The 62,109-nt window shown below is 40.1% G+C and overlaps 4 protein-coding genes across 4 annotated transcripts; all 4 read right to left on the bottom strand.

Annotated features, from left to right (window-relative positions):
• Positions 1 to 1,563: 1,563 nt before the first annotated feature.
• LOC121390515 (gamma-aminobutyric acid receptor-associated protein) lies at positions 1,564 to 9,002 on the bottom strand. Its single transcript, XM_041522345.1, has 3 exons — positions 8,658 to 9,002; positions 7,504 to 7,701; positions 1,564 to 4,263 (listed from the first exon to the last, which is right to left on the bottom strand). The coding sequence occupies exons 1-3, from the start codon at positions 8,745 to 8,747 to the stop codon at positions 4,198 to 4,200; spliced, it is 354 nt and encodes a 117-aa protein (XP_041378279.1). The 5' UTR covers positions 8,748 to 9,002; the 3' UTR covers positions 1,564 to 4,197.
• A 9,251-nt stretch (positions 9,003 to 18,253) lies between these two features.
• Positions 18,254 to 26,809, bottom strand: LOC121389615 (mucin-12-like). The gene is made up of 7 exons (XM_041521254.1): positions 26,251 to 26,809; positions 24,978 to 25,070; positions 23,801 to 24,029; positions 22,916 to 23,292; positions 21,067 to 21,159; positions 19,689 to 19,917; positions 18,254 to 18,811 (listed from the first exon to the last, which is right to left on the bottom strand). Exons 1-7 carry the CDS (start codon positions 26,693 to 26,695, stop codon positions 18,538 to 18,540), a joined length of 1,740 nt encoding a protein of 579 aa, XP_041377188.1. The 5' UTR covers positions 26,696 to 26,809; the 3' UTR covers positions 18,254 to 18,537.
• Positions 26,810 to 41,594: 14,785 nt separating this feature from the next.
• On the bottom strand, positions 41,595 to 49,944 carry LOC121390493 (N-acetyltransferase aca1-like). Its single transcript, XM_041522322.1, has 2 exons — positions 49,751 to 49,944; positions 41,595 to 42,261 (listed from the first exon to the last, which is right to left on the bottom strand). The coding sequence occupies exon 2, from the start codon at positions 42,230 to 42,232 to the stop codon at positions 41,636 to 41,638; it is 597 nt and encodes a 198-aa protein (XP_041378256.1). The 5' UTR covers positions 42,233 to 42,261; positions 49,751 to 49,944; the 3' UTR covers positions 41,595 to 41,635.
• A 9,032-nt stretch (positions 49,945 to 58,976) lies between these two features.
• LOC121390498 lies at positions 58,977 to 61,344 on the bottom strand. The gene is made up of 2 exons (XM_041522327.1): positions 61,155 to 61,344; positions 58,977 to 59,685 (listed from the first exon to the last, which is right to left on the bottom strand). Exons 1-2 carry the CDS (start codon positions 61,306 to 61,308, stop codon positions 59,534 to 59,536), a joined length of 306 nt encoding a protein of 101 aa, XP_041378261.1. The 5' UTR covers positions 61,309 to 61,344; the 3' UTR covers positions 58,977 to 59,533.
• Between the last annotated feature and the right edge of the window lie 765 nt (positions 61,345 to 62,109).

Genomic DNA, 62,109 nt, shown 5'->3' with positions numbered 1-62,109 from the left:
TAAAAATATATTTGATATGTAAATACAATCGTTAAAAAGTCTGTTACTCGATGACATCTTAAAAATTGCTTAATGTGCCAACACAAAACCAGACTTGCCTGAACATCCTAGCCATTGTTCTCACAATAGCCCACATCTTTTTGGCAATCAACTGTCCATTACATATAACATGTATCAAAGGCCAAGGTATTTACTGTCTTGTTTGAGGAAAATGTGAATAATGGAACCATGTCTGCTTTTTTGGTAGCAATGGCCTACGTTGTACGTAGCAGTGGGATTCCGATCTCGGCCAAGTGTCAAAATAACCATGTCGGACATCAGATAGCCAATGTTAAAATGTGCCGATGTGTCATTAAATATTCTTTGTCTTCCCTTTCCACAGCTGTGTTGTACATGAGGAAATATGTGTATAAAAAGAGCTGACTTTCAACGTTTTCATGATCTACAGGGGGTGGGACATAGCCTTGTGGTAAAGTGTTCGTTTGATCCATGACTGGTATATCAAAGGCTGTGGTACGTGTTATCCTGTCTGTGGGATGGTGCATATAAAAGATCTCTTGCTGATATCAAAAAAAAAAGAGTAGCCCATGAAGTGGCAATAGCAGACTTCCTCAATATCTATGTGGTCCTCAACCATGTCTGTAAATAAAAAAAATTGAGTGCGTCATTAAATAAAACATTTCCTTCCTCCCTTCATTCGTGAGCTACAATTCGTAAAAATTACTCAAATAGTTCCACCTGTTTCTGCTTTGGCAAACTTTTCCAGATTCTGCACCAAATTATCTATGAAAACTGCAATTTAAAAAAAAAAAATTGGACTCAATCATGCACGACATTCAAAATTCAATAGCACCACAAGTGTCCTGGTCGGGCGGCTCATCCTCTCTTGCACTTTCCAGCACGGGTCGTCCCTCCTCCCACCCACCACAAACCCTTTCCTGTCCTGGATGGACGAGCAGGTATGGGTAAAAAAAAATGTGCTCATGACAGCAATGTGCCAAAAAGGGGGGGCACACTTTTATATTTACACACTTTTACACTTATTATAAAGCAAATATAAAGCAAAATATCTGAAAAGTGAGGGGGCATGTGCCCATGCCCACCCCTGCCAGTGTAACAGGCATGTGCTACTACAGCTTGCTGTGAATGCATGTTAATCCATATGATCTAACATTAAAAGATCCATATCCATTTAGCAGTTTCAGCCTCATGTTATTTTCTTCCATTTTATTTGGTTGTATACACCCAGAAAGGGCCTGTTCCAACCCTACTAATATCTTAAATATCTGCTTCCATGTACCAACCAAATTGAAACCCTCAGGGGTGGTAATTCTCCCCGGATAGAGACATTGCATTTTCTCGCATTTAATTGTCCTTTCCTCCAAAATGTGTCAGATGGCACAGATTTTAACCTAGGATTTCAAGAATTTCCGGGACCCCTCTAGATTTCCTCCTTTTTTTTTACAGTTCACCAATTCCCACCCCTGAACCATAAAACATTATAAAATGCACTCAACACCACCAAAAAACTTGATGAATGTTAGAAATAACAAACTCGCTAAGTATTAGTATTACACCGATTTACATTTTTATTTAAATTAAGTCCCCATCAACAACGAAAAAAAAAAGGAGCAAAACTAAACTAACTGAATGTAACAACACACGAAGACTAAAATAAATTTGAATTACAAGATCTGAATCGAGACAAATGGATAAAATTCTGTACAAACAATAAGCACAACTACATTAAAATATTAAAGTTAGCTAAACATAAAAGCATGTGGCATCATACACTCGACTGTTGTGTTACCTCAAAAAATTTTACTTTGTTTTCAGTACTCTTCAGTAAATGAGTGAAAATCATCACCAACTGCCCACCCGACCCCAATCTGCTTTCCGACGCATCCTAGCTTAAGCCGAAGGTTAACCAAGTAGACTTAATCTAACCCTTACCTTCTCGATCACAGGGTAAATGTGACCCAAAAGGTAATTAACCCATATCCAGATATTCTTATTAAGCTAACTTCAACCTTATCTTAACTGGATGTACAGATGGACTTGCGGAAAAGGTAACAGTTACAATGAATGTTTAATATGTCGGAGAGAAATTAAGGGTTAACATTCTTTATGAAATTTTATCAGCATTTATAATCTAACAATTTAAAATACAATATTAACTATTTAAAATGTAGTACCCTCTTTAAGAATGATGTTCAAGATTTAGCGACTACAGTGACTAGTGATTCACAAACCTAAAAGGTAATTCAAGATCATTTTAAGTTAAAGAGTCAATCTTTTCAATGCATTTGACATTTCTATGTTCAAAATGAATCTTTAAGTAGAATACATATATGTAAATGTACAGGTGGTTTGAATACTTGGGGAATTAACCAAATTTTACAGAAGAACCTTGCTAACCATACACACACACGCCTAGTTTTGTTACGGATAATATTTTCCAAATTCAAGATTATTAGTACATATTTTATACAAAGACACATGTATATGACAGACAGTAAAAAATAAATATGTTGAATACATGTTATTAGTAGAAGATCCAGAATGATGAAAAAAAAATCCTAAAACATTTTGAAAAAAAAAAGTGGACATTTGTTTTTGTATATATATATATTTTAAAATTACTTTGGGGAAGGAACACTTTTAATCAAAATCTAAAGACTGCCATAGATACAATATTTTTGAATTGTATTAAAAATATGGTACATTACATAAAAGAAAGTAACATTCTGACATTTTAAAAAACTTGATCTGGATTCACCACTGGTTATACAGTAATACAAATACACTTGATACATCTCTTAACATATATACATTATGTACACTCAATGTTGACACTACACTGATCAATAGTTGGCTGTAGATGTAGGGGGTGGGGCGATGTGGCTTATCTTGAAACTCCTGTAGTTTTTAACGAAACACAAGGTAAGAGAATACAGTACACAAACGAATGATAAAGACAATCAGGCATAGATGACCACCGTGGTGATTTCGCCCAATTCATTGAATGTCCATGGATGATGTTACCACATTAAAATCTAATTATAGTAGCTGATGAACCAACAATTAAGGGTCGTATGAACAGTTAGCAATTACCATTGTAATGTTGCGTTCAGCAGGTTTTATTATGGACTTTAAGAAACCAACCAACCAACCATGGGTGGTTGGAGGATTTTATTGTTGTGTACTGTATCACAACTGTTGACTTTATCAGTGTGTCTCATACTGTATTACCGCTGTCTAAATAGGATTTAAACGTTTTCACTGGCAATTTCAAAATCACAACGATCCTTTTATTGTACTAAAAGAAAATATTTAACAGCAACAAACATCTTACAACAACTGAACACTACAAAAATCTATTTCTAAAACATTCATGTCACCAACCGACTGACAAAAGTGTGTACAAGTATCCAACTTTATTATTATTGTTACAAATTAGAAAAGCAGGAATTCTTGCAAGCATTATCTACAGTTTGGAATACTATGAAATTAGATAAAAGAAATTGCCGATGTGGCTGCATTGGTTGATCCTGCATGAAAATTATTACATACAAATATCAAAACTAAAACTGAAAATAAAATAAAAATGGCCAACTGTATTGCCAACGTGTTAAATATTAATTCAAAATATTTAAATCCCCTCCCCCAATCCCAAGTTTTCTAATATTAAAAAGAAATGAAATTTTAGTAACTTCAATTGTAACAGGGTGAACTATAGAATTGAAAGAAAATAAATAATAACAATTTAAAAAATAAACCAAAAAACAATTGGTCCACTCTGCTTTTTTTTTCTTCTTCAAATTTCACTGCTAACAGGATTTGATGGGCAATAAACTCGGTACACATCAAATTTATATCACACACAAAAAAAATGACTTTTTTTTTTTTTACTACATACTATTCAATTCAGCTGTGAAACCAGAGAATACAATAAACAGACAAGGCAGACATTTGTGTGAATATTTATGACGCTAGCATGTGGCTGGAACAATTACAAAGATCACAGCACAACGACGTTTAATTAACATGTTGAAAGGAGCAACCCTACAGGGCGACACATCTGACCATTCCCCAAAGAAAAGAAAAATTCTGCCACGCAATCGTGAACAAGAGCCCGCCGTCTAGCAGTGATTATAATATCTCTGTACATGAAGGGAAAACCAGTCTGTGTAGACCTCACGCTCCGTACACACTCTCGTCACTGTATGCAATGTACAAAAAGAAATCCTCTTCATGATGTTCCTACAAATAAATGAATAAATGTTTATACGACACCCCAGCACGAAAAATACATTAGACTATTGTGTGTCCAGATGTTCCTACTAGTACAAGAGATAAAATGCGCAACATGTGAAAATTATTTCACTTGGGACATCCACTTGATAATTTAACATAACCTTGCATATTATCCTCTTAATTATTTCATACAGCAATAAAAACAGTATTAACCCAAATGATAATTACTTGATATTTCATACAGCAATAAAAACAGTATTAACCCAAACGATAATTACTTGAGATTTCATACAGCAATAAAAACAGTATTAACCCAAACGATAATTACTTGAGATTTCATACAGCAATAAAAACAGTATTAACCCAAACGATAATTACTTGAGATTGCTAAAGGCCCTAGGGCTAGCTCTGGGTGAGCAAAACATTTCGCCAAACTGTCTATTAAACTTCAAAAATTACAGAAATCGACAGATATTTTTTTTTTAATGTCAAATTATTACATGAAATTATTTCGCCAAATTAAAAAACAATTCGCCAACTGCTTTCAAAATTCGATATTGGCAAATTTGGCGAGTGCCAGAGCCTGGAGACAGGCTCATTTAATTAACAGTGACATCATACCTCGCTATCAGTATCATTCTCCCTCTTCTCTTTCTCGCTGTTTTCCTTTTTTCTTATTTTGTGTTCCAAAAAACAAACTATCTCTTATCAATAAGCCTACTAACATTCTCTTCTATTTGAGAAATGTAATATATTTTATGCAATTAAAAGCATTGTCATTGTTAAGGGAATAAAATTTAATAATAAAAAATAACCGTGCTATGAAAAACATTAAGGGGAGTGATTAATTGCTCCCCCTCAGTGGCGTCGTGGTTAGGCCATCGGTCTACAGGCTGGTAGGTACTGGGTTCGGATCCCAGTCGAGACATAGGATTTTTAATCCAGATACCGACTCCAAACCCTGAGTGAGTACTCCGCAAGGCTCAATGGGTAGGTGTAAACCACTTGCACCAACCAGTGATCCATAACTGGGTCAACAAAGGCCATGGTTTGTGCTATCCTGCTTGTGGGAAGTGCAAATAAAAGATCCCTTGCTGCTAATCGGAAAGAGTAGCCCATGTAGTGGTGACAGTGGGTTTCCTCTCCAAATCTGTGTGGTCCTTAACCATATGTCTGACGCCATATAACCGTAAATAAAATGTGTTGAGTGTGTCGTTAAATAAAACATTTTTCTTTTTTTTAATTGCTCCCTTTACTTAGATTAGGGGAAGCCATTAAAAAGGTTACCATATTAATACTATATAAATTAACATGATAATAGGAGCAAAAAATTGCACTCCTTGAAGTAGTCTCAGGGGAGAGTTGGTCATAGCTCCCCATAAACATTGAGGTCAGATATAATTTCAATAAGATCGATACAGACATACAATTTTAAAAGCCACAAGTTTTAATTTAATAAAAACTAATTCAACATTTCAACTGTACATGGCAGGCATTGAAATAAGCATAGTGCCTGGTAACCCACACACTGATTACCATAAATTACCGGACTGGTAACCTATAGAGGTTACGACACATTTATGAAGTTTACAATTCCTATTATCATTCTTTCATAAATACACTGATACTTTGTTATACATTCAGATTACTGATCTCGTTATACTGATATCCTTTGCGTAATATACGTTTAAACAGCAACAACAGTGTTCTCGCGCGGCACCACACCCTTAAAAAAAAAATTAAAAACCAAAAGCAAAAAAGAAAAAGGGTGGTGGTGGCTTGGTTACCATATTGTTGTGTGTTGGTAGACTTTGCCTACAAATAAGTGCAAACATGTTTATATGAAATGCAAGCAGACTCGTTTTTAATTGAACCGAAGATGTTATCGGTCCGACATTCACGGGAAGTTCCGGTTTCGCTGAACCGATCAGTTTTAATATTATTATTTTAATAAAGATTTCAAGATATACGAAAAACAATAAATATGTTTGTAAAGTGATCCCCTAATGTCGGATACATTTTTTGTTATTTCCATCTCCATCAAATGAATCTATCGCTGCGATAAAAAGTAATTTAGTTTTTGTAAAGGCAGTGTATATATTATTTGGCACCCAAGATAAATGATTTTAATGATAAACACTACCACTTCCGTTGTTTTTATAACCGGTGACATCCCCCCAAAATGAAAAGTTTACAAGATTTTATAAAGAACTACTCAATAAACAGAATGACAGAAAGAAAAAATCATCAGTTACAACCAATTATATCAGACGATAGTTAATGGAAACACAAGACAAAATGATCGTTCTGTTCACATGACAAATGTGGCACCAAATAAGTGGGGCTTTTTAAATCGGAGATTGCCGAATCCATAAAAATAAAAATGTTTTCATTGCTCAAATAAAGTATAACTTTTACTGTGTGTATTAAATGTACAACTGGATATAGGTATGGGACAAAACAGAGGCTGTTAAAAATACAGTTAAATCACGTTACGGTAACTGTCGTAAATGTTTCGTCAATTGCTTTTTCATACACAGCGCGACTTGTTTCCTTTGATAACCAGTGTGCAGACTGATTTTTTTTTATTTATTATGTCTGGAAAAAAGTATGCATTTGGAAATAGCAGAGATAGGTGCTGTAAAATAAAGAGGGGTGCAGAAAAATAAAGGCCAAAGAACACGAAAGGAGGGCGGCAAAATGTAATAGCGGGGTGGGCCGCCCCGCTTAAATGGAGCAGTGAGAACACTGCACAATTTATAAAATAATTTGGAGAACAAAGTACCATTCTTGACATGCGTTAACATCATGGCAACCTAAAAGACCATTGTCGACTTATTTCCATGCGGGTCGGGACGTTGCCCAGCTGTACAGCGCTTGCCTGATGTGCAGTTGGGTCTAGGATCGATCCCTGTTGGTGGGCCCATTGGGCTATTTCTCGTTCCAACCAGTGCACGACTTGTATATTGAAGACTGTGGTATGTGCTATCCTGCGTGGGATGGCACATATAAAAGATCCCTTACTACTAATGGAAAAATGTAGCCGGTTTCCTCTCTATGACAGTATGTGAGAATTACAAAATGTTTTGATATCCAATAGCTGATGATTAATAAATCAATATCCTCTAGTGGTGTCATTAAACAAAACAAAATATCACATTTTTTTATTTCGATGCCTGCATTGTTTAGTCTAAGGGTAGTAAGGCCAAATCAAACTGCTACAATTGCCTTGATATTAATACAAACCTGGTAGAGGGCGCCCATTGTTGCACTGGTGGGAGGGATAACGTTGTTTACGAAGAAGAAGAGTGCGTCTTCTGGTCGCAGGTGAATACGTTTACGAATCAGAAAATAGAACTGGCCAACAGTCAGATCAGAGGGGACCAGGTATTTCTTCTTGTCCAAATCTCCCACACGTGCCTTTGGTGCTTTTTCCACAATAACCTGGAAATTAAAGAAAAATATTCAAAAACAATCTTATTCATGCATTCATGGATTAGTTGTATATGAAATTTATTGAATGCAGTGAGTATATTTACAGCACTTTAGGTGTATAACTGTTGGATTATTGTTTTATTAAGAGTGTGAATCTTAACAGGCTAACATAAAGTAACATAAAGTATTTTGTATCTAGTCGTCGCTGATGTATCTGTCGACAAGTTTGAGTAGCTCTTATAGAGCAGAGTATTGAGGCTAGCTCCCCTTTAGTGGTGAGGTCTGCATTTGCCAACAGATCAGTTAAAATGTTTAATTACTGTTTTTTAAATTACTTCTTCCATATAAGTCACATGTGCATGAGGTGTCTTGGGGATTAACCCCAAACCCTTAGTCGCTGAAGCAAATATCACTCGATTCACTGGCGTAGGAAGTGGGAGGGCATATGCCCCCTCCCCTTTTTCTGATATTTTGTTTTATATTTGCTTTATAATTATTATAAAATAGTGTAACAGTGTGTAAATATAAGTGTGCTCCCCCCCCCCCCCCCCCCAACACACACTTTTTGGCACCTTACTACTGTACTGAATGGTTTTTTTTTTTCCAATATATTTTTCAGGGAAGCATGACTTGATCTCCCCCCTGAAACTCTGTCTTTAAAGCCTGTCCATAGATAATTCATTCAATTGCCAATATTAATGCGGAAGTTTTGATAAGCACTAAAAATCTTAATGTATGACCATTCAGTTTCGATGGATGACGAAATTCGATTGTTTGCAGAAGCGATTAGTAATTATGTTACTATATGCTTATTAAACTAGTTAAACAGATGGCTTTCAAAATTAAATAATGGAAAGCACCGTTACAATGCACAACGCAATGTCAAAATCAGCTGACTAACATAACATTGTTACCAATTTTCCAATGAATGATATTTTCAGTATAATGGTAAAATGTATACAAACCGGAACACGATCAGGATACTTCTTACGGATCTTTTCGCCCTCTGCTCTCCTCTTCTCGAATGGGTGCTCCTCTTTGTACTGCCACTTCATAGTTAGGTGTTTATATTAAAATTTGTGTTGACAAAACAAAGCTTTGCTACTAGTTTCACAATATGGCGTCTATCTCTTTGCTGATGTAAACAAATATATTAATGCGCAGAAGAACATAGGCCACTCTACGAAATAGAAATATTTAGCCAATCCTTTTTTTTAAAAAGTCTAATTATCTGTAGTTATTTACAGTGTAAACTTGTAGAAATATATCAGTAATTAGCTTAAATGCAAATACGACATTGAAGAAAATAGTCCTGGTCACGAGAACAGAACAAATCACGTGATTGGGAAATCCCTTTCTGTTGACGAAATTGCTAAAAATAACATTATTTACGTCTGTTCCTTCAATCTACGAATTTCCATTTTGCTGATAACGTTACACATTTTGAAATAAAACTACAAATAAGAGTGTATTAATACATTCAGGGGAAAAACACGGATAAAATATAAGGCCAGGAGCGAATTTATGGGGGGGGGGGGGGGGGGGCAAATCCTATTTTATTATTAGGCCTATTATTATTATTTTAAACTACTCTCCTACTGCTTCCAATCTTGACCCGTGTAATTGCATAATTGTATACCGTACTAAAAATAAACGTGTATTCATTTATTTGAAATAAATTATAATATATTAGGCCTATTTCTTTAATTTGCACAAATAATTAAACAATGTCAGTTACACCTGGAACTTCCCGATTTTGTACGGAATTTTAAATAGTTTGTAACCGTTATAACCATAATTGGACATAAGCACGAAAATAAGTTGAAATGAATTGTAACCGTTATATATCGATAAATTCACCAACTAACGAGTAAAGAAAGAAAGGAAGGAAGGGAGAATAAAATCAAGAAAAAAAAAAAAAAATCAAGAAAAAAAATATATAGGTCTAAATAAAATGAAATAACACAACTAAAAATAATAAAACAAATAATTAAATCAAATAAACAAAAATAAATAAACAGGCACAAATACAGGAATTTATATAATTGTTATATCGCAGACGTAACCCAGTGGTAAAGCGCTCGCTTGATGCGCAGTCGGTTTGGGATCGATCCCCGTCAGTGGGCCCATTGGGCTATTTCTCCAATCTGATTAAAATTAGCTCTACTGGTTTCACCAGTATATCTAAGAGCATTGCATGGACTCCAACGTCCAGGTGACATTTCATCTATAAATAACAATATAAATATCGACCAATTACACTTCGCCTTTTATAACGTTATTCGGGAGCATACAAATTCTAAAAATTTCAATTAGCAGCACGACCGCCTACACGTAACTGGCCACTGTCACCAGTCTTGCCAGTTCGGAAGGCGGCGGTGTCCGGGCAGGAGCCGTTGCGAAGAGGAAGGCCGTCGCTCAGCCGAGAGACCAGCCTGACAAGGCAAGGCCTCCACCTTCACAGGCACCGTCCCCTTCCGACTCGGAAGCCGTCTGGAAAGTTCAGATCGGGAAAATCAGGTCCGGCTTCTTGAAGTTCGTGCAGGGGGACACCTCGGATCCGGCATCACTGATGGGCGGACTAGTGGAACTAGAGCTGAAACAACTGCCTGATGGAAGCGCTTACGAGCTACACACCATCAAGTCTACAGCCGACAAGGGGTTGGTACTAACTCAGCGCCGAGAAGGAGTCTACCGACAAGCGGTCCTAATTAGAGAGATGGATAGCCACACCATCCACAGGATCGTCAAGGCCCTTTTCGTCAACGACTACCGAAGTGTCATAACCATCCTCGCCGACCAGAGATGGAAGCACTTCATCCCTGCCTTTGCCGGTTCTCCGCTCATCAGTTCGCCATAGGCCAACCTCCACACCCTAACGGCCTTAAACGTGGACGTATATAGATCGGACTTTAAACATTTAGACCTTCGTTCAAAATTTTATGTCGAAATTACTTCTTTTTTTAATATTATTAAATAGTCCGATCCTCTCTTCTTTCTCTTATTTATTTTTGGACTGTCTTTTTAAAATACTCCAAATTATATAAATATTCGGCCGAGCAGTCAATTCTTTTTATTTTTGGCTTGTAATTTTTTTCTTCTTTTTAAAAATTATTCTATTCTTTTACTAATTGCTATTTTCAAAATTCTGCCCATTTTCAACACATGCATATAAAAGATCCCTTGCTGCTAATCGAAAAAGAGTAGCCCATGAAGTGGCGACAACGGGTTTCCTCCCACTATATCTGTGTGGTCCTTAACTATATGTCCGTCGCCGTATTACCGTAAATAAAATGTGTTGAGTGCGTCGTTAGATAAACCATTTCCTTTCATTTAACAATGTAATGAAAACACGTAGACGAGAACATTCAAAATGTACCAAAGTCCCAACATTTTGCTTTTCGTTTCTGTGTGTTGTGTGTGTGTGTGTGTGTGTGTGTGTGTGTGTGTGTGTGTGTGTGTGTGTGTCTGTTATGTGTGTGTGTTGTGTGTGTTGTGTTGTGTGTGTATGTTCTGTATATGTGTATGCGTGTGTTATGTGTGTAGTGTGTGTGTTGTGTGTGTGTGTCTGTCTGTACATGCGTGTGTTGTGTTTCTGTGTGTGTGTGGAGTGTTGTGTGTGTGTTTGTGTTTGCTGTGTTGTGTGAGGTGTGTGCATGTTGTGTGTGTGTATGTGTAGTGTGTGTGATGTGTGTGCGTGTACATGTGTGTGTGGGGAGTGTTGTGTGTGTATGTGTATGTGTTTGTGTGGTGTGTTTGTGTGCGCGTACGTGTACGTGTCCGTGTCCGTGTGTGTCCGTGTGTGTGTGTGTGTGTGGACTGTTTTATGGATTGTGTGATTTTTTATTAGGTGATTCATAAAAAAGAGTCCCACTTTTTAAAGATCAATATGGGAAAAGATATGCATAATACCAGTTCATTATGTTTACTTTGATACATAGCTCACTTCTAAATTAGTGCATGATACAAACTAATTATAATCTAAATAAAATTATACCATTTTATTATTATTATTATTATTATTATTATTATTTTTTTTTTATCGCACGATCGCTGTCGACATATTGGAGAGTTTGTTTATTTTGTTTAACGACACTACTAGAACACATTGATTTATTAATCATCGGCTATTGAATGTCAAACATTTGGTAATTTTGACACAGTCGTAGACAGAAAGAAGAAAGGAAATGTTTTATTTAACAACGCACTCAACACATTTTATTTACGGTTATATGGTGTCGGACATATGGGTAAAGAGAGAGGAAACCCGCTGTCGACACTTCATTGGCTATTGTTTTCGATTAACAGCAAGGGATCTTTTATATGCACCATCCCACAGACAGGATAACACATACCACGGCCTTTGGTATACCAGTCGTGGTGCACTGACTGGAGCGAGAAATAGCCCAATGGGTCCAACGACGGGAATCAATCCTAGATTGACCGCGCATCAGACGTGCGCTTTACCACTGGGATACGTCCCACACCTACTGGAGAGAGTCCCATATTAATCAGTCCATAGGTCTGAAGTTGCTGCATTTAAAACAGAAATCTCAAAATGTTGGGGAAAAGATTTATACCCTCGAAGATGAAAACAAGTGCATTTTATCATAGAAAAAAAGAACAAAAACAAACAAAACAAACCATAAACCCACCCCAACCCCATGCACACACTGTGGGCTATGTTGAACCCCACCCCCTCTCCTAATTATTGTTGGTGTTTATAGAATGAAAAATATGAATTTAACGCATTTAATAGAATTATTTATTATATGCATAACAATGCAATATATAGATCTACAGAAACCATAAAAGTGATATCCGGAGAAAAGTCATATTTTCACTGTATTTTAAATGACATAAAAATCGTATTCGACAACCCCCATGAAATAGCCTCGATATAATTCATAACACAAGACTTTAAAAATCCAGTCATTAATATACTCCAGATATATATTGCCACACTTGCCAGACCCAGATCCAGATCCAGATCCAGACCCAGATCCAGATCCAGTTTCAGTTTAACGTCTACGTTACACTGCATTAATTAATTGCATTCGTGTTTATTTTATTAGATGATATGGCTGTGGCGGACGGGTCATCACCTAGAAGCAGCCAATTTTATGTCTTTAAATCGTTAACACACGTGTGTTATTGCTGACGATTTGCTATTATGGTATCACAAATAACGCATGATGTTATTACTAACGGGAAAAAATAGTATATTGTATATTGATCCCAGTTATTAATCAGGGTAACTATTGTCAACAAGCCTGATGAGCAATCGGTCTAGGATTGATCCCCGTCGGTGGGCCCATTGGACTATTTCTGGTTCCAGCCAGTGCTCCACAACTGGTGTAACAAAGGCCGTGGTATTTACTATATTGTCTGTGGGATGATGCATATAAAATATCCCTTGCTGCTAATCGAAAAGAGTAGCCCATGAAGTGGCGACAGCGGGTTTCCTCTCTCAATATATGTGTTGTTCTTAATCATATGTCCGACGCCATATAGGGTAACCGTAAATAAAATGTGTTTGGTACGTGTGGCCATAGGTGTTCGAGCCAGGAGGCAGGCAACTAGTGCTGGAGCAAAACCTCAAATTCGGGCAAAAATTATACAAATATTTGGGGAAAATCTGCTAACCTGAGACCTTTTTACCATGTATATCATTCTACCATCAAAATTAGTTGTAATCCATATAAGAATCCGTATTGATTCGTTTGCAAGCCTATATAGCTGTTTGGTAGTGATGATATTATGAATAAATGTTTTTTCCAGATTCAGGTATTTTCGTTTAATTCGGGCAAAAGCTAGCCTTACCCCCTTACAAAAATGGGAGCCCGTACGCCTATGCATGCATGTAGCTCCAAATACATTATGTGCAGATAAGAACATGTACATACCTCGTAATCTGACCGGCCTCGGTGGCGTCGTGGTTAGGCCATTGGTCTACAGGCTGATAGGTACAGGGTTCGGATCCCAGTCGAGGCATAGGATTTTAAATCCAGATACCGACTCCAAACCCTAATTGAGTGCTCCGCAAGGCTCAATGGGTAGGTGTAAACCACTTGCACCGACCAGTGATCCATAACTGGTTCAAGAAAGGCCATGGTTTGTGCTATCCTGCCTGTGGGAAGCGCAAATAAAAGATCCCTTGCTGCTAATCGGAAAGAATAGCCAATGTAGTGGCGACAGCAGGTTTCCTCTCAAAATCTGTGTGGTCCTTAACCATATGTGTGACGCCATATAACCGTAAATAAAATGTGTTGAGTGCGTCGTTAAATAAAACATTTCTTTCTTCATACCTCGTAATCTAGGGTCAGTGACGTAATTAAAAGAGATAAAACAGAAAACTCATCAAAAGAAATATACATTTTATTTCATAAATTATATGTTGCTCCACATTATATTTGGCTTGTAAAGCTATTCCACATAAAGGTCTGTGACTGTGATCACATTTAAAACAAATAAAACTATTGTCAAGCATTATTCTTCAACAAAACCATTGTTTTTAATGTACGCTTTATGAGCGTGTAGACATTGTTACAGTAACATTTGTTTTAATTGTTTTAATATTAAGGTACACTAATTACAGTATTTATTTAATTATCTAAATCAGATTCATTAGCGTCGCTGGTTCGATGATTACCTGACACCACAAAGAGACAGAATTATTAAGATTGATTCTTAATCTGACGTTGCCACGGTGAGCTAGGCAACCAGTATTGTTTATAATCGTTTTTAGTTCGCAAACGCTATGGACCGAATATATACTCTTAAAAAAAGTAGGGGAATTTAAAATGCAAATGTCATTACCAATGATTGAAACAGATTTCAGCTTTCAAAAATGACTGCCTAGGAAAGAACGTTCATGGCTGCACAACCTAACACCCAAACACAGCCGAAAATGTACACGCGGGTAGGGCGTCATTCGCGATTTTGACACTTCAGAGCGTTCGATAAATCTGATCGAGTGATTATTACTGTTAATTTTGTTGAATGTCATGATCAATTAACCTTTGTTCTTTGAATGTTATGCATAGTTTGTCTTTGGATTAGTGATGCAGTGCCTACAGAACAGAACAGAACAGAACAGAACTTTATTACACCCAGGCCGTTATGCAATGGCATAAGAGGAAGATATATATTCTGATTTTGACAAGATGGTTTACATGAGGATACAAATAATAGGAATTTGACATGAAGAACGTATTAGGGTTATTGACATGCTTTAAACTGATCGAATTCAGCGTGATGTAGCCAATAGATTCAATGTTTTGCCCTCTGTACTGTACTATGAAGTGGCAACTGTTTGACTGAAGTGACAGGGGATAGCATGTAGTTTGTAAACATGTGTAACTTGTTGACATTGAAGACTTGTTTGTGGTAATTCCGGCCCATGCAAAAGTAGTGCTTTTTGTGTAAAATGGGTGTACTCCGGCCTGGTTTAGAGGGTGTGTCTGTTTAAACCAATATGCTGGGAGAAAGAGCTGGACAACAGGGGTTGTCCTTTTCAGGGTATGTGTCCCCCATGCAGGCAAAGGTACATACAAAACTTCACGGGCCTGCTGATATTAATAAAAATGTTATAGCCACCAAGGCTATATAGAAACATATAGTGAAATTAATTGTGGTCTGAGGCCTGATATAGTTCACACATTACACCGGTTAAATGTTTGATTCTGATGAGAGTATTATAACCAGAGAGGTGAAATTACACAGATTGATTCTGAATACCACAAGGAATATGAAAACTCATTTATTTATTTTCTAAATATTTTATTAAATTAAAAAATCTTTTTTCTAAATTTATTAAAAAGTAAAATTAAAATGTTCAACTTTTAAATTTCAATATTCTCCAAAATAGCATAAAATGACCTCTGATGGTACTACATGTTGTTGCAATATTTTTTTGTTGGTCAATATTGAGATTTTGTATTTTTTTACATATTGAATTTTAACGAGTTTCTCAATTATTGCAATTGGACAGAAGATCTAAATACAATGAATATATCACTACTAAATGTAATTAAACACTTTAAATCAATAGTATACAGTTTTTAACAAGATTAAGTACTCTAATAATACATTTCACCTACATTTATGTAAATTACACACTTCAGTCATTTTTCAAAAATGGTCTTTTATCCTTAGAAAATCTAATAGGCTAATATTCTATGCTGTCTGAATGTATTTATCGTGTTCAGTAATCAGATGCTGGTACACTTGTCAAGTTTATTGCAGAAAATGTGCCAAATAGGTTAACATTTGGCTCGTAATACATATGGCAGAATAATCCATTATGCATATTCAGTGGTCATTACTACAAACATCCTTCCAATCAAGAAATACTACACTGAGGTATCCAAGACACTGGCACATGATTACACTTGTTAACAGTTATCACTGGAAACTGAAAAATATGGTGCACGTACCTCTTGGTAGGATTTATATCAGCATTTTGTGACAAAATCTTCATTTTCAAAGTTGTCGTCAACAAAAAACATATTATGGTGTATACCTAAGTAACATCTGTAGGGCATATTCATATTAATATGCATTTATATGGACTGTTTTGCCTTTTACAAAGTGGCTACATGTCTAATACAGTAAATGAAGTAGATTAAGTAAATACAGCAGGTCAAAATTGAATCTGAGGCCGATCATGTCTAATTTCCCCTGAAATTAGTGTGTAAAAATGTGTTGCAAATGGCCCCAATTTTGTGACTTTCACCATTCCTCTGACACATTTCTAATAATGTACCATGAATTCAGTCACCATATCTTTAATAAGCCTCCACTTATCATATCTAAAATGCTAAATTTACAGATTCAGATTTTAATTTTTTTCACAAATTTAAATTTAAGTTTAATATTTTATTAAAAATGAAGTAAAATCTAATGATTGATTTTTCTTCCTTTAAATATTTCAAAATCTTTCCAAGACAACATTGTGCAGATAGAACGTATGTAGAAGAAAAAATAGCTGTTCATTGTATGAAGAAATTCCAACATTTGATAAAGTTATTACATTTTGAAGTTGGTGTCCCTCAAGTTTCCATTGCCAAAATTGGTCATGGCAAGGCACTGTGGTAGGTGTTTTAACACAGCCTGTATATACTCTCAGTTTAAAGGTGACATCCCGATACTTACTGAGCATCGCTTTAATGTGTATATCATTGGAATGCATTTAGTGTGGGCCAGTTTTTAGGGGGGGGGGGGGGGAATGGACTGATAGGCCTCATATTACAGTTATCTTCCCATTTGGTTGTCCGGAAATGTGACCGCGCAATTAGTCTGCTGTTTGACTGTGATTATTTCATGGCAGACAGCTATGAAGTGGCAACTGTTTGACTGAAGTGACAGGGGATAGCATGTAGTTTGTAAACATGTGTAACTTGTTGACATTGAAGACTTGTTTGTGTTAATTCCGGCCCATGCAAAAGTAGTGTTTTTTGTGTAAAATGGGTGTACTCCGGCCTGGTTTAGAGGGTGTGTCTGTTTAAACCAATATGCTGGGAGAAAGAGCTAGACAACAGGGGTTGTCCTTTTCAGGGTATGTGTCCCCCATGCAGGCAAAGGTACATACAAAACTTCACGGGCCTGTTGATATTAATACAAATGTTATAGCCACTAAGGCTATATAGAAACATATAGTGAAATTAATTGTGGTCTGAGGCCAACTGGGGGAATCGTCAACCTCAGACCACACGACAGATTTGGTGGTGGTTCAGTTATGATATGGGTTGGCATCACTATGGCTGACAGAGAACCACTCCATATTGTTAAAGGGAGGGTCACTAATCAGTACTACCGGGATAACACACTGGCACCGATTATTGTCCCGTTTGCTCGCCGTTCTGGTCGACCTTTTGTGTTTCAAGATGACAATGCTCGGGCCCACCGTGCACATATCGTAAATGACTACCTTCAGCAGAAAAAAAACGTTACCAGAATGCAATTGCCAGCAATGAGACCTGACCTTTTCCCCATAGAGCACGTCTGGGACATGATCGGGAGACGTGTACGTCGACGTCAACGGCCGCCGGCTACCTTAGCTGAACTTAGCCAAGCGCTGCAAAATGAGTGGGATAGACTTCCTCAAATTGTCATTGGAAGACTAATACGTAGCATCCCACGCCGAATAAACGAATGTTTGACGAATTGTGATGGTATTACCCATTATTGATGAAAAGACGTGAACATTCACTTTTCACATGTCATCCATATCTTGTTTCAAGGTCGTTGGCAGCCATACAATCTGCTACCAACATGAACTGTTGAATGTCATTTCTTCCCAATTCTTTCATTATTATCATGCATCTAATCCTAGACAGTGATATCTCTTGATACTTCTATAATTGGCTGTTATTTCCTACATTCCCCTAATTTTTTTTTTTCAAGAGTATACAATGCCTTTTTTTTGTCTTCCAGCATGTGTTTACATATATTTACAACGTTTAAACATCTGCGTCTTTGTAAATTCTGACCTTTATGATACTTTTTTTTCACATACTGAACATACTTGTTGCCTGCAATATACCAGTAACTTGGATATAAGGTTTTGTAACAGAAGTTGAAGGTGGGCGTAACCTTAATGGCCGTAACCTTGATAAACAAAGCACCTCACTTTATTGACAAAAAATGGGGACGGGGAGAGGGCCTGAGTCCCCGCCAAAATATAAACCCAGCCCTCTAACGCACCATACAATCAGTTATGAGATTGTATCAAATAAAATCTGTGTAACAAAATACAAAACAAAGATTCCACATACTCTGGATAAATTATGAAGGTGTAGCCTAATTAAAAGTCGTGTTTTCCGGGAAATTCCGTAATGGAGATTAGGTGCCTGCAAAGTCTTCGTATAAATCGTTAATAGTACAAACACCGCTGTCTCTGATAAACACATTCAGTCTGCCACAGTACCCGATGTGATTTCCGGATGTAAACGGCGCTGTCCGTTTTGTTACGTCAGCAGATCCGTTGCACGTGCCAATCTGATTGATGTTACCTTCCCATTGAGATCCAGTGATGACAGATTTGAATTCGAACCACCCAGAAACCGTCTGACTGCAATTCATGCACATATCTGCAAGCCAGTAATTCGCGCCAAATCTGAAATTCAAAGTTTGTTTTGTTTAACGACATCACTAGAACACTTGAATTATTAATTATCGGTTATTGGATGTGAATCATTTGGTCATTTTGACGGAAAGTCTTACAGAGGAAACCCCCTTTATTTTTCCATTAGTTGCAAGGGATCTTTCATATGCACCATCCCAAAGAGAGGATAGAGCATATCACGGCCTTTGATATACCTGGTGCATAGGTTGGAATGAGAAATAGCCCAATGGGGCCATTGGCGGGGATCGATCCTAGACCGACCGAACAGTTTACCACTGGGCTACGTCGCCCCCAAATCTACAATTCACGTATTAAAGAATTTTTTTTTTTTTTCAAAAGAAGAAAAGAAAGGAAAACCAGAACGAAGTAAACCATCCGAATTTTGAGTGAAATGGCACCGATTGACGGAATTATGGATAACCCCACTTCTTGAGCGTTACGTAATTGCTGAATGCATATGGCCGCGAAAACACAACCCAAAACATGGAGAAAAAAAGAAAGAAAGAAAGAAATGTTTTATTTAACGACGCATTTAACACATTTTATTTACGGTTATATGGCGTCAGACATGGGCTACTCTTTTTGATTAGCAGCAAGGGATCTTTTATATGCACCATCCCACAGACAGGGCAGTACATACCACGGTCTTTGGTATACCAGTCGTGGTACACTAGCTGGAGCGAGAAATAGCCCAATAGGCCCACCGACGGGAATCGATCCCAGACCGACCGCGCATCGAGCGAGCGCTTTACGACTGGGCTACTTCCCGCTCCCACCCGAAACATGAGTGACACAATGATGACAGATTTATAACCGATTCCAAACAGTTGTGAAAAGCCCGTAAACCATACGCTGTAACTTAGCCTACGTGTTTAGAGCATTCCACGAAGCACTCCTGTTGTCGTTAGTCGTCCACATCGTGGGACTTCCGTCCGCATTCTTGTCCTGGTACTGCCCTTGCCCACGTTCCGGTCCGTACCAGTCTAGGTAGTTATCGCCCACTGCCCAAGCTGCATACGGAGAATTTGTGGGCGGGTCTCTGTGAGTGATTCGCACACAACACGGATTATTGGCGGAGACCGATGATTGACATCTTCCTATAAAAAAAAAAAAAAAAAAAAAGACTACGACAATCAATCAATCAATCAAACAATCTGCCAATAACTTTATTTGCCACAGCTGTAATCAGCCTTAAATTGAAGCAGAATATATACATTTCGCAAGAAATGGTCACAGTATGAAATAGCATAAACAGTATACAATTTTTCATATGATATGACTATGCACTGTCGTTTTACCCTTGCCACGAGGCCTAGCTTCCATATACGCAAGTACGCAGCTGTGTACCACCTGAGAAAAAAAAAAAAAGAAGAAATGTTTTATTTAACGACGCACTCAACACATTTTATTTACGGATATATTGAGAGAGGAAACCCGCTGTCGCCACTTCATAGGCTACTCTTTTCGATTAGCAGCATGGGATCTTGTATATGCACCATGCCACAGGCAGGGTAGTACATACCACGGCCTTTGATATACCAGTCGTGGTGCACTGGCTGGAACGAGAAATAGCCCAATGGGCCCACCGACGGGGATCGACCCCACACCGACCACCCCCTATCACCTGAGATTACAAAAAAATAAATAATAAAAAAAACATTATATATATATATATATATATATATATATATATATATATATATATATATATATATATATATATATATATATGTTTGTATAATCTGAGATTACAAACATATATTTTTTTAATATGATGTAAATACGTGTATGCTCTATGCTAATAGCGTTTTATTCCATCGCCGAAAAAAATCTGCGTACCACCTGAAAATCCCAAGCTAGACCCCTGCCATCCCCTCCCTATTAGCATCAACGGATCTTTTATAAGTATTTACCCAAGACAGCATATATAATACCACGGTGTCATATTTCGCTACATACTAGCCTAGTTATAGAGCACAGCACGGGGAATCTTCAATGATTCATCGGACTGGTTCAATCCTACGACATATTTTACAAATGTAAGAAAACAAAAAGCTGCCGATAGGGGTTCGTTGACAACGCCGGACAACACCCATCCCACGTCACCTCACCTCACCTCACCTCACCTCACCCACCGCACCCCACCCCATCCCATCCCAGCCCACCGTACCCCAGCCCACCCCACCGTACCCCAGCCCACCCCACCCAGGTATTACGCGTCATATGCATGACTTCCATAATCGTACCTGTGACTCTGGTGTGTTCATTCCCTCCTCTAACAAAGACATTTTGACCGAATGATGTTGACGACTGAATCATAATGACAGTTCTCGTAAGGCCTGTAATAAAGAAAACAAGTTTATATTATCATAAAGATACCCGTACACATTTCTATTACTTAAATAAAACATTTTGGCTTCTTAAAAAAAAACTACGAATATCCTCTTTCCTTTTTTTTCTTCTGATTTCCATATTATGTCTTCCCCATCTGACAGATTCTTCTATCTTTTAACGTCGTTTTGCTGTGAACCTCCACATCCCAGTCCTTGTTCCTCCAAGTGCGATCTTCTGTGTATGGTTACTTTTAATGATCAAATCTTTTAAATGCAACTTTTCTTAGTACATAAAGTGTGTTACAATCCAGTAGAAAGTGCATTTTTGTCTCCATAATATTTGGACAAAAGGGGCAGTATCTTTATTCTGTTGGAATTTTGGGATTTTTACATCTTCCAGTTTTACTGACATAAAGAGGATTGATTTGCCTCAGTCAGTAGAAACCGGCCTCGGTGGCGTCGTGGTTAGGCCATCGGTCTACAGGCTGGTAGGTAATGGGTTCGGATCCCAGTCGAGGCATGGGATTTTTAATCCCGATACCGAATCCAAACCCCGAGTGAGTGCTCCGCAAGGCTCAATGGGTAGGTGTAAACCACTTGCACCGACCAGTGATCCATGACTGGTTCAACAAAGGCCATGGTTTGTGCTATCCTGCCTGTGGGAAGCGCAAATAAAAGATCCCTTGCTGCTAATCGGAAAGAGTAGCCCATTTAGTGGCGACAGCGGGTTTCCTCTCAAAATCTGTGTGGTCCTTAACCATATAACCGTAAATAAAATGTGTTGAGTGCGTTGTTAAATAAAACATTTCTTTCTTTTTTTCTTTCAGTCGGTAGAACGTTCTGGGTTAGGTATTTGCGTCGTATAATCGAATAACCTCAGTGGACCTATTCTCTGATTATCCCCCACCCCTCCACCCCCTGTCTCAACCAGTGCTCCACGACTGGCATACCAGAGGATGTTGTATGTGCTGTCCTCTCTGAGGGAAACTACATGTAAAATATTCCTGGCTGCTAATCGGGGAAATGTAGCGGGTTTTCTCTAAAAGTTAAAAATTAATGCCACCAGTGGGACAGGATATACTCACCTGTTGCGAACACCTGATATCATCACTGTTTATGTGTATATCATCACAGCCTCGGTGGTGCAGTGGTTAAGCCATCGGACTTCACGCTGGTAGGTACAGGGTTCGCAGCCCGGTACCGGCTCCAACCCAGAGCGAGTTCCTGAGGGCTCAGTGGGTAGGTGTAAGACCACTACGCCCTCTTCTCTCTCACTAACCACTAACCAACTAACAACTAACCCACTGTCCTGGACAGACAGCCCAGATAGCTGAGGTGTGTGCCCATGACAGCGTGCTTGAACCTTAATTGGATATAAGCATGAAAATAAGTTCAAATGAAATGAAATGCCCTTATTCCAACAATGAGCGTTGATTTAGTAAACTAGTCTGGGCGTGGCAGTCCTCTTTGTAATGATGCAAGAAGAACTAAATCTCCAGTAAAGGATCACCTCGAGAGTGGCTGTCCTCCTATAGACGAGGCAATGCATGGAGATTCATGGAATCAACCACTATTTTGCCAAATGCGCATATGACTGTATTGTGCAGAGATACGGCGTAATTATGGTTTTGTCGTTCAGATTTGACACTCAGTTATGGATGACTAATAAACCAATGTGCTCTAGTGGTGTCGTTAAACAAAACAAAAAACCTTTAACTTTTAACTTTTGCCGACATATAATTTTAAATCACGCTTTACGAACCTGTCGGACACGACGGTGCGCGAGTAGTAGTCGAGATCTCATTGGTCGTCGAATTTTCTCCAGGACCGACAGTTGTATCGTAGGCTGTGGTTGGCTGCATGGCACTTGGCGTCGGTTGGTTATGGAGGTCGACGTCATTGATGATGCAAGAAGCGTCGTTTCGAATGAAAGCGTTCACTTTGCCACACCTACCGATGTGGTTGGTGCCGGTGAAGACGGGGGAACGTTCAGAAAGCGGCGCTGACCCGCCACACGGGGAGATCTGTGAGATGTCGTTACCCCAGGAACCGTTAATCACCGACTTCACTTCAAACCAGCCAGATACTGTGTCGTTACAATTCATGCATAGATCGGCCATCCAATAGTTTTCACCAAATCTATAAAGCAAATAAAGCAATTAAATAAATACATAAATTAATAAATTAATAAATAAATTAATTAATTAAAATAAAATAAAATAAAATAAATAAAGTGGATCTAAGCAAGCAAGTAAGTAGAGAACCATTTCATTTCAATTTATTTTCGTGCTTATATCGTGGTTAAGTCATCGGACATAAGGCTGGTAGGTACAGGGTTCGCAGCCCGGTACTGGCTCCCACCCAGAGCGAGTTTTAGTGACTCAATGGGTAGGTGAAAGGCCACTCCACCCTATTCTCTCTCACTAACCACTAACAATAATTAACACCTAACCCGCTGTCCTGGACAGACAACCCAGATAGCTGAGGTGTGTGTGCCCAGGACAGCGTGCTTGAAACTTAATTGGATATAAGCACGACAATATGTTGAAATGAAAGGGTGAATTAGGCACAGAGAGGTCTCTATTCAAATACTAGATTGTGAATTGCATCTGGCTTTGGCTAAACCTATACTACTAATGTCACCTACGTGTTTAGAACATGCCAATAAGGCGAGTGGCTCCGGTTGGTGGTAATCACTGAAGGCGTACCACTAGCAGAAATACCAGTGTACCGGCCTTGACTCGATTCAGCGCCATACCAGTCTAAGAAGTTGTCTCCCGTGGACCACTTGACATACGCTGGATCGTTTGACGTTTCCGAATGCTCAATGGCAATAACACATGGATTTCTGGCGTCTGCGTTGGACAGGCACCTTCCTGGAAAATATCAGTCATCACATAAATGATAGAAACGTTTCTTTAATGACACCACAGCACATTTTAAGATATTGGAATTTGCACAGTCTAGTACAACCCTCTATCTTCTAAGGTAGCACATTTAGAAAAATATTGGCTTAATGTGCGCCTTGCACAACTTAACCTCTCCCTAAAATCATACCTCGCCACAGTACAGACCCCACGCCCCCCCCCCCCCCCCCCCCCCCCACCACCACCATCGCACAATTTCCCGCACACGCGCCTGATCGCCATATTGGATGCTCCTAAATAATAGCAAAATAAATTTTGTATACGCATTTTTTTTCATATGCAAGAGAGCACATACCACATCATTTGATGTGTCAGTCGTGGTGCACTTGTTGGAACGGGAAACACCGTGCTTATAAACCTTTTAAGAGTCCAGTCTCAATCTTTAATGACATCACACACAAACAATTTGTATGGCGTTGCCATGACATTACCGTCTCAGATTTGATAAGAGTCTTGAGTCTAGACTCTAAATGTTTTATAAGCATCAGGCCAGGTCTGGTTGGTCATCGAGAAGAATCGACCTTGCCCGGTGGTAAACTACTCGCCTCATGTGGCGTCAGTCTAGGATCGATCCCCGTCGGTGGGCCCATACGGATATTTCCTGTTCTACCCAGTGCACCACGACTGGTATATGAAAGGCCGTGGTAAGTGCTATCCTGTGGGATGGTGCATATAAAATATATCTTGCTACTAATGGAAACATGGAAACATGTAGCGGGTTTCCTCTCTAAGTCTATATGTTGAAATTATCAACTGTTTTACATCCAGTAGCCGATGATTATTAAATCAATGTGCTCTAGTGGTGTCGTTAAACAAAACAAACTTTATAACTTTTTTCTCGTCAAAGAAAACTTGTCACGGAAAACTCGCCCCTACAGCAAAGCAACAATGATTTACCTGTAACATGGTTACCATCTATACCTCCACAAAAGAATACTTTCTGTCCTGGAGTTGTCTCCGCTTTGATGAATATGATTGTTCTATTGTAACCTGAAACAAATAATGTAAGAAATAAAAATAAAAGCTGTTTTATCAACCCTAGTTTCCGGCGTACAAGTTAACCATTTGGATCTGCTACAAACACCAGGGTGACCCGAAACTCGTTGGGTTTAGTAAAATTGATAATTTAAGCAAAACGTTGTCAGTAATATCCCTTTAATATTCACAATTTCACCCAGTCAGCATTTCGTATGCATTGCTATTCCACTACATATACAGACAATTATCGGTATGTAGATGTTGATGTGACAGAACCAAATAATTCGAGATAACGGTAGTTCGAGATTAACACAGTAGTTTTTAATAAGCTGAGCTTAATGATGACAATTTTAGTCAGCATTACGCATGCATTGCTATTTTTCTACATATACAGACACATATAGGTATCTAAATGGCGAAGTGACCGAAATAAATAATTCGAGATAATGGAGGTTCGAAATGAACATAGTTAACATTTCGGATGCATTGCTATTTCACCACATATACAGACAATCGGTATCTAGATGTTGAAGTGACCGAAACAAATAGTATATCTGTGGTTCGAGATGAGCATAGTAGTTTTTGATAAGCTGACGATATCGCGCAGGTCGAAATAAACGACGTTTGACTGTATATTGTTCAATGTGCGTGAAAGACCTATGAACAGTTTGACATTTTTGCATGACTGTTTTCCTTATTTTCTAAACATCCAAAAACCTTTGAAGTGGACTGTATGTTTAGATGATCAAATCATACATATTTCAAAATATTTTATTCAAGATGTTTAATACCTAAAACAATAATAATGACGATGGTTATGATGAGAATATGTTGGTGACGCAGTGGTGTTGGTAAGGACATTACTGATGTTATGAATATGATGGTAATATTGATGATGATGATGGTGTTGGTGACGAAGTGATGATGATAATGATAATGATAATGATGGTGGTAATATTGATTATGTTGATGATGATAATGGTGGTCGTAATATTGATCATGATGCTCATGGTTGTGATAATGAGGATGATGATGATGGTGATGGTAATATTGATGGTCATGGTAATTGTGATAATGTTGATGGTGGTGGTGATGATGATGAAGATGGTGATCATGGTGATTATGTTAATGGTGATGACGATAATGATGATGGTTACTCATCTTATTCAATAAACTAAAACCTATCAGTTACCTTCTCGACAAGGCGATGGGGTAGCTGCCGTCGCTATTGTACCTACAGATGTTGAAGGATGTTCTGTCGCCGTAGATATTGTCGTGTCTCCTGCACTGCCTGTTGTCAAGGTCGTGTTGGAAGGACTACCCACGGTTGACCCTAATGACCCTACAACAGACGTAGTTACCGCCCTTGAACTGGACCCTGAGCTTACAGTTGTTTTGTCCAATGGTGGCGATGAGAAATTACCAGTATTAGGAGTAGTTGAATTGAACCCTGGGTTTACAGACATTACAGTTGCTTTAGACATTGGTGTTGAAGACAAACTACCAGTATTAGAAGAAATGGAACTTAAAGTGTCAGCGGTTACTCCAGTATCAATGCTAGTCGAGTTTGGCCTCGATTTTGGAGTTGTTTTGGAGTTTATGGCATCTGTACTACTTTCTGTGCCAATGGAAGACATATTAAAAAATTGCGTAGTCGTTGTTATTGTTGTTGTTGTTGATGATGATAATGATGATAATGATGATGCTGTTGTTTCTTTTGTTGATGAATCCGTCGTTGTTGAATCTTTTCCTTTTGCCACTGTGCAAAATAGAATGGAATTGTCATAATGGATTAACTTAAAACATTTTGTAACAACACCAGGAATAACAAATATAACGACAACAACAAACAAACAACAATGTATACAACAGAACCACGGAAACAGTAACCCCTCCCAAAAAAACAACAACACCAACAACAAAACAATAACAAAATACCTACAACCCACATGAATGGGTTTACCGGAAACAGTTAATATCCGTAATATACCGTATTAGTCCAGTCAAAATACGAAAAAAAAACCTTTACCCTGAACAAATTCCAAGAAAGCGTTTTATTGTTTTTTTTTGGTAGTATTACATGTAGGGAAAAACATACTAAAAGTTTACCAAAATAGGGTTACCACAAAGGGTCCAAATGTGACGTCAAAGAATATGGCCGCCAAAGCTATAAAATGTTAAAGGCGACTCGCCTTTCAGTGTCTGGCAACACTGCATAGTTTTCTTTGTATGATTTCATTCATGACTGTAATAAATTGATTGCACTAATGTTTTTGTCGGTTCTAACGATTGATTTTTCTTTTTTTACAGAGCTGAGAATGATGGAAAGTCAAGAAACTTGCCCCTTATGCAGCCATGAAGTAGAAGATGACGGAGAAAGAGTGGTGATTGGTGCGAAAGGAGCTGAAGGGATCAATAAAGCCAGTATTGAGAGGGGCGTTAGCACTGTGGTAGCTGCTGGAGCGGTGGTGCACAAGAGATGTCGTTTGAACTACATAAACAAGAAACAAATAGACTTGCATAAGAAAGCTACTTCCGTTCATCGTTCACCTGCCAAGAGAGGTACACGGGTGTCTACTGGATCCTATGATAGCACGACGCAGTGTTTCTTCTGTGGACATGAAGTGGTGAAGACAAGGTCTAGTGCTGATTTCGATGACTATAGCTTTGTTAAAACGGAAGGATTTGTAAGGTCCATCTTGTCACATTGCAAACAGCGTAATGATGACTGGGCAATCACCATTCAAGGGAGAATCGCGTACTTTGGGAAGGACTTACATGCTGCAGACTGTCTGTATCATCGTTCATGTGACATTAACTTTCGGACAAATTACGGAATTCCTATGCGTCATGGTGGTGGATCTACTACAAAGAAACCGCGGAAGGTAGGGAGGCCGATGAACATGGACCAAGAGCAAGCGTTCTTGAGAATGTGTGCCTTTCTCGAGGACAACGATGAAGAGCAACTGACTGTCACAGATCTTGCAAAGAAAATGACGGAGTATCTTGTAGAAGGAGACAGTGCTACCTATAGTAATAAATGGCTGAGGTATAAGCTGGAGGAGAAGTATGGCGATTCGCTATTCATAGCAGAGTGTGAAGGGTTGCCTAACATTGTAACGTTCCGTGAAAAGACAAGAATAATCCTGAGGGACTATTTCAGTATTCAGGAAAAGGATGAAGAAGCCCAGAAGAGAGCCATCATAGAGACTGCGGCCAAACTCATCAAGAGCGATATCAAGTCTAAGATCCCATCTTCAACCGATGAATATCCGAAGACTTCTTCACTTGAATGTCAGTCTGCCTTAGATTATCTCCCCCTGAGTTTGCGTTGCTTGCTTGAAAACCTCTTCGTTGGAAAGGACATTCACAGGAAGGTCGCAAGCATTGGACAATCAGTTGTTCAGGCTGTACGTCCCAGGGCTGTAGTAGCTCCATTGCAGCTTGGGTTAGCAGTCCAGCTCCATCATCATTTCAGGTCTCGATTTTTTGTAGACAGTCTCTCAGCCATGGGATATTGTTCATCATATTCGGAAGTTCAGCGATTCGAGGAAAACGCTGCCGCTTCTGTTGGCCAGGATGTACTCGGTGGTACCATAGACAGACTGGATACGGCACTGCTGTTCGCTGCGGACAACGTCGATCATAATATCATCACGTTAGATGGGAAGGGGACTTTCCACGGCATGGGGATGGTAGCTACTGTGACTCCAGGAAGGAAGGTCAGTCGCACTGTTCTCAGACGGAAGACTGCGGACTTGGAGATAGTTGAACAAAGCAGAGTTGATATAATGGAATACCGTTTCGCAAAACACACTCGCCGAAACATAAAATTCAAGCCCTTGCCATTTCTCGACGCCATTGACCATCGGGTTGATGTATTGTGGGAGATGTCTTTACGCTTCAGACAGCCTGCACCGAGCTGGAATGGAATGATGCACATGCTACATAAAGACTGTGATCATCCGGGGTCGTCTTCGGTAATCTTCCTGCCCATCATTGACATGTATTCCGGAGACAAGTCATGCATCTTCTCCACTCTCGAGTATCTGTGCAACCTTGCTGATAAACACCGATCCGCTGCAGTTGTTACATTCGATCAGCCACTCTACTGGAAAGCGTCAGAAATCAAACACGAGGTGCCTGAAGACAGCCCGGTTCGAGATGTTGTCCTGATGCTCGGCAGCTTCCACACATTGATGAATCTTATGGGTGCCATAGGAACGTTGTTGGATGGGAGTGGAATCAAAGAGATCTTGGGAACAATTTACGGTGACAATGCTGTGCAACACATCATGACTGGAAAGGCAGTTCAGCGTGCAGTTCGTGGCCATCTCCTCCTTGATCAGTGTCTTACACAGCAAGTTGCAGACAAAGTACTTTGCGACCATCCCGGTTTTGCAGACCTGTTGCAAGAACTTGAGCAGTTGTATGCTCAGACACTGACAGGGGACAGTGACTTGAATTCGGTCATCACTTCTACCTGCCTTAGTGAAATTGTCCACCTCTTGTCCACCAAAAGAAATGGATTATCCGCTCACTCTCGCACCAGTAAACTATGGCTGAATTACCAACAGATGGTAGGAATTGCAAGGGAGCTTATCGAGGCTGATCGTACAGGATCTTGGCTGATGCACCTTCATGCTGTAGCCGAATGTTTGCCCATTTTTGCAGCTGCTGGGCATGGGAACTATGTGAAGTCCGCCTACCTTTACCTCCAGTCAATGACCACTCTGGAAGATGATATGCCATCAGTGTTCCATAGATTTATGAATGGCTTGCATGTTGTAAGGCGTACTGATCAGTACTGGGCAGGCCTGGGTTGCGACCTAGTCATCGAGCAAGCTCTGATGCGCTCCCTAAAAACTGCAGGAGGACTCACCAGAGGAAATGGAATGTCCGAACATCAGAGGGCCTTGTGGACTCTGTCTGTGCCAGTGTCCTCTTCCTACAGTGATGCAATGCAGGGTTTCACTCGCCAGAGCTTTGTCACCAGTGAACAACACAAGGAGGCAAGAACGTCAAGGACGAGAAGAGATCGTGAAGACCTGGAGAAAATTGCAGATAAACTCGAGACCTTTTCACCTTTCTCTGATGAAGTGTCTCTTCGCAACATTATCACCGGTGTCAATGCAAATAAGGATGTGAATGTCCATAACCTGTTTACCATTGGCAGAGAAATAGTGGCAACAATGGAGGGTCAATCACTGTTTTCAGTTAAGTACAAGCGGTCAATGAAAGTCAAGACCCTGGCATCTAGTGTGGCAGTTGACGTTGCTAAGGACAAAACAATAGACCCCGCTCTTTTGTTCCAAAGGTTTCTTGTGGTGTCTCAAACTGCTGATCTTTCCCTTGATGAGGTGATGGCCTATGAACTTTCACCATACCCACCATCCCTCTTTGAGGCAAAACATCTCTTACGCAAACCAAACAAAGCACACCTGATGGCTGCTATAAAAGAACAGAGTTCAGATGACGCAGTACTCAAGGATGTACCAGAAGTGGAACATAATGTTCTTGACGGAGGTTCTCTTCTCCATCGACTGAAGTGGTCAGAAGGAAAGACATATTGTTCAATTGCTGACGACTATGCATCTTTCACAGTAAAGCACTATGGTAAGGCTACGATAGTATTTGATGGTTACATTGGAGGACCAAACACTAAGGACATTACCCATCAGAGACGGCGCAAAAATCGAACAAGTAACAAAGTGAACATTGCTGAAGGAACGAAATTTGTCGGGAAAAAGGAGGATTTCCTTTCGAATGTGGAGAACAAACAGTCTCTTATCAATCTCATTTCACAACGCATGAAGGACAGAGGTTGCCACGTAATACAATCAGAGGGGGATGCAGATGTGGAGATTGTTAAGGCAGCAGTGTCAATGTCATCCAACAAAAGTACTAGTCTCATTGGCGAAGATACAGATCTATTGGTGTTGTTACTTCATCACGCGTCAACCAGCGATGGCAACACGCTTTATTTCTACTCGGATAAAGGGAGTCCTGCAACAGTATACGACATTAAGGTTATGAAGAAGTTGCTTGGAAACGATGTCTGCAGTAGTCTTCTGTTCCTGCATGCATTCACGGGATGCGATACCACTTCCGCGGTTTTTGGAATCGGAAAAAAACTCGCTCTACACAAGGTTTTGAAGGGAGACTCTGTCTTAAATAGCTGTGCTAAGATGTTTTCCACACCTAAGAAAAACATAGCTGAGATTGAAGACGCTGGGTGTAAAGCGATGGTGGCATTGTTCGGGGGCAAACCTGGAGACAATCTGTCTGCAATGAGGTATTCTAGTCTCTGCCAAAAAGTTCGTTCAGCCAAAAGCTTTGTTACACCTGAACGACTGCCACCGACCTCCTCTGCAACGAAGTATCATGCCCTTCGGAGTTACCTCCAAGTGATGCTTTGGATGGACAATGGTGAGGCCATGGACACTACTGAATGGGGATGGGAATTGCAGAACAACAGTCTAGTTGCAGTGATGATGGATACTTCACCTGCGCCAGAAACACTTCTGAAAATAATTCACTGCAATTGTTCTCGTGGTTGTAGTACACTTCGGTGCACTTGCAAAAGACACGGACTTATCTGTTCACGGGTATGCGGACCATGTCAAGAAGGGCATTGTGACAATATGAGTGAGGAAGCAGTGTCTGATGATGAAAATAGTGACTATTGAACTGACACGGTTATTCAGTGATGAAGTAGGTCTTAAAATGCACTGTGTATTCTATAATTTTTAGAAATGTACATGTATGTCATGACGTCATTGATGACGTCATGACCTTGCCTGTCCATGTAGTTAGTATAAAACTTTGTATACATTTTTTTATATCAAAATATATAGTATAAAAAATGCAAACTCTTCTGTAACCTACAGCTACAGCTTTGAAATAAGGAAATATTGGTTATTTTTAGTGCGATGGCTGTCATCGTCTTATGACGTCATAGTTAGGACCTTTGTGGTGATCAATTTTTGGTAAACTTTTAGTATGTTGTTCCCCACATATAATAGTAATAAAAAAAATCATAAAACGTTTTCTTGGAATTTGTTCAGGGTCAAACCGTATTTTGACTGGACTATATATACACGAGTGATCTTTATTCAAAAACTATTACTTAATAGATCTGAAAGATACATGCGAGTGATTTTACCGGGTACAGTTAATATCCGTAATATACCGTTTATACACGAGTGATCTTTATTCAAAAACTATTACTTAATAGATCTGAAAGATACATGCGAGTGATTTTACCGGGTACAGTTAATATCCGTAATATACCGTATATACACGAGTGATCTTTATTCTAAAACTATTACTTAATAGATCTGAAAGATACATGCGAGTGATTTTACCGGGTACAGTTAATATCCGTAATATACCGTATATACACGAGTGATCTTTATTCAAAAACTATTACTTAATAGATCTGAAAGATACATGCGAGTGATTTTACCGGGTACAGTTAATATTAATAAAATATACATAAAAGATACACATGGAGGCCGTTCAACAATCACGTAACGCTGTAGGGAGGAGGGGAAGAGGAATATCATGGGATGCGTTACAAAACGTTATAGGGGACGAATAATGTTTTTTCTTATAAGAGTTACGTAACGTATTTAAAAAACAATGTCTCAATTTTGTCCATAGAGTAAACTGCAGCTGGCCATGGCTGCTTTTTTCCATAGCCTCTGTTAGAAATTAGCGAGAAAAATTAGGCAGAGTTACGTCCCCAAACCGCTCTCCAGTTTCGACGTAGTAAGCCTATTTGTTAACAAAGAAACGAAACAAAACTAGAAACAGATTATTCGATAATGATGGACAAATTAAGACACAGCGACTGGGAAATAAAAGCATCGGAAGCACAGCATCTCCTAGCCCGAGTACTCTGACCGTAAAAGAGCAATTATGTTATAACTGTCCAAGTGTCCGTCTTTTTCTCTTACGGTCAGAGTACTCGGGCTAAGCACCTCCCCGCCAACCTGGAAGATTACACACGGACGTGCACGCACACGCACACGGCGACACACAGAAAGACACACAGAAAGACACACACACACAGAGAGAGAGAGAGAGAGAGAGAGAGAGAGAGAGAGAGAGAGAGAGAGAGAGAGAGAGAGAGAGAGAGAGAGAGAGAGAGAGAGAGAGAGAGTTTGTTTCGAAAGGTCAATTAATATATGTAATTGGCCCCTCATGTTACTAACATCTTTTGACGCAGCTGGGAAAGGATGGAGGAAGGAAGGAAATGTTTTAGTTAACGATGCACTGAACACATTTTATTTACGGTTGTATGGCGTCAGACATATGGTTAAGGACCGCACAGATATTGATAGGGGAAACCCGCTGTCGCCACTTCAAGGACTACTCTTTTTCGATTAGCAGCAAGGAATCTTTTATAAGCACCATCCCACAAACTGAGTAGTACACACCACGGCCTTTCATATACCAGTCGTGGTGCACTGGCTGGAACGAGAAATAGCCCAACGGGCCCACCGACGGGAATCGATCTCAGATCGACCGCGCATCAATCGAACGCTTTACCACTGGGCTACGTCCCGCCCCAAGGATAGAGGAGTGCATGTGGACAAACGAGACGTAATTTTATAGCGAGGTACCTTCAGCGTTACAGAACATTACGGGGTAGGGGTGAGGGTGGATGCGGTGTGTGTGTGTGTGTGTGTGTATGTGTGTGTGTGTGTGTGTTTGTCTATGCGTGCGTGTGTGTGTCTGTGTGCGTGCGTGTGTGTGTGTGCGTGCGTGCATGTGTGTTTCTGTGTGTGCGTGTGTGTGTGTGTGTGTGTGTGTGTGTGTGTGATGAACGGCCCCGTGAATGACCTTACCGGAAACTGCTACTCCCGTAATGACGGCAGCGACGACGACAGCCGATGCAACGACGCCAACCAACAGTTTGAATTTAAACGAAAGACACGCGGCCTTGACCGCGATGTGTTGAACCGCAGTACCTGCAACAATGATATAGGAAGAAAAAGTTTGTTTTGTTTAACGACAGTACTAGAGCACATTGATTTATTAATCATCGGCTATTCGATGTCAAACATTTGGTAATTTTGACATATAATGTAAGAGAGGAAACCTGCTACATTTCTCCATTAGTAGCAAAGGATCTTTTATATGCACCATTGATATACCAGTCAAGGTACACTCAAATGGCTCACAGACGGGGGTCGATCCCACACCGACCGCGCATCAAGTGAAGATTTGATAACTGGGCTACGTCCCGCCCCTTAGGACAACCAGAAACATCTTGTATATATACACAATGATATAAAGTATAATTATAATCCGTTCGCGTCAAGCGAAAACCGACGAATTAGTATATATAGAGAATTACATAAGTGGCCGTTAGATACCATTTATCTTAAGAGTTGTTTTAAAATGTATCCAACGAGCGAAAGCGAGTTTGATACGTTTTAAACAACGAGTTGTAATATAAATGGTATCTAACGGACACGGATGTATTATTATATTTCCTACATATCCTCGAAAACTAGGTTTTTAACAAATTAAAAAAAAAAATCGACTAAAAGTTATTTACAGGCCTTGCACTTACGCGTCACAGACAAATGATTGTCAGGTTAACTGTACGTGGCAGTGTAATCGATTTCGATCGTGCTGTGTTTTTATTGGATGTATGGCATTGGTGACCTGGACATCACCTAAGAGCAGCCAGTCGTATGTCTTGAAATTGTTAACACACGTATATGTGAATAGCGAATGATGTTCTCACTAACGGTTGTGTAAGAAATATGAATTGTGTCAAAATATCATAAATAAAATAAAACAAAAGTGTATATATAAAACGTAAATCTTTCTAATTTGTTTTAACGACATAATTATTACGACGAAATTTCCACAACTTACCTGTCGCAGGCATGGTTAAAACTATTAGAATACCTTAAACTTGAGAGACATCACTGCCGTGGTGTTTAATCATTCCACTTGATCATCGGCGTCATGTTTCGGAAGATTATCTTCGAGGATCGAACGCGAATCTATTGTGAAAAATTAAAGGTGCATGTTCTGTTTGAACACTATAGTATACGATATTTCACAGGTAACATCAAAGTTGCCCCATCTAGTCATTCGTAAAATAGTTTCGTTTTGTGTGTGTGTGTGTGTGTGTGTGTGCGCGCGTCTGTGTGTGTATGTATGTGTGTATGTATGTATGTTTTTGTGTGTGTGTGTGTGTGTGTTTTTTGTGTGTGTGTGTTTTGCCTGTGTGTGTGTCTGTGTGTGTGCGTGCGTGCGTGTCTGTGTGTGCGCGTGTCTGTATGTGTGTGTCACGGGGATTCTATAATTCCCGTAACTGAATAAAACACGATTATCCAAATATCTCTCCTAACTATATCTATCAGATCTCTCTGTAACAGGCAGTTCTTTATCGCTTTGGCTCGTCTAGGTATGATCAGAGATACGATCTTATATAAAGTATATATTATTATAGCACGTTTAGTTCACTAGAAAACACAACAAAAACACAATACACCTTGGAATCTCTATTAACCTACGCTGACAAATGTACAGCCGCAGTAGTTAATTAATAACAACAATAATAACAACCCAGAACTGATCACTTAATTAGTTAATCTCTAGGCGTCTAGTTTACACAATATGCTAATCACTTCACCGTGACACAACACCCACACGTGTGATAATTGAGAAACGCTTCTAGGGGAACTTAATTAATAAAGGAATTACAACACTATTCCTAACTGGTTAATTTTTAATTAACCCTTACTACTCATTCAGTAACCTAGGGACGCAGAATTAATACTGGTACCTATCACAATAAAGACAATAACCTACAGTTTACCTAGGTCTTCTAGGATGACTGGCTAAGCTTTATATTACCAAATACTCATATAATGTTAGAACAAAAAGTCTACGATTTACTTCGTCAGATGACCGAAAACACTGTCTAAAGAATATTGGTATAATACAGTATTAAAATATTTAAAGTCACATCAATCATATCAGAGCAGAAATAATATATTTACCAGTCCGGACGGACAACGTTCCCCCGGGATACCTTCCTTTTTGGTTCTCCTCATAACTCTAAAACACTAGCTATTTATTATAAATCGAAATATCGCCTGGGGGTACAAGGCGGTACTCCCCCTATCATCTGATATTCCACCTCTCAAAGAGACGCATTTTTCTCTTTGATCGCCAGACTTACTGACACCATCGTCGTCAAATCACGGTTGTAAAAACCGCACTCGCAGAGGTATTACGTAACTACTGGCCACATGGCTCTGCACCTGGGCTGGGTGTGTATTAGACGACCATCGCGCAGAAGTATTACGTAACAAGTTGCCCACCTAGCTAAGTGCATTTGGAACTGCACACGGCCTTCTAAAACAATTAATATCGCCACAGGCGAAAAGAGATTAAGAGCATGTACCGTCACAGTGTGTATGCATGTGTGTGTGTGTGAGTGTCTGTGTGTGTGTATGTATGTATGTATGTATGCGTGTGTGTGTGTGTGTGTGCGCGCGCGCACGTCTGTGTGTGTGTGTGTGTTTTGTGTGCGTTTCTGTGCGTGTTTCGGTTTTGTTTTTATTTGTTTGAAAAGTTAACTTACACGTGTACATTACTTGCAGATTTACTTAAATTCCGTATCCATTTTGGCAAATTTAACGGGTTTCTGATCGTCTCGGAGTTTATGCTTGTTAATAATAATAATAATAATAATAATAATAATAATAATAATAAAACATTCCTGAAATCTCTAAAACGCTATGTAACACGCCGTGTTCTTGCAACTGACGCTAGGATTTAAATGTGTACTAACTGGATAGTTTGATACACAACCTATCACCAGCTGTATTAGAAAGTATTAACATTACAAGAAATGGGAATTGATTTAATGTAAAAGACACCTATTTGGTGTAAAGGGAACCTGTTTGGTGTACAGGGAACCTGTTTGGTGTAAAGGGAACCTGTTTGGTGTAAATGTAACCTGTTTGGTGTAAAGGTAACTGTTTAGTGTACAAGTAATCTATTTGGTGTTAAGGTAACCTGTTTGGTGTAAAAGGAACCTGTTTGGTGTAAATGGAACCTGTATGGTGTAAATATAACCTGTTTGGTGTAAAGGGAACCAGTTTGGTATAAAGGGAACCAGTTTGGTATAAAGGTAACCTGTTTGGTATAAATGGAACCTGTTTGGTGTAAATATAACCTGTTTGGTGTAAAGGGAACATGTTTGGTATAAAGGGAACCAGTTTGGTATAAAGGTAACCTGTTTGGTATAAAGGGATCCTGTTTGGTGTAAATGTAACCTGTTTAGTGTAAAGGGAACATGTTTGGTATAAAGGGAACCTGTTTGGTATAAAGGGAACCTGTTTAGTGTAAAGGGAACCTGTTTGGTATAAAGGGAACGTGTTTGGTATAAAGGGAACCTGTTTAGTGTAAATGTAACCTGTTTAGTGTAAAGGGAACCTGTTTGGTATAAAGGGAACCTGTTTGGTATAAAGGGAACCTGTTTAGTGTAAATGTAACCTGTTTAGTGTAAAGGGAACCTGTTTGGTATATAGGGAACTGTTTGGTATAAACGTAACCTGTTTAGTGTAAATGTAACCTGTATGGTATAAAGGGAACCTGTTTGGTACAAAGAGAACCTGTTGGTATAAAGAGAACCTGTATGGTATAAAGGGAACCTGTTTAGTGTAAATGTAACCTGTTTGGTGTAAAGGGAACCTGTTTGGTGTAAAGGGAACCTGTTTGGTATAAAGGGACCTGTTTGGTGTAAAGGGAACCTGTTTGGTGTAAAGGGACCTGTTCGGTATAAAGGGAACCTGTATGATATAAAGGGAACCTGTTTGGTATAAAGGACACCTGTTTGGTATAAAGGGAACCTGTTTGGTATAAAGGGAACCAGTTTGATGTAAAGGGAACCTGTTTGGTATAAAGGGAACCTGTTTGGTGTAAAGGGACCTGTTCGGTATAGAGGGAACCTGTATGATATAAAGGGAACCTGTTTGGTATACAGGAAACCTGTATGATATAAAGGGAACCTGTTTGGTATAAAGGGAACCTGTTTGGGGTAAAGGGAACCTGTTTGGTGTAAAGGGACCTGTTCGGTATAAAGGGAACATGTATGGTATAAAGGAAGGAACGAATGTTTTATTTAACGACGCACTCAACACAAGGGGCGGAACGTAGCCCAGTGGCAAAGCGCTCTCTCGATGCGCGGTCGGTCTAGAATCGATCCCAGTCCGTGGGCCTATTGGGCTATTTCTCGTTCCAGCCAGTGCACCACGACTGGCATATCAAAGGCCGTGGTATGTACTACCCTGTCTATGGGATGGTGCATATAAAAGATCCCTTGCTGCTAATCGAAAAGAGTAGTCCACGAAACGGCGACAGCTTTTTTCTCTCTTAATATCGGTGTGATCCTTAACCATATGTCTGACGCCATATAACCGTAAATAAAATGTGTTGGGTGCGTCGTTAAATAAAACATTTCCTTCTTCCACTCAACACATTTTAATTACGGTTATATGGCGTCCGACATATACTGAATGGTCACACAGATAACGTTTCGTTTTTTGCAGCACATCCCGCAGACAGCATGACACATACCACGGCCTTAGTTACGATACACCAGTTGTGGAACATTGGCCAGAAGGAGAAATAGCTCAATGGGCCCACCGTCGGGGATCGATCCCGTCTGATCCCTGTTTGGTGTAAAATATGATATACAAAAGTAGGGTGCATGAGCAGCAATTTATGCAGGGGATGGTTTAGTTTGTGGCGAGCGAAGATTCGTGGGGGAGGGAGAGGAGGAAGGGGTCGAGTCATAATCTTTAAGTGTGTGTGTGTGTGGGGGGGGGGGGGGGGCAAGCATCCACCATTGTACACGCGTACGCTATTCTATTAATACGGTACCATACAAACTGAAAATGAATACTGCAGCTTTAACAACGATAGGTTCCTATTTGTTGTGACTACAAGTCCGCATATGTAAACAATACAAGCAATGGCACCCGGTTTAATATTAAATACAAACACACGGTTTTCTTCAAATATCTGTATTGGTTTTTGTTCTTATATTTACACGGGTATGAGCTTTCGCTAGTATTAAAATAAACATGACATCACCATAAACGGCCTCGCTGGCGTCGTGGTTAAGCCATCGATAGCTGGTAGGTACAGGCTTCGCAGCCCGGTACCTTTCCCAGAGCGAGTTCTCAAGGGCTCATTGGGTAGGTGTCAGGCCACTACACCCTCTTCTTTCTCACTAACCACCAAACAACTAACAACTAACCCACTGTCCTGGACAGACAGCCCAGATAGCTGAGGTGTGTGCCTAGGACAGCGTGCTTGAACCTTAATTGGATATAAGCACGAAAATAAGTTGAAATGAAATGAAATGGCATCACCATTACCTCAGTAGTACATACACGGCCATACATAACCTGAAATTATTTATGGCGGGGGGTGGGAGTGGGGTGGATGGGTGAGTGTATGTTGGGGCTCACTGATGATGGCACTGCCAGAGTGAATAGGACATAAGCAAAAATAGGATCAAGGTTCACAACAGATATACCAAAGTGGTCGAATAAACGGAAAAGAAAATAGGAGCTGCCGCCCCCGGATTCAGGGGCGTAGCATGTTCTGGACCTGGGGGGGGGGGGGGGGGGGGGTCGAATACGAACCTAGTGGACCCTTTTCCTGGACTCCTATATATGAATAGCCTAATATTGCACAGTATACGAAAGCTTTAGCGAAAGAAGAGGAAAGAAAAAAGAAAGAAGTGTTTTATTTAACGACGCACTCAACACATTTTATTTACGTCAGACATATGGTTCAGGACCACACAGATTTTGAGAGGAAACCCGCTGTCGCCACTACATGGGCTACTCTTCCGATAGGCAGCAAGGGATCTTTTATTTGCGCTTCCCACAGGCAGGATAGCACAAACCATGGCCTTTGTTGAACCAGTTATGGATCACTGGTCGGTGCAAGTGGTTTACACCTACCCAATGAGCCTTGCGGAGCACTCACTCAGGGTTTGGAGTCGGTATCTGGATTAAAAATCCCATGCCTCGACTGGGATCCGAACCCAGTACCTACCAGCCTGTAGACCGATGGCCTGCCACGACGCCACCGAGGCCGGTCGAAAGAAGAGGAGGTGAGGGCATCAACATTCCACAGCCTTCGTCCCTGTAATTTGACGCTCAAAACATTTACATTTTAAAAAAACTATTTATATATAGATATAGTTATTAGTTAATTCATCGGGATCTTGTTCAAAGTTACAAAGGGCCGTGGTATGTGCTATTCTTTCTGTGGGATGATGGTGCATATAAAAGGTCCCTTGCTGCAAATGGAAATTTTTTTGTAGCGGGTTTCCTCTCTAAAACCATAGGTCAGAATTACCAAATGTTTGACATGCAATAGCCGATGATTAATAAATCAATGTGCTCTAGTGGTGTCGTTGAACAAAACAAACTGTTTAAAGACACAGACTATAATCTAGGATATCGAGCTGTCTGTTTACACATAACAGATATATCAGATCACATGTTTATGCAAATTACTGGTAGTCTTACATTTATCACATTCTCGAGGACTGACGGGGATGGTCGTCATGGTCAGTGTGTCGCAATGTCGTAAATAAAGAATCCAAAATAAAGGGATTTAGAGATTGAGAGAGAGAGAGAGAGAGAGAGAGAGAGAGAGAGAGAGAGAGAGAGAGAGAGAGAGAGAGAGAGAGAGAGAGAGAGAGAGAGAGAGAGAGAGAGAGAGAAAGAGAGGCAGACAGACAGACAGACAGACAGGAAGGAAGGAAATAATGTTTTATTTAACGACGCACACAACACGTTTTAATTACGGTTAAATGATATGACATCGGACCACACAGATAATAAGAGAGGTAACTAGATGCTGCCACATAATGGCCTACTCTTTCTGATTAGCAGAAAGAGATCTTTTATATGCAACATCACAGAGACAGGATATTACACACAACGACCTTTGTTTCACCAGGTGTAGAGGACTGGATTTAAAGAGAAGAAGTCCAATGGGTCCATCGTCGGGGATCGATCCTAGACTGACCGCGCATCAGGCGAGCGCTGTACCACTGATATGGACTACGCACCAGACAGAGACAGGAAGGAAAAGTTTTATTTAACGACGCACTCAACACATTTTATTTACGGTTATATGGCGTCAGACATATGGTTAAGGACCACACATATATTGTGGGAGGAAACCCGCTGTCGCCACTTCATGAGCTACTTTTTTATTAGTAGCAAGGGATATTTTATATGCACCATTCCACAGACAGGATAGAACACATCACGGCCTTTGATATATCAGTCGTGGTGCACTGGATGGAGCGAAAAATAGACAGAGACGTGCCTATGACATCACATCATTCACAACCAATCGAATAACCGATTTAAAAACATTTTAGACATTTCAAATTAAAAAATCGGTTTCCTGCCTTGAACCCTGCGCTGAGTTTTCAAAGCTGTACAACAGACGCCTTACTTCAAGTTTGCACCGGTCAATATTTATTTTTATATTTCTATTTATTTATCTGGTGTTGTCTTGGGAACAGTTGTAAGGTCATAATAGAACTGCAAAGCGTCAATATAACCTGTCCCTTCGAAATAACCAGCTTGCGGAACAACGCCGATTTCTTTAAATCCAAACTTCCGCCAGAGCGCTATGGATGACGCGTTTGACGCGTAAACGAGGTTGAAGAATGACGCGCGATACCCTAGATCACGTGCTATCTGCAGGAATTCTGGGACGAGGAAACTTCCGATTCCGGTTCCTCGTTGTATCTTCTTGACGATAAATCCTGTATTGCAGATGTGGGACGACCGCCCTGGGAAGTTCGGCTTCACGTAGAAAGCTGCGAGGACTTCGTGCGTGGTCGCGTCGCGACACACGAAGACGTCGTGTGACAGGTAATAATTCCGGAAATCCCCGATGTCGGACATGTCGAAGTATGGGTACGAATCTCCCTCCTCGTTCACGACGTAAACGAGAATCTCGTGTACCTCCGTCTCGTCCGAGGACCGGAAATAGTCCAGTACCACACGTCTGCCCGTCTTCAGACACCCGGATTTAGGCAGGTACGACAATTTCGGTGTTGGCTTTTTTGCTATGACGTAAGCCATGAGGGATTTGTTTTTCTCTCTCTCTCTCTCTAAAAGAAAACGAGTGAAATTTATAAATGTTTTTTTCTCTTAGATATAAAGAAAAGAAGCAAGTGAAGTGCTATTATTTCTTGACTTATCTTTTTGTCAACGACATATGATTGGTATGTTTTTCACCAAGGTTCTTTATATGTTATATGTGATCGATATACAATCGAATTCTCTTGTGTATGTGTATGTGTGTGCGTGCGTGCGCGTGTGTACATTATATATTGTGTGTGAATAGGCCTATCTCCTGTGCTGATAAGCTTCTAGCTTTAAAAAAAAATAATAATAATAATAATTAGTATTTAAATGTCTTTAAACTTTATCAGGGGGCAGGACGTAATCCAGTGGTAAAGCGCTCACCTGATGCGCGGTTGGTCTATGATCGACCCCCGTCGGTGGACCCATTAGGCTATTTTTCGTTCCATTGCACCACGACTGGAATATCAAAGACCATGGTACGTGCTATCCTGTCTGTGGGATGGTGCATATAAAGTATCCCTTGCTAGTAATGGACAAAATGTTACTGGTTTCTTCACTAAGACTATATATCAGAATTACCAAATGTTTGACATCCAATAGCGATGATTAATAAATCAATGTGCTCTAGTGGTGTCATAAAACAAAACAAACTTTAAAAGCTTTATCAGTTTTATATATATTAACAAGAGTTTCGGTGGATGTCAGCTGCTTAGAAATAGGCCTATGGACGGGGGAAATTTCACTATTGTCAAAATGAACTTTAAGTCTGTTAGTAACATTTCTGGAAAATGTTTTGATCATTGCCAAAATAAAAATGTGGTAACCTGACTTCACCGTGTAAGGGGAGCTAACACTCGTTCCCCCATCACCCTCAAGATTAAATGAAGGAGCGTCATTTTTAGCTCCCTTTAGCATGATAATTTGAGTGGTATCAAATGTATCTTAAAGGAATGCTAAAGCAAGGCTTTTGGCCTGGTGTGCATATTCAACGATACATAATGCACATTATTGCTTAATATCAACAAGTATAATCGTATAGTTAATTAATAAAACGGTTACATGTGACGGCTATTATATATAACGGGCGCAGCCATTTTGTACCATCCCAGTTAATCTAAGTCAGGAGAGCAATTAATCACACACACACACACACACCCCTCAATTTGTGTTGGATAGCAAGGTCTGGGTAACAAAGCTTTATCCACTCCCCACCACCAGTCCAACATCGCTATATCAGGCATCGAAATAAAGTTAAAGTTTGTTTTGTTTAACAACACCACTGGAACACATTGATTAATCAAATATCGGCTATTGGATGTCAAACATTTAGTAATTTTGACATACAATCTTAGAGAGGAAACCCGTTGCATTTTCCCATTAGTAGCAAGGGTTCTTTTATATTCACCATCTCACAGACAGAATAGCATATATATTATATATATATACATACATGTATGTATATATATATATATATATATATATATATATATATATATATATATATATATATATATATATATATATATCACAGCCTTTGATATACCAGTCGTGGTGCACTGGCTGGAACGAGAAATAACCCCAATGAGCCCACCGAAGGGGATCGATCTCAGATCGACCACTTTACCAATGGGCTACGTCCCGCCTCGCATTGAAGTAAGCATACTGACTGGGCTTCAAGTTATTCAAATATAAAACCATGGGCGTATGAGAGACCAAAGTCCAAACACTTTTTACATGCCCAGTCCGTTCAGCTTCAGGCATGTCTATCCTGGCCCCTACATCTGGTATGACCAAGGATTTGCAGTGGAGGATCCAGAAAATCCTGGGGGGGGGGGGGGGGTGTCAGTGACATGAGGCGGAATGCCAAAGGAACTTTGGGGGAGGTTTGGAGGGGATCGTAAAAAATGTTTTAAATTAATATATAATAAAATTATAACTGTCGCAAAATTTAGGGGGGGGGGGGGGGGCGGGCCCCGGCCCCCTCCTAGATCCGCCTCTGATTTGGTCTAGGGCGGATCTATTGCAGGGCGCACGTTAAGTCAGTACTTTACTTAATGTACAGGGCGAGTTGCTTCCATATATTTAGCAAATTTAAAATGTTGTTGGAAGATTTATTTTGTTAAAAATTATGCAATTTGTTGCACTATTTCGGTTGAGAAACGGTTGAAACATGTGCCACAAGTTTTGAATACCAGCTATATATATAGGGTATGTAACAATATCCTGACGTAGAAAAAACACACACTTTCTACGGCCCTTCGGACTAGGGTGGATCAGACGTATGAGACGGGGTGTGTAGGAATTTATTTTTACATATTTCACGGCAAAGACCCAATTTTACAACCCCTCCCCCTCAATGAAATTCTTTTTAAAAAAGTGAAAAGAAAGAAAAAAAAATTAAAAAGAGAAAGATGGTTTATTTAACGACGCACACTCAACACATTTTACCTACGGCTATATGGCGTCGGACATATGGTTAAGGACCACACATATATTGAGAGAGGAAACTCGCTGTACCATAAGGACCACACATATATTGAGAGAGGAAACTCGCTGTCGCCACTTTATGGGCTACTCTTTTCGATTAGCAGCAAGGGATCTTTTATATGCACCATCCCATAGACAGGATAACACATACCACGGCCTTTTGATGTATCAGTCTTGGATGACTGGCTGGAGCGAAAAATAGCCCAATGGGCCCACTGACAGGGATCGATCCTAAACCGACCGCGCATCAAGCGAGCGCTTTACCACTGGGCTACGTCCAAAGAGATAATAAATCAGCTAATTAAAACCAAACTGAAATTCTTCACAAAAAAAAAAAAAAAAAAAAAAAAAAAAATGTAGAATGGGACGGACTAGTCTAAATACGCTACGGATCATCCAGGTTTTTTTTGTAAATAGGTTCAGTTTGGTTTGACGTAATAAGAAAAGTAAAAGTGTTTTTGACCCCCCCCCCCCCCCCCCCACCCCAACACACACAAAACACCCAAATCAACAACAACAAAACTAGAAATAAATAACTTGTAGTAAATTCCATAGTAAGAAAAAAGGCGTTCCCTGTGGGACGAACTATTCTCAGAACCGGCGTGACGTCACACGGCCTAGTTACCGAGCATCCGGGTCTTTGGGGGTGAAGCAAAGCCTTAGTGATTACTGTTTCACATAGAATAAAGTTATCTTATTAACTTTTTACATGCCTTACATATTGTCATTTATTTTCTGTAGCTAACACATAGTTGCAATACGTCTTATGTGTATTATAACAGCTTGGGTTGCCATATAAGAGAAACGAACAACGGGAATCTGAATTAGTATAATCTATATTTAGTACCGATGTGTTTCCGTGTACTTTGAATGTCGAGAGGACAGGGCAGGTTGGGCAGAATATAATTTTTGTTGATGCAATTTTCAGGTAATGTTAATTATAAATTTTAAGAATTTTGAAATGATAAGATAATTATTAATATAATAATTATGATGTGGGCTACAAAATATATAATTTGTATTTATAATAAAATTTGTATGCATGATTAAGTTAATTATTTTTATGATTTAATAATTATTTTATTTCCAAATAATATGTAATAATTAAACAATGGCAAAGTTGTTACTTTACAAGTTCAAAATTACAATAGTATTATTGTCCTATCTTATTATATAGATGTATTGGCAGCAGTATAATGTTCCACTGAATACATTCTTTTATTCTTAAAACAAAATACAGTTTCTTGAAATAATGAAATGCTTTTGTTTTTACAGATTGCAAAATTACCACATGATGTTGCCCTTCCTTACCGGTTGAATGCAGGCAACAAAAAATAGCAATAATAAAGTATAGCCATCCTCAGACCTTGACATCTAGGGGCAGCAATATCTCTCTCTACTTACCCATCACACCTGAGATTAGTTTCAAGGAGAATAATATATAGTTTCCTTTGGCATTTGAATTTATATACATGTAGTATCAATATGGTAATATTTTAAATTGCCTCCAATAAACTACATTAGGGAGCAAATAATCAGTTCCCTCAGTTATTTTCATGTCGAGGTCTACAACCTAATAAAACATAAGTGTTACCTCGTCGAACAAACATGCAAATGTTTTAATAATAGGGTTTAACCTGGTATATTTAGTAATAAAACACAAAAACTTACCTGAGTAAATAATGGTTAATATACTCTTCAAAAAAAGAAACGCAAAAGGGTACAAATGGGTTATAACTCCGATTTTATGTTTCCTACCGGTTCATGCTTTGTGAATATAAGGTCATTGCATGTCCCAAACACATTCCCACGGTTACATTCGATAAAACGCAGCTACTGTACAATAAAGTTCCAAAATGTGAATATTCGCAAAAACGCAGCCACGTGCAAACCATGTCACCACTGCACGTGCGTTGTCTGCACGTGCAACATGAACACCGACAGTATAAAAGTGCAGGGTGTTCGCTTGCCTGGCCTCTGTATCTGGCCGACAGTTGACAATCCAGGACATGCCACGTCTCAGTGAACCGCAGAGAAACAATGCCATCGGCCGACTAGACGCAGGCGAATCCAGAACGGCCGTTGCCAGGGCATTCCATGTGTCCCCAAGCACCATCTCCAGACTGTGGGACCGTTACCAGCAACATGGATCAACACGTGACCTCCCTAGATCCGGTCGACCACGGGTCACTACCCCCGGGCAGGACCGCTACATCCGGGTACGCCACCTTCGGGAACGATTGACTACTGCCACCTCCACAGCCGCAGCAATACCAGGTTTGCGCAGGATATCCGACCAGACCGTACGGAACCGTCTACGTGAGGTAGGAATTCGTGCCAGACGTCCAGTTCGAGGTGTCATCTTAACACCACAACACCGTCGACTCCGACTGCAGTGGTGCCAGATTCATCGACAATGGCCTCAACTGCGATGGAGACAGGTGTGGTTCAGTGACGAGTCCCGATTTCTGCTCCGACGTCATGATGGAAGATGTCGCGTGTATAGGCGTCGTGGTGAACGTTATGCGGCAAACTGCGTGCAGGAAGTGGACAGATTCGGCGGGGGTAGTGTCATGGTGTGGGCAGCCATCTCACACACTGGCAGAACTGACCTGGTTCACGTGCAGGGCAACCTGAATGCACAGGGCTACATTGACCAGATCCTCTGGCCACACATCGTTCCAGTTATGGCCAACGCCAACGCCAACGCAGTGTTCCAACATGACAACGCCAGGCCTCACACAGCACGTCTCACAACGGCTTTCCTACAGAACAACAACATTAATGTCCTTCCTTGGCCATCGATATCACCGGATTTGAACCCAATTGAGCATCTATGGGACGAGTTGGACCGACGCCTCCGACAGCGACAACCACAGCCTCAGACCCTGCCCGAGCTGGCAGCAGCCTTGCAGGCCGAGTGGGCCACCATCCCCCGGGACGTCATCCGTACTCTGGTTGCTTCAATGGGCAGGCGGTGCCAGGCAGTTGTCAACACACGCGGAGGCCACACCCGGTATTGACTCCAGATGACCTTGACCTTGGTGGTGTGTCCTATCACTTACTCACAATGGACTAGAGTGAATTGTGAACAATCCTGCAACATTTGGTAATTATCGGACTCACCATTCAATAATGAAATCAATTCTCCAAATGTTACGACAATGTGGTTTTGCGTTGACACTACCCCTATGACACTACCCCCGCCGAATCTGTCCACTTCCTGCACGCAGTTTGCCGCATAACGTTCACCACGACGCCTATACACGCGACATCTTCCATCATGACGTCGGAGCAGAAATCGGGACTCGTCACTGAACCACACCTGTCTCCATCGCAGTTGAGGCCATTGTCGATGAATCTGGCACCACTGCAGTCGGAGTCGACGGTGTTGTGGTGTTAAGATGACACCTCGAACTGGACGTCTGGCACGAATTCCTACCTCACGTAGGCGGTTCCGTACGGTCTGGTCGGATATCCTGCGCAAACCTGGTATTGCTGCGGCTGTGGAGGTGGTAGTAATCAATCGTTCCCGAAGGTGGCGTACCCGGATGTAGCGGTCCTGCCCGGGGGTAGTGACCCGTGGTCGACCGGATCTAGGGAGGTCACGTGTTGATCCATGTTGCTGGTAACGGTCCCACAGTCTGGAGATGGTGCTTGGGGACACATGGAATGCCCTGGCAACGGCCGTTCTGGATTCGCCTGCGTCTAGTCGGCCGATGGCATTGTTTCTCTGCGGTTCATTGAGACGTGGCATGTCCTGGATTGTCAACTGTCGGACAGATACAGAGGCCAGGCAAGCGAACACCCTGCACTTTTATACTGTCGGTGTTCATGTTGCACGTGCAGACAACGCACGTGCAGTGGTGACATGGTTTGCACGTGGCTGCGTTTTTGCGAATATTCACATTTTGGAACTTTATTGTACAGTAGCTGCGTTTTATCGAATGTAACCGTGGGAATGTGTTTGGGACATGCAATGACCTTATATTCACAAAGCATGAACCGGTAGGAAACATAAAATCGGAGTTATAACCCATTTGTACCCTTTTGCGTTTCTTTTTTTGAAGAGTATATATATATATATATATATATATATATATATATATATACATATATATACTGAAACAAAGGCACACACATTATTTACCCTCTGCACCAAAGTAAATACTAAACACACGGAGGGGGGGGGGGGGGGGGGAACGACCTATATTTTCTTACTGCAGGCCTGCTACAGACATTTGTAAAAAAAAATAAAAAAATAAATAAAGTTTAAACAAGAATTTAGGCCTATATTATAATTATTATATGTGTGTAATTTAGCAGTATAAACTTTTATTTTAAAATTAAAAAATAAATAAGATGTAGTAGCTGTGGTATGGCAAAATAAATACAAGTATAGATAATATCCAAGCAACTAAGATTAAATGAAAAATAAAGACCACACAAATTTAATGTTAAAGGAATATACTCTATTCAAGAACTGGATGCATCGTTGTTGTTTTTTTTTTTTTTTTTTTGGGGGGGGGGGGGCATGGAAGACGATGGAATTGTGTATTTTATTTACAGTATAATGTGGGATTTTTATCACTGCACATGCTTTAACCATTTTGTTTGCTAAATTAATCTCTGTTGGTGTCCACAAGCAACAACATTAAAGTCAACGTAGTCACATTCTGTGAGGGAAGCCATGGAATTCCAACAGGTTTGTCGTTTTAATGACCCTACCCACAAGCGGCGCCTAGTCTTCTTTTGGAAATTTGTAAAACGATATTTTTTTTAACATCATGTTATGGTTTATGCAGCCAACTGCACAACATGTGTTAGGCATCGTGACCGTTAACTGTTGTAAATGATCGACCAAAGTTGCCTCATTTCACTATCAAACCATACGTAACTAAGGAGAAGCTTCACCGCATCACGTGATAAACAATGGCGGCCAGGGGTCGAAGTACCCGTATGTTCGGTTCCGAGAATAGAAGTATAGTATATACGTCATCATTCTATAGCTTCACATAGGCCTACCTGTCAACTAGGTCACCGTCAGGTCACTTCATATAGATGTAAGAAAACAAGGTATTTCGTGTAAGGAATGACTGCTCTGGACGAAGCAGATTAATACACATATATCAGATGACAACTTGTTTGCTTGATACTGAAAAAAAAGTTTATAAAAAAAAGTCAGATGCGAGTCTGCACCGTCTCACTTAACAAGGGGACGCAACTGAGAGCGGACCCGCAGTGCAGTTATGGTTGCAATGAACCAAATCATTTGCCACTGCTGATAACTGTTAACCTTTTACTGATAAAACTCATATAATATAATATATATATATATATATATATATATATATATATATATATATATATATATATATATATATATATATATATATATATATTATAAGCAGGGTATCCACACAATAAAACGTGTTGCACTTCACATTTAATCTACTTGCAAGAAAATAGGGTATCGCATACGATTTAAGAGATTTTATGAAGGTTTCTATTAACGTTTCCATTATAATCTTTGTCTAATAGGGGCGGGACGTAGCCCGGTGGTAAAGCGTTCACTTGATGCGCGGTCAGTGTGGGATCGATCCCCGTCCGTGAGCCCATTGGACTATTTCTCGTTCCAGCCAGTGCACCACGACTGGTACATCAAAGGCCGTGGTATGTGCTATCATGTCTGTGGGATGGTGCATATAAAGATCCCTTGCTATTAGCCGAAGAGAGTAGCCCATGAAGTGGCGACAGCGGGTTTCCTCCCTCAATATCTGTGTGGTCCTTAAGCATATTATGTCCGATGTCATATAACCGTAAATAAAATGTGTTGAGTGCGTCGTTAAATAAAAGACTTCCTTCCAAAAGACATGGTATGTGTTATCCTGTCTGAGGGAAGTTCATGCAAAAGATTACTTGCTGCTAATAGAAACATGTAGATTACGAATTAAAAATTACCAAATGTTCAACATCCAGTAGACGATGATTAATAAATTAACGTGCTCTAGTGGTATCATTAAACAAAACGATGTTTTAACTTCTTGGGTGTCTCGGTGAAATTTAAAAGAGCATGGGTACCATCTATCTCACATATATTTTTAAAAAGAAAGAAAGAAATGTTTTATTTAACGACGCACTCAACACATTTTATTTACGGTTATATGGAGTCAGATTTTTTTGGAGAGGAAACCCGCTGTCGCCACTACATGGGCTACTCTTTCCGATTGGCAGCAAGGGATCTTTTATTTGCGCTTCCCACAGGCAGGACAGCACAAACCATGACCTTTGTTGAACCAGTTATGGATCACTGGTCGGTGCAAGTGCTTTACACCTACCCATTGAGCCTTGCGGAGCACTCACTCAGGGTTTGGAGTCTTATCATCGACTATTGGACGTCAAACAAATGGTCATTCTGATACTGTTTTTGTTTTTTTAGAGGAAACGTGCTGTCGCCACATATGCTATTCTTTTACGATAGGCAGAAAGGGATCTTTTATTTGCGCTTCCCACAGGCAGGATAGCACAAACCATGGCCTTTGTTGAACCAGTTATGGATCACTGGTCGGTGTATGTGGTTTACACTTACCCATTGAGCCTTGCGGAGCACTCACACAGGGTTTGGAGTCGATATCTGGATTAAAAATCTCATGCCTCGACTGGGATCCGAACCCAGTACCTACCAGCCTGTAGACCGATGGCCTAACCACGACGCCACCGAGGCCGGTATATTTAAAAAAAAGTCAAAACCCAAGACACTTGCCTCCCCTCCCATCCGTCCATAATCTCGAGATCGACTATCCATCAAAATTAGACCCACACCCAATCACGAACCTCCACGTACAAACAGCCCAGATAGCTGATATGTGTGTGCCCAGGGCGGCGTGCTTGAACCTTAATTGGATATAAGCACAAAATAAATTGAAATGAAATGTGATGTATTATGTCATGGACGATGAAGAAATAAATCAGGAGACGCTAGACAGGTATTCAGTCATGCGTGTCGACCTTGAAGCGTCTGCCTGGACTGTGTACCAGTATATCACAGTATGCAATAACGACCGTGTATCGGTATGTTATAAGGACACGCTACATACATTTTAAAGCAGGAAGTCATCTCTCTGGCCGCCCACTGTGTTGGCTTTACATCTTCCTGTGGAGGGGGCGACGCAGGGGACTGATCGCACTTTGCTCTGAAAATTTTGCATTGCCCCTCGCTAGTTGAAAGGCTAATTAATATATTATTGCCACTACCCTTTCGCAGAAAGAAAGAAAGACATGTTTTATTTAACGACGCACTCAACACATTTTATTTACGGTTATATGGCGTCAGACATATGGAAAAAAAAGAAAAACGTTTTATTTAACGACGCACTCAACACATTTTATTTACGGTTATATGACGTCAGACATATGGTTAATGGCCACATATATTAAGAGAGGAAACCCGCTGTCGCCACTTCATGGGCTACTCTTTCCGATTAGCAGCAAGGGATCTTTTATATGCACCATCCCACAGACAGGGTAGTACATACCACTGTCTTTGATATACCAGTCGTGGTGCACTGGCTGGAACGAGAAATAGTCCAATGGGCCCACCGACGGGGATCGATCCCAAACCGACCGCGCATCGAGCAAACGCTGTACCACTGGGCTAAAAGAAAGAAAGAAGTTAGTTTGTTTTGTTTAACGACACTACTAGAGCACATTGATATATTAATCATCAGCTATTGAATATCAAATATTTGGTAATTTTGACATATATATTTTTACAAAGGAAACCCGCTACATTTTTTCATAGCCGGGCCGGGTCTTTTATATGCGCCATCCCACAGTCAGGATAGCACATGCAGCAGCAGCAGCAGCAGCAGCAGTAGCGGTAGCGGTGGTAGTAGTAGTAGTAGTGGTGGCGGTGGTGGTGGCGGTGGCGGTAGCAGTAGCAGCAGTAGCAGCAGCAGTAGTAGTAGTAGTAGTAAAAGTATTAGTAGAAGAAGAAGATTAGAGTTTGTTTTGTTAAAACCGGCCTCAGTGGCGTCGTGGTTAGGCCATCGGTCTACTGGCTGGTAGGTACTGGGTTCGGATCCCAGTCGAGGCATGGAATTTTTAATCCAGATACCGACTCCAAACCCTGAGTGAGTGCTCCGCAAGGCTCAATGGGTAGGTGTAAACCACATGCACCGACCAGTGATCCATAACTGGTTCAACAAAGGCCATGGTTTGTGCTATCCTGCCTGTGGGAAGCGCAAATAAAAGATCCCTTGCTGCTAATAGGAAAGAGTAGCCCATGTAGTGGCGAAGCGGGTTTCCTCTCAAAATCTGTGTGGTCCTTAACCATATGTCTGATGCCATATAACCGTCAATAAAATGTGTTGAGTGCGTCGTTAAATAAAACATTTCTTTCTTTCTTTGTTTTGTTAAAAGACATTACTAGAGCACATTGATTTATTAATCATAGGCTATTGAATGACCGACTTTTGATCGTTGTGACAGAGGAAACATGCTACATTTTTTCATTAGCAAGTTAGCAACAAGTGATAATTTTAAATACACTTTTGCAGATACAAAACAGCACATACCACGACATTTGATATACTGTAGTTGTTAGGCACTGGTTAGGACGGGAAAATGCCAACCAGAGAATGGAAGGAAGAAGGAGACGAATAAGAAAAAGCAGATGATGATTGATACGTACGACATTAGGATGGAAGTTATTTCATTAAAAACAATTTTTAAAAAGAAAGAAAAACACAAAAACAAAAACAAAACAAACAAAAAATTTCAACTGTCGGTGATGTATTATCATCTAATATAGCACACGGGGAATAATTATTATCATCAATCAATCACATACCGGAAATTAACAATTAAAAGTCCATTGACGTCAGAGCGCCTGCAGAGATGAACCAATCCAAAGTTAAAACGTGACGTCAATGGGACATAAAACATTTTAATATGGCGACCTATTGACAAAATCTGGCACTTCGCCAGAACCAGCAGACAACAGCAATTAATGAATTGTACCGAAATGTAAGGACATTGTGATAAATGTCATTAATTCATTAAGGGGCTATTCACAATCATCAACGTTTTCGTACACTGGGGGGGGGGGGGGGGGGGGGGGGTGGTGGTAATGCAATAATAATCAAATATGTTGAAATATTCATGACAAAATCCATATTTTTAATTTACGCTTTTAGAAAAAGAGGAGCGGGTGTACAAAAAGTACAATTTGTACGCTCGTAAAAATTAAAATTGTGAATTAATTAAATGGCGTCCCGTAAAAAATATATATATATATGTATAAAATGTATATATAATTTGTTTTGTTTAACGGCACCACTAGAGAATATTCATTTATTAATTATCGGCTATTGGATGTAAAACATTTGGTAATTTTGACATATAATTAGTATAGTCTTAGAGAGGAAACCCGTTACATTTTCCCATTAGTAACAATGGGATCTTTTAGATGCACAATCCCACACTCCACGGCTTTCATATGCGAGTCATAGCACACTGACTGGAACGAGAAATAACCTAAAGGGTCGCAAAATAAAGAGCACAACACAATAGTTAATTTTAAGTTACAATAACGTTTTTCAATTCAATATTAATTTTACAACACATAATTGATTTTGCATTATGTGACTTTTTGCAGCACAGAAAAAAAAATGTAGCAGGTTTCCTCTTGAGACTACACCTCAGAATTATGACGTTTGACATCCATTGGCTGATGATTAATTTATAATCAATGTGCTCTAGTGGTGTCGTTAAACAACAACCACAAAATAAATAAATAATATTTTTTTTTTTTTTTTTTTAAACCCTTTGAAATTAATTTTTAAAAATATAATTATTATTACTTTTTATAGTGACTTTTATATGTACGTGTATTATTATTATTATTATTATTATTATTATTATTATTATTATTTTACGATTTTTATGATTATTATTGTTTGGTTGATTGATTGGTTGGAAGGTTGGTTGGTAGGTGGTTAGTAAACCACTTGCACCGACCAGTGATCCATAACTGGTTCAACAAAGGCCATGGTTTGTGCTATCCTGCCTGTGGGAAGCGCAAATAAAAGATCCCTTGCTGCTAATCGGAAAGAGTAGCCCATGTAGTGGCGACAGCGTGTTTCCTCTCAAAATCTGTGTGGTCCTTAACCATATGTCTGACGCCATATAACCGTTAATGAAATGTGTTGAGTGCGTCGTTAAATAAAACATTTCTTTCTTAATAGGCGTGCTCGAAAACGGGGTTATAGGAGCGAGCACGTTCAAAGAGTTAGGTTGAGTTGTTATTGAACATATGCGCAAAAAAGAGAATATCGCATGCGTAGTTATGTCTTCATTCGGATGACGTCATGACCCTAACCAAAACGCTCATCTCAGCGTCATGACAATTCCATAAAATTCAGCTGGCTTTCCAGTCGAAGTAAAGTTGTATTATTTAATTAAACTTTTGTTAATCATAATATAGAAAGGTAGTGATGTGATACAGAACCACATACCAGGTGTTTTCCCCAAGTTATTTATTGCACTCGTTTATATTGCGCAATATTTATACTACTCGACCGCTACGCCGTCTCGTGTATAATATTCAGGTCAGGTCAGGTCATAGGGTTTTACGTGCACATTCAGAACAAGCTGTTGTAGCGCACGCCTGTCATGGCAGGAAAGGTGTATAATATTTATTCGCACTTTAGACTGTTCTAATGGTTTGTTTAAAGCAGGGGCGGGACGTAACCCAGTGGTACAGCGCTCGCTCGATGTGCGGTCGGTCTGGGATCGATCCCCGTCGGTGGGTCCATTGGGCTATTTCTCGTTCCAGCCAGTACACCACAACTGGTATATCAAAGGCCGTGGTATGTACTACCCTGTCTGTGTGATGGTGCATATAAAATATCCCTTGCTGCTAATCGAAAAGCGTAGCCCATGAAGTGGCGACAGCGGGTTTTCTGTCTCAATATCTGTGTGGTTCTTAACCGTATGTCACCGGCCTCGGTAGCGTCGTGGTTAGGTCATTGGTCTACAGACTGGTAGGTACTGGGTTCGGATCCCAGTCGACGCATCGGATTTTTAATCCAGATACCGACTCCAAACCCTGAGTGAGTGCTCCGCAAAGCTCAGTGGGTAGGTGTAAACCACTTGCACCGACCAACGATCCATAACTGGTTCAACAAAGGTCATGGTTTGTGCTATCCTGCCTGTGGGAAGTGCAAATAAAAGATCCCTTGCTGCCTGTCGTAAAAGAGTAGCATATGTGACGACAGCGGGTTTCCTCTAAAAAACAGTGTCAGAATGACCATATGTTTGACGTTCAATAGCCGATGATACGATAAAAAATCAATGTGCTTTAGTGGCGTCATTAAATAAAACAAACTTTACTCTTTTTTTAACCATATGTCTGACGCCACATAACCGTAAATGAAATGTGTTGAGTTCGCCGTTAAATAAAACATTTCTTTCTTTCTTTCTTTCTTTCTTTGTTTAAAGTTTATCCTAGACTTATTGCTGCATTATGACAGTGATTCATCAATGCATGCCAACACAACTATTTAAATTCCAGGAAGGACATGTCACCTTGGTAAGTGGCAGTTATCCTACAAACGAACCAGGAAGGACATATCGACTTGGTAAGTGGCAGTCATCCTACACACGAACCAGGAAGGACATGTCGTCTTGGTAAGTGGCAGTCATCCTACAAACGAACCAGGAAGGACATATCGACTTGGTAAGTGGCAGTCATCCTACAAACGAACCAGGAAGGACATGTCGTCTTGGTAAGTGGCAGTCATCCTACAAACGAACCAGGAAGGACATGTCGTCTTGGTAAGTGGCAGTCATCCTACAAACGAACCAGGAAGGACATGTCGACTTGGTAAGTGGTAGTCATCCTACAAATGATCCAGGAAGGACATGTCATCTTGGTAAGTTGCAGCCATCCTACACACGAACCAGGAAGGACATGTCATCTTGGTAAGTGGCAGTCATCCTACAAACGAACCAGGAAGGACATGTCGTCTTGGTAAGTGGCAGTCATCCTACAAACGATCCAGGAAGGACATGTCGTCTTGGTAAGTGGCAGTCATCCTACAAACGAACCAGGAAGGACATGTCGTCTTGGTAAGTGGCAGTCATCCTACACACGAACCAGGAAGGACATGTCGTCTTGGTAAGTGGCAGTCATCCTACACACGAACCAGGAAGGACATGTCGTCTTGGTAAGTGGCAGTCATCCTACAAACGAACCAGGAAGGACATGTCGTCTTGGTAAGTGGCAGTCATCCTACACACGAACCAGGAAGGACATGTCGTCTTGGTAAGTGGCAGTCATCCTACACACGAACCAGGAAGGACATGTCGTCTTGGTAAGTGGCAGTCATCCTACACACGAACCAGGAAGGACATGTCGTCTTGGTAAGTGGCAGTCATCCTACAAACGATCCAGGAAGGACATGTCATCTTGGTAAGTTGCAGTCATCCTACAAACGATCCAGGAAGGACATGTCATCTTGGTAAGTGGCAGTCCTTTGTCAGGCGAAGTAGGAAAAAAATGTGTTGTCTTGAAAAATGGTAATCCTCTTTTCGGCCAAGTATGAATAACACGTCGTCTTGGTAAGTGGCAGTCCTCATACATGTGAAGTAGGAAGGATATGTTGTCCGGGTAAATGGCAGTCCTCTTACATGTGAACTAGTAAGGTTATAACACACTTTTGACTCAGCCTTGTATAGATAAAAAAAAAATAAAAAAAATTAACATTTTAAATCACAACTAATAAAGAATGGACTGAACTGTTGTAACTGTTCATATTCTGGTAGATGTACAACCCCTCGCACCCCACGCTCTACCACTAACCTACATCCATCACATTATTCTAAAATGATGACGGGGCCTGAACTTTGACGACGGCACCGACGGCAATTCCGTAGCTGCGATATGAATTGCCGTAGGTCGTGAGCTTTACCGACGAGGTTTTGTGTTGTTGGGTTGGGTTGGATTCCCAACCAATGTCCCATTACTAGTTAATCAAAGGTCACTGTTCTATGTAGGAAACTGCATATAAAAGATCCCTTGCTGCTGGTGGAAAAATGTAGGGTTTCCTCTGAAGACTACGTGTTATATTTATCAAATATTTGACATTCAATAGCCGATGATTAATGAGTCAATGTGTTCTGTTCTATGTGAGAATGTGCATATAAAAGATCACTTGCTGCTAGTCGAGAAATGTAGCGGGTTTTCTTTGAAAACTACGTGTTAGATTTAGCCTACCAAATACATGTATATGATATTCAATAACCGATGATTGATCAGTCGGTGACTTCTAGTGGTGCCGTTAAGCAAAATTTACTTTACATAAACCTGAATTGTATTGTTCCAAAGTGAACATGGAATATAACAAAACACCACAGGAATTATGACAAATTACAATATCTATTTCAAATGTTCACTGTACACAATTTTCAGAGATACAGACAAGTTGAACAAATTAATAAGTTAATACAAATTGAATAATAAATAAATAATATAAATAATTACACACAGTGTTTTGATCCAATGGTAATACGTACAACATCATATAAAATAAATATAATATTATGCAGTATTTTAAATTAAAATGTGCAGGTAACTATAACCGAAATGTTTATGCACGAAAAATCTGCACACACTTTCAGTAAACATACCACAATATACATGCATTCTTCAGGTAGCGTAATCTCGATATGTTGTCCAACCCAAAAACCTTTTTTCAATCGGGTGAAAATTCTTTTATATAATGTAACTCAGTTATCCTATGGTCACAGCTATCTTGACATTTCGTCTGGAACCCTCGAATGATTACGGATTATCCGCATTCGGAACACTTCGGCCGGTTTCGATATCCTCTTAATCTAATTTTATATGTATGAAGCCTAGTAATAGTTTTCGTCATTACTAACTGTCTACCGGCCTCGGTGGCGTCGTGGCAGGCCATCGGTCTACAGGCTGGTAGGTACTGGGTTCGGATCCCAGTCGAGGTATGGGATTTTTAATCGAGATACCGACTCCAAACCCTGAGCGAGTGCTCCGCAAGGCTCAATGGGTAGGTGTAAACCACTTGCACCGACCAGTGATCCATAACTGGTTCAACAAAGGCCATGGTTTGTGCTATCCTGCCTATGGGAAGCGCAAATAAAAGATCCCTTGCTGCCTGTCGTAAAAAGAGTAGCCTATGTGGCGACAGCGGGTTTCCTCTAAAAAAAAGTGTCAGAATAACCATATGTTTGACGTCCAATAGCCGATGATAAGATAAAAAATCAATGTGCTCTAGCGGCGTCGTTAAATAAAACAAACTTTACTTTTTACTAACTGTCTATAAAATAGTTCAGTAATATGGAACATTGTTTATTTATACACAACAGCAACAGTTTTATTGTAAAGTGATAACAGAATATAATTCAGATCTGATGCTAAACTAATTGTTTGAAAGCATGCCTGTATTGTCAACTAAATATTCTGAAAGTTAGTCTTGAACAATCAAAACAAGACTATATGATCGACTAAGACTTCAGGGAGTTGCCGGTTGTGTATCCGAGGTTGTATTCGTGGAATTAACCGAGGAGTTCCGAATGGGATTTTTCGGTATCTTGCAAAACTGGGAATTCCAAAATTATGTTTTAGTCACTCAAGATAACGAGAGTGCCTTTATATTGTTTATTAACAATGGATTTTTTTTTCGCGTATTTTACTTCAATAATAAACCTTCTGTCTGTCCGTCTTCGTTTGAACTTTTAGTTTAGTAAAGGTTGAGTTATTTCCCCTTAAGGGTAGCTTGGTCTTATGCTGGTTTTGACGGTATATTTCGTGTTAATGTAGCAGTAATCTGGTAGCGGGGTCACACGCTGGTCTTTCAGTTTCTGGCAGGCGGTGTGTAGTAGAATTAGCAACAATTTCGCAGAACCAATTTCCTGGTCTGAAACAAATAAAATAAAACTAATTATTGACAACAACCATTATATCTGCATACTCCAAATATCCACCAGACACTGGAAAATCCCACATCAAATGAAAGGAAATGTTTTATTTAACGACGCACTCAACACATTTTATTTAGGTTATGTGGCGTCGGACATATGGTTAAGGACTACACAGGCATTGAGGGAGGAAACCCGCTGTAGCCACTTTATGGGCTACTCTTTTCGATTAGCAGCAAGGGATCTTTTATATGCACTATGCTATAGACAGGATAGCACATACCACGGCCTTTGATGTACAAGTCATGGTGCACTGGCTGGAGCGATAAATCGCCCAATGGGCACACTGACGGGGATCGATCCCAAACCGACCGCGCATCAAGCGAGCGCTTTACCACTGGCCTACGTCTCACCCCACATAAAATTAACCAGTGCAACTTTTCATTAATTCATTTCAACTTCTTTTCGTGCTGATATCCAATTAAGGTTCAAGCACGCTGTCCTGTATATATTGTATAAACTGACAGAAGAAAAACTAATTTTATGTCATTATTTGTATAGTGGGATAATCAATAAATTGAAAAGAAACCCCCAAGTTTACCTTCCGGTTACTTGGATTTTAAGATTTATTTTAAGTGAGTGCTTGAACATTGTTCAATATATCCTCTTCAAAAAAATTAGGGGAACCTGAAATATTAATGTTAATATCAACTATTAGACCAAACAAACGTTTTGATGACAGACATCCTAGTAAAGAACGTTCAGGTCTGTTTATGAACACACCTACTAAACACATTCCATAGTTTGCACATGCATGACGCAGTTGCCCCGTACACGTGCGTGGGATGTCATTCTCGATCTTGACAATTTTCCAGGAAGGTCGATTAATCACTGTGGAACATTATTTCTGTGAATCCTTTTCATTCTGTTGATCATGCAGTTGCTATTGTTTTGTTTTTGGTCATTTGTATTGTTTGAATTTGCTATTTACTGATAAAAAACGTCAACTTTCACATTTCACTTCTGAACCCAATCGTCCTTCAAGATCTTTGGTGGTCATAAAACCTACTGTAATCCTGAATTACCGGTTGTAATGTTTGCCCAATTAATTCACTATTATCGTATAGCCATTCCCCACAGCTAATATACCTTACAATTTTAGCAGTTGTAAATTGTCCCTCCCCACCCCTGCCCCCTGTCTCGTACGCTTATGTTTTTTACTCAAAGTAGTTCATGGAGATCAGGGGTCAAATTTTCGTTTCCCTGTCGTCCTGTCTGACAGGCAACTATTTTACGTTCATATTCAAACATTAGTCTGGGTCTATCAAGTTTGGTCCGGCAGTATTTGATTCAGGCCGGCAGAATTTGTAGCTTGTTACCCGCAGAAGTTCAGACAATTTCGACCACTGAAGATACACCTTGATATGGCATTGTATTATTATCTAGTAAATACAATTAAAATACTTACTGTTCGGTTTTGAAAGTATCACCACTGGGCGGACTGCCTCCAACAGTATCGGTCTGAGTGGTTCTACTAACTTGATGGGTGTACGATACGCGTGTATGTCGAGAAAAAACATCGCCATCGCAGTAACAGCCAAGGACATCGTAATTTTTGCCATCGCGTCTCAAGTACGGGAAGTAGGGAATCTTCGTCAGTTGTAAAACAGCGTGGCTTACTGTTTTTGTTTTATAGTGTCTTGACGCTTCATTAAACCCGCCGTGACGAGATGGTTATTTTTACGTTTGTGAGTGATTCGTGCCCACGAATTGCAGATTCTTCCGGTTTCTAGGTCCCGTTATAACTTTTGACGTAGGCATATTCCTGTTAAAGTTAAAGTTTGTTTTGTTTAACGACACCACTAGAACACATTAATTTATTAACCATCGGCTACTGGATGTCAGACATTTGGTAATTTTGACTTATAGTCTTAGAGAGGAAATCTGCTACATTCTTCTATAAGTAAACAAGGGATCTTTTATATGACCCATACCATAGGCAGGATAGCACATACCACAGTCTTTGATATACCAGTCGTGGTTCACTGGCTGGAGCGAGAAATAGCCCAATGGGCCCACCGGCGGGGATCGATCCCAAACCGACTGCGCATCAGGCGAGCGCTTTACCACTGGCCTACGCCCTGCCCCTTGCACATTAAATACATTTTCCTGTTTCGAATACCAGTATCTGTATATACATGTATCAACACGAAGGGAGCAGGATTTAGCTTTGTTTGACACCTAATAGCCGATATGGTATAGTTAATCATTCATTCATTCATTCATTCATTCATTTACGGGAGCTGGACGTAGCCCAGTGGTAAAGCGTCCGCCTGATACGTGGTCGGTCTAGGGTGACCCACGTCAGCAGTAAGGGGGCTATATCTCGTTCCAGCTAATGCACCACACCTGGTATATCAAAG

This window comes from Gigantopelta aegis, chromosome 15, assembly GCF_016097555.1.
Source record: "Gigantopelta aegis isolate Gae_Host chromosome 15, Gae_host_genome, whole genome shotgun sequence".
Lineage (NCBI taxonomy): Eukaryota > Metazoa > Mollusca > Gastropoda > Neomphalida > Peltospiridae > Gigantopelta > Gigantopelta aegis.
This window is presented reverse-complemented; position numbering and strand designations above follow the sequence as displayed.

Excerpts from the sequence above, each read along its gene's own strand:
- LOC121390515 (XM_041522345.1), bottom strand. The coding sequence starts at position 8,747 with ATGAAGTGGCAGTACAAAGAGGAGCACCCATTCGAGAAGAGGAGAGCA. Across the intron at positions 7,702-8,657 it reads AGTATCCTGATCGTGTTCCG|GTTATTGTGGAAAAAGCACC; the intron begins GTTTGTATACAT and ends TTTAATTTCCAG. Across the intron at positions 4,264-7,503 it reads CAATGGGCGCCCTCTACCAG|GAACATCATGAAGAGGATTT; the intron begins GTTTGTATTAAT and ends ATTTATTTGTAG.
- LOC121390493 (XM_041522322.1), bottom strand. The coding sequence starts at position 42,232 with ATGGCTTACGTCATAGCAAAAAAGCCAACACCGAAATTGTCGTACCTG.
- LOC121389615 (XM_041521254.1), bottom strand. The coding sequence starts at position 26,695 with ATGTCTTCCATTGGCACAGAAAGTAGTACAGATGCCATAAACTCCAAA. Across the intron at positions 23,293-23,800 it reads TATTGGCATGTTCTAAACAC|ATTTGGTGAAAACTATTGGA; the intron begins GTAGGTGACATT and ends TTTGCTTTATAG. Across the intron at positions 18,812-19,688 it reads TCGTGGAATGCTCTAAACAC|ATTTGGCGCGAATTACTGGC; the intron begins GTAGGCTAAGTT and ends TTTGAATTTCAG.
- LOC121390498 (XM_041522327.1), bottom strand. The coding sequence starts at position 61,308 with ATGGCAAAAATTACGATGTCCTTGGCTGTTACTGCGATGGCGATGTTT. Across the intron at positions 59,686-61,154 it reads GATACTTTCAAAACCGAACA|ACCAGGAAATTGGTTCTGCG; the intron begins GTAAGTATTTTA and ends TATTTGTTTCAG.